Source organism: Monodelphis domestica, chromosome 2 (assembly GCF_027887165.1).
Source record: "Monodelphis domestica isolate mMonDom1 chromosome 2, mMonDom1.pri, whole genome shotgun sequence".
NCBI classification, from domain to species: domain Eukaryota; kingdom Metazoa; phylum Chordata; class Mammalia; order Didelphimorphia; family Didelphidae; genus Monodelphis; species Monodelphis domestica.
In genome coordinates, this window is record NC_077228.1 from 30,999,681 (window position 1) to 31,060,628 (window position 60,948).

Sequence of the window (60,948 nt, forward strand, 5' to 3'; positions counted from 1 at the left end):
TGGGGTTTTCTTATCATTCAGATATGAGAATTCATCTCCAAATCCTTCAAAATTAGGGCCACCCCAGGATTGCCTTCTTCTGTGGATACTCATGCTAGTCCAACTAGCTTTTCAACCTTTATTTGCTTTAATGCCGTTCCTACCTACCTCTTCATGGAGCACTTCAGGGACTTGAATGTGAGAGTGAGTCCAAATATGGCAGCTGTATTGCCACTGATTAAATAAGGTGTTGATTAAAGAAATAGTGACAGATATTACTAATATCATTAGTAACCAGTAACACGATGAGAAAGTGGCTTGAGATATATGCGGGTTTACTATGATAGCATCTGACTATCTTTTTAGGAGTCATGAGCAGAGCATGTGCTGTGAATGAAAATGCTGAGACCCACGTGTCATGAAAAGGGTGGAATCTCTGGGGAAACTGCCAAGCTCCATGTGACTTAACCTGTACATTAAAGCAACTAGTTGCCACTCACTCTTTGGCTCCAACATTATGAGCTGCGGTATTGATTCCCCTCCCTCTGGTGGGAAAAGGTGTGTACACCAATCAGATCCTGAGTCAGTCACACCCTACTTAAGCTCTCCTTTTCATTCTATCCCTGCTATATACTTCATTGACTGGCCTCTTCCCAAGTCTTTAATATATAAGCATTTAACTGGATTAAATAAAAGTTGTGAAAAGTTAATCTATCATGAATACAGATCACACGTTTTATTTGATCCCTTGACCCAGCCCTTTTAATTGTTCATTTCTTTTAGATGCCTCCAACTCTTTGTGACCCCATTTGGAGTTTTCTTGGCAAAGATACCAGTGTGGTCATTTCATTCTCTGATTCCTTTTATAGATGAAGGAACTGAGGCAAGCAGGGTTAAGTGATTTGCTCAGTGTCACACAGCTAGTGCATATCTGAAGTCACATTTGAACTCAGGTCTTCCTGACTTCAAGCTCAATAATCCATCTGCTGCACCACCTAACTACTCTCAACCCAGCCCTTGACAAAGACCAAAACTCTCTGTGCTAAAATCCATCTTTCTCTCTTGACTCACAGACCAAAGGAAGTTTAAAGTAATGAGCTGAGTAAAAGAGTCTTTGATTTAGGGATTTTTCCCATCATCCATAAAGTCTGCTTTACTCCAAAATTAGATTTATTGTGGAACTTCAGTCTATGGTTTTCTTTGGGCTTCATAATCCTTGTTCATTATGCTAAACCATGAAGGTCCCACTCCAAACATGGATGTCTGTTGAGCATCAGACTGTCCCTACAGCCCCCAGGACCAACACGGATTGCAAGAAAACTATTCCTGTTTTTTCCCAAATGGCTTGATGTGATAACACTAAAACTAGCTTCCGTGGAGGCAGGGGAACAGCCAGGGCATAGGATAACTGAGTTCCTTCTTTCCTCCTTTCCCATTTCAACTCATTGTAGCCTCATGTTCAACAACATCACTTGCATGGGCTTTCTCTTAACCAAAATAAAGACATCACTGACAGTCTAAGAGCTCCCCTTCTCCTCACCTCTAAAGTCATGTGCCATATATAATACCTGCTAAAGATGTGGAAGTAAGAAATAAGGACAAAAGTCACAGCTGGGAAAAAATACAGACCTCTGAACATCACTGTCTTGGGACTTTGCTCTATTTCCCCATGATACCTATACCTCTGTTCCCTAGACTGAGTATGGCCCCTGATTTTCTTTAATTCAAAAGCTTTCTCTTCCAGGATCCCTCAGGCTTTCTCATGTTCTTGAAGAAAAATTGGAGATTTGTTATCTCCATCTTGAGGACACTTTGGTGCAATTTAGATTCTTTCCCTTTTCTCACATGACTATCTCTTTCTTTCCACATCTGACTGGAAAATGTGTGTCGATGTTCCTTGCTTAAACCATGCCTCCCATTAAACTGATGAACTCTCTAACTGAGGGTTAAGGGGTTTCCTACCAGATGAATAATAGTATATCTACAAAACTGATGACACTTCCTAGCTGTGTGATCCTAGGGCAAGTCACATAAGGCCAGTTGCCTAGTACTTACTATTCCTCTGCCTTAGAACTGATAGTATCAATTTCTAAGATAGAAGGCAATGTTATAAAAAATGATAAGGAGAAGGGAAAGAAGGAACATGCCCTCCTCCTTCTCACCTCCTTCTCCCTGGAATAGTCTTAGGGGTCACATTTCACAAACCTTCTTCTGGCCTGAATTCTTCCGAATCTTCTAACTCCTGTACTCTTCTGTTTACCTTCTTTTAAGGAGAATGGCCAAATATTTGCCCAAAATAAGATCCCATCCTACCTTAATGGAAGACAAATTTGATTATCATGGGTGTGACCAAATGATTATAGGTAGCTTGAAACCTTGTTGTCTGTCTGTGACTTCCTGTATTTACATCATGAGATTTCTGGACTTCAAGATAGATTAAAGACCAATTCAATATTAGTATAAGAATCTTTCTGCCTAGTTCATATTCGTCAGGCCTTTGCTTAAAGACATACAATTATGAATGAAGGGAACATAAATATGTTCCCTTCAATGTGGTGCTTCTCACTTCTCAGGAAAACATATCTGACTTTTGTATAGCTCAAATAGGACATTTTTCATTATATTAAACTTTATTTGAAACTTTTGTCCATTGATTCTGGTTCTGCCATGTGGGTTGGATACCAGTAGGTTGTGTTGAATCCCTCTTCCTGGAGGTTGCCCTTAAAATACTTGGAGACGAATGTTAATTTTATTTATTTACATATCATTTCTGGAGTGGAGTTGAAAAACTAGAATCCAGGCATTCAGTAACAAATTCCATTCACTAGATAAATGGAGTCCAATTTTTTTGATCACTCACCATAATGATTAAAAAGGTTTTGAGTATTCCTTCTTTACATGTTCCACCTTCTACAAGAAACTTTTCTCAGTCCTCATTAAAATTAGTGACAATTTATCCAGTTCATTACTTTTTTGTACATATTCATTCTCATGCTGTCTCCTCTGTTAGGTTGTGTGAACACCTTGAGGGAAAGGAATATTTTTCCATTTCTTTGTATCTCCACATTTACATAGTAGGTGTTTAATGAATTATTTGTTGATTAATTATACACACATATGACTGTATTAATAAGTAGGTACATTATGAGACTTACACAAAATAGAAATTTAAAAGGACAAGATGAAGATAAAATAATTGATCTTGGATTGAGTAGGGAACCACTGGAGGTTGTTGAGTTGCTCAGTTTGAAATTTTTAACAATTTGCTGAGGATATGGGATATGAAGCTCAGGAGGTAGATTAGGACCAGGGTACATAGATCCACCTAGAAATCACTGAAGTCACAAGAGCTGTTAAGTTCTGAAAGTGAAGGTATAGGGGAAAAAATTAAATTGCTCAGTTTCTCAGAGGGTACCTACAGTTTTAGTGGATGGGCTAAGGGAGTGTGTGCTATGAGGATAAGCTGGCAAAGAAGACTAAGAAGTAGGGGTCAAACACATAGGAAAAAACCCAACAGTGCAGTATCATAGCAACCTTGAGATGAGAAAGTATCTAGAAAAAATGGATAGTCAATAGTGTCAAAAACAGAGAGATTAAGAAGAATAAGGACTAAGAAAAATTTCAACAAATTTGGCAATTAAAAGGTCATTAAACCAAACTCAGCAAATTCACAGGACATAAAACAAACCCACAGAAAATATCAATATATATGTGTTTTATCAACCAAATCCAGTAGGAAGAATCCGAGATTACATTTAAATTAACTATAAAAAGTACAGAATACTTAAAATCTACCTGTCAAAATAACCATCAGAAGTATATGAATACAATTAGAAAACATATTCCATTCCTTATACAAATAAAAACAGATCTAAATAGAGAAATACTAATGAGTAAACCAAATTAACATAATAAAATGACTTTAACAAAATTAATGTACTTATTCAATGTCATACCAAACTGCTAAGATTATAGAGCTAGAAAAATAAATAAATAATAATTAGGAAAATATATATCTAGAAAAAAATTTCAATAATCTGGATCAACAGAAGATCAGGAATTTCAGTGAAAATAATGGTAAAAGTGTAAAAGAAGAGGATCCAGCAGTACTAGATTTGACACAATACTTCAAAGCCATAATCACCAAAATGAGTTGGTACCAGGTAAGGAACAGAAAGGTGAATCTGTGGCAGAGATACAAGATATGGATGCAAATGAGCATAGTAACTTTATGTTTGATAGACCCAAAGTTCTCAGCTCTTGGGCAAGAACTCACTATTCAACAAAAACTATTGGGAATACTGGAAATAGGCAGGCAGAAATTAAGCAAACATATTGTTCCCAATGGGTATATGATTTAGACTTAAGGGGACATGGTAAACAAATTAGAGGAACAAGGAAGAAATAACCTATTGCATTTTTTAACTAGGGAAAAGTTTATGATCAAACAACAGATAGAGAGAATTATAAGAAGTAAATGAACAATTTTTACTACATAAAATTTAAAAACTTTTCCACAAACAAAATCATTGCAGCTTAAATTAGAATAGGAAACTAGGGAAAGATCTTTGCCTGAAGTTTTCTAAAAAAGGTCTGTTTTTTTTTAATTTGGAAATTTTTATTTAATTAATTTAGAATATTTTTCCATGGTTACAAGATTCATGTTCTTTCCCTCTCCTCTCCCCCCCTCTCCCCTCAAAGCCACTGGCTTTTACATGTATCATTGATCAAGACCTATTTCCATATTATTAATATTTGCACCAGAGTGATCATTTAGAGTCTACATCCCCAATCATATCCCCATCGACCCATGTGATCAAGCAGTTGTTTTTCTTCTGCATTTCTGCTCCCACAGTTCTTCCTCTGAATATGGATAGTGTTCTTTCTCAAAAGTCCCTCAGAATTGTCCTGGATCACTGCATTGCTGCTAGTAGAAAAGTCCATTACATTCAATTGTGCCACAGTGTATCAGTCTCTGTGTACAATGTTCTCCTGGTTCTGTTCCTTTCACTCTGCATCAATTCCTGGAGGTTGTTCCAGTTCCCATGGAATTCTTACAGTTCATTATTCCTTTGAGCACAGTAGTATTCCATCAAAAGGTCTCATTTTTAAGTCATGGAACTGATTGAAAAAGATGAATTATTCTACAACTGATAAACAATCAAAGGATATGAATGGACCTTTGCGGAGGAAGCAATGCAAGCTACCTTTATAAAATTCTCTTAATCACTAATAATTAGGGAGATGAAAATTAAAATAATCTGAGGCATTATTTCACACCCCTCAGATTGGTTGTTTGTCCTTCATTTTCTAATGGGACCAGTGACATCATGGAGCGGTCTTGACTTGTGTTTGAATTGGACTTAAGTGAGACAGAGTTGGACAAAGTCATCAGACTTAAATTCTTTTCCATAGACAAGTAGTAAGACAAAAGTCAAGATGACTGGCAATAGGTGTTTTTGATGTCTAACCAAGCTCTAAGAATTCCACAGTACCTGATTCAGTCACCTTCACAGCCATTGGAACAAATTGTTCTCATCCATCCGTTCTTCCAGGGGAAGTCTTCACATACTTGAAGTAGACATCCCCCTAACCCACTAAAGTGTCTGAGACCTGTCGGTTACCCTCAATATGGTTTAACCTATCTTCAGAGATGGTTCCGTCATGGTAAGGATGCTGCACATAGTACAGCTTCTTGGAGCCACAGGTGGAAGTTGGGTGACAGATGACACCCAAAGTGGATGAACAGCCTTGAAAAGGGCTCACCAAGTCCTCACAACATAGGTGCTAGTCCTCCTCAATCGTTACATATGGCCTTTGAAGTTATGCCAGAGCCCCCACTTTAGAGACTGCTGTACTAGGCAACTAAATCAGCCTGTAACCATAGCAGCCTGGCACACATCCATTTGCAACAGAGACATACAGATTGTTGCTATTGTATCATGGGTGTTTAGGGTCCTAATCTCTTGACCAACCCCTCTATCTTCTTTTCCTTATTTCCCTATTTGACCCCAATGCCACCTCTGACTAAACCCTGTGATTTCTCAGGCTTTCCAGCTTCATTTAAAAGTAACATTATATTCTGCCTTCCCTCCCTCCTCTGCCATTTCCTCATACCAGAGGCCACCAGGGGAAAAGATTCATTTACCTGTTCTTAATCAGGAACTACACCAACTGAAACGACCAGATCTCATCTTTCCTTCTGGCACAAGATGTATTATGGCACAGTGGACAGACTCCTGAGCCTGGACTCTTGTGACCCTGAGCAAGTCATTGAACATCTCTGACTTGCAGTTTTCTTGTCTGTAAAGTGAAGATAATAATACTTATGCTACCTGCTTGGTAGAAATCTCATGGAATGCCATAGAAACTTTGTATTTAAAGCATAACATCAGTGCCAGTTCTTGTTCTTAGCTTGGCACCAAAAAAGCAACAACAACAACAAAAAAAAAACATCCTTGCAACTGAAGATATTATACATATTCCATCAAAAATCAAATATTCATTAACCTGGACATCAGTCTCAAGTTCATGGGTCATATAATTTATGAATCCATATCTCCTATCCTTATCTCTAATACTGACAAAAATAATTGCAAATTACTACTTTGTTTTCCTTAGTATTATTCCTCAGCCACAGTTTGATCTGAAGTATTATGCACTTGACATTCTTCTGCCAGGACCACTATACTCTTTCAAATTAATTTACAGTTATCTGCCTTCATTCTTATCCCCTCTTAATGTCTGTTAGGGTCCAAGTGGAAGACCACCTCAAGGAGCTCATGGAGACAATGCAATTCAGGCAAAGGGAAGTCTTTATTACTAGCGCACTAGGGGAAGCTAAGCAAGTGAGTTCTGGGAAAGCAGTCAGAGTGGAGTTTATATGGGTTAAAGCAGTCACAGTTAAGTTACTTGATGGGAGATACCTGAAACACTTAGTTAATGACTTTAATTAGGTTAGCAGATACACACAACAGGTGGGCGATGTTGGACAGACATGAAAGGTGGGTGATTGTTGGCATACCCAGGGGCCCTGTAGTTCCTGGGACGTTGCACGGAATATTCTGTTGTCCCATACAGAGTGGGGGTCGGTTGATTATTTACTACATAACATGTCCTTTTCAAACCTGATATCCCTAAACAACCACATCAGTCTATTTAGACACTTTCCTCTTTTCCTCCTCCAAATTAATTCTCAAAATGTCACTATAAAGCGACACTCGGGATTCACTCTTCCTGAGCAAGGATGATTATGCATTCTCTTCTACCTTTCTGAGAACAGCCCATTCAACCTGAAGATACCTCCAATCATGCAGTCCCTTCTTTGATTGGTGAGTTCCTGCTTGGAACCACTGTTTAACAAAGATCCAAGTCATCCATGTTCACTTATTTCCTGACTCTTTTCTAGTCTTAACCACACTGCCTATACCTGGATACCCCTTCCTTCATGCCTACCCCCTTTCATCTTTCCAGTTCTCTTTCATGATATATTTTCTCCCATTGCAATGCAAGCTCTTTGAGAATAGGAATTGTGCATTTTTTCTTGTATTTTTATTACTTGTGTATAGCATAGTGTATGGCACCTAGTAAGCATTTATCTTATATATTATACAGTTATCTGTCTGTCTATCTATCTATATCTTTCTTTCCTTCCTTCCTTTCTTTTTCTTTCTGTCTTTCTCTTTCTTTCTCTCTTTCTCTTTCCTTTCTCTCTCTCTTGTTCTTTTCTTTCTTTTTTCTTTTCTTTCTTTTTTCTTTCCTTCCTTTCTTTCTTTCTTCCTTTCTTCCTTCCTTCCTTCCTTCCTTCCTTCCTTCCTTCCTTCCTTTCTTTCTTTCTTCCTTTCTTCCTTCCTTCCTTCCTTCCTTCCTTCCTTCCTTTCTTTCTTTCTTCCTTTCTTCCTTCCTTTTTCCTTCCTTCCTTTCTTTCTTTCTTCCTTTCTTCCTTCCTTCCTTCCTTCCTTCCTTCCTTTCTTTCTTTCTTCCTTTCTTCCTTCCTTCCTTCCTTCCTTCCTTCCTTCCTTCCTTCCTTCCTTCCTTCCTTCCTTCCTTCCTTCCTTCTTTCCTTCCTTCCTTCCTTCCTTCCTTCCTTCCTTCCTTCCTTCCTTCCTTCCTTCCTTCCTTCCTTCCTTCCTTCCTTCCTTTCTTTCTTTCTCATTTCACTGCCCTAAGGGGTTAGGGTAATTTTTTTCTAATGTGTAGAGATAATTTTAGGGTTGTGACTTAAAATCTAAGTTAATTGGTCACCAGAGAAAAATCCCAAATAAAATACCCAAGACAGTCTGGAAATTCATGGTAATTTTAATTGATATAGAGGGAAGGATTTAAGGAGAAAGAAGGAAGAGGTTATAGGATTTCTCCTGCCTGGCCTGTGCCAGGGGGAGTTCAAGATCTCCGCTGCTAGGTCTCTGAAGGAGATTAGAGGCTTCTAAGAAGATAAAGTTTGGAAAGTAAAGGAGGAAAAACTCAGCCAGAAACTCACTACTGAACCAGACAATTAGCTGTAGCCACACCAAGATGCTTAAAGGTCCAGCACACTGCCACCAGCCACCTCTCCGCTGCCAAAGGAATCAGAGAGAGGAAGTGAGCCAAATATATAGAACTTTTACTCTTGTGTCCCCTCCTCTAAATTTTCACATCTACCAATCACATCAGCGGCTTTGTCTCCAGGACTGCCCATTCTTTAGTTCTCATCTTCTTTGATTAGACTATATCTTTTGAGTTACTTAGCACTTCTTTGTTAAGTTCACCTTTTATTAGTTACTTAACCTTTTTGTGATTAATTTAACCTTTATAGTTACTTAACACCTTTTTGTATTAAGATCTAAAAATAGACTTAGCTTAAAGTTCTAGTTCCACTTTAAGTAAGAACTAAGTATCTTCATTGTTCAATCAGGAAATTACAATTTCATCTTCTCCATAAAGTAAGATATAATTAGGGTGGAGTAATCTAAATTTCACAAGTGCTATTGACTCAAGTACCCATTCTGATGTGTTCTCCCCATTGATAACCCCCCCCAAAAGGCCATGCACAGAATATTTAATAAATATTTGTCAAATTCATTTCTTTACTCTGGAGGCCCTCATCTCTTCTATCACTGAAACTCAGAATTCCAGAACAGGCATTTAGTTTAAGTCTATACATGAACAAAACTCTCTGATACAAAAATCTTGGCCAGGGGTCATCCATCCACTGACAGAGGTGAAATCCATGTCACCAACCTTCTTCCCTAGGGGATACAGTCCATTTCTGAATGGCAGTTATTTTTTAGAAGGTTCCCCCCCCCATATCCAGCCTCAATATACCTCTTTACTGTTTCTTCTAATTGTTCCCATTTTCCTTTTGGGGACAAATAAAATAAGATTAATCTTGGCATAAAAAAATGTCCTTCAAATACTTAAATATAGCTTACAAATCCATTTCCTCACTATGTCATCTTTTCTCTAGGCTAATCAGCCCAAGTTCTTTAATTCAACTTCTATAGGGCATAAAATTCAGGTCCTTCTCTATCTAGATTGCCCTCTTTTGGACACTCTCTAACCTATCAATGTCTTTGCTAAAATATAATGTCTAGGTTGGATCCTAATACTTCAGTTGTATCTGACAAGGCAAAGTCATGTTGGGCATAGTAGGATTGTCACTTCACTGGTATTCTCTCATAATCTACAAAATTCCATTCCGGTCTCTCTTCCAGCCACTCTCTCCACATTCTAGAAAATTATCTTGATGCCCACAACCATGATTCTCCATAGAAATTCTTAGCTTTTTGTGTCCTTGACCCCTTGGGCAATCCAGTAAAGCCTAGAGACCTCTTCACATAATTATTTTTGAAATGAATAAAACAAAATATAAGAGATTACTAAGAAAGCCAATTTTATTGAATACTTACCAAAATATTTATTTTTTTAAACCAACAAGTTCCCAAGACCCCAGATTCAGAACCCTTGCCTTAAAGGAATTTCTACCTTATGCCTCAACACTGAGAATTAGTGACTGCCTTTACAAGACAACTATTTTAAGACAGCCAAAGGCATCATGTTTCACTTTGCTTCCTCCTTTCTGGACACCTCCTCTAGTCTCCTCAACCACTCTGGTGCTCTAATTGCACCATCTCAGTCTAGTTCTGGAACCAGAAACCAGTTTCCAAATCAACTCTGCCATTGTTCCTTTTTAGGGGTGGAGAGAGAATTGTCAATCTAATCCTCTATAGCCACTGACCATCCTGTGTACTCCTAGCCACCACCACTCTCTTATATGTGTTGACTCCTCAAATAGAATGTAAGTTCCTTGAGGACAGGGGTTGTCTTTGCTTTGTTTTTTTCTATCCTAGGCATTTTTCACAATACTTTGCACTCATAAATAAATTTTTAATCATTCAGATTTTCTTTTCTTCCTTATTTTTGCACTCCTTTCTTGTCTCCATTTCTGAGGACACTTATTTACTCTCTGGGTTCAATGAAAGGTTTAGCTTCTAGGTAAAGCCTTCTTACCTTGTCCAATGTTGTCAGTACCCTCTTACTTCCCAAACTACACTGTATTTCTTTATAGCTGTTCATTGAGTTTTATAGCCTTCCAATAGGATGTTGTTTCCCTGTGGACCTGGACTAAATGTTTTGCCTTCATGACTCCAAAGATCAGCCCAACAGTGCATTCATACTTGATGTTTAATGAAAGTTAGTTGATTGGGGATGTATTGAATTGAATGGAAATGACCTTCACCACTCAGTGCATAAATTCCTTTCCCCGTATTGGGAATCTATATGCCTCCTTAAGGATAAATATACTAGGCATTGATCCAGAAGAGGATAATTTGGTCTTTTATGTCCTTGAAACAACAGAGCTCCTTTGTAAGTCTCTGCTTGCCTATGTGTATTTATGTTGAGTTGTTTTTCTTCATCCCTCATTTTCAAAGAGGACCAATGACATCATGGAGTGATGTCTTGACTTGAATATTAATTGGGTTTAAGTGAAGCAGAGCTTTGCAAAGTCATGCCTTAATCTCTCTTCCAAAGGCACAAAAGTCCAATAGTCTAACAAAAGCCAATATCACTGGCAATGGTCCAGGATGCAGTGGATGACCTTGGTGTTTTTGATGTATGATCAAGCTCCAAGGACTCCCCAACACCTATTTTAACCATTTTCATGGCCATTTAGAACAAGCCAGAGATAAGATGATGCCCGAATGTGAGTTAGCTTTAGAATAGTTCAGAGTATTAAAATGTGTTTTTGAGGTCCAACCTAGGTCTGACTCTAAAAGAACTACCTGGAAAAATATTTCTCTCATGGAATAGGTGCTTAGAATGAGGTCTCCAGTGTAGTGCCCCAGGGACCTAAATTTAATTGGTGCTGTTTAACCTCTTTATTGTAACAGTTAAAATTTAGGGAGACTGAGGCAGGTAGAAATTAGTTTCTCTCTGCAAGGAGTATTATATTTTTTAGAGGTTTATTAAAGGTTAAAGATTAAAGAAAATACAGAATAAGAAAAAACACATGCCTAGGCCAGATAACCTCACATCACGGAAGAGATGGAAGAGACGCATCTACTCCAAAACGGAAGTCCAAAAGAGAAAGAGAGACCCCAAAACCTTTGCCGCCAACTTAAATCCTTCCTCAATCGTGGCCCACCTCAGAATTCCTGTGAGATTGCAAAGCATCTTGGGGAAGTGGAGCAAGGGCTTGTGGGGATTGTAGTCCTGTATTTGAGTCTAGTTTTTACATTCCTCCATTTGATCCTCTGGGAAGAAGTCCTTCCCCAAAGGATCATAAAAACATAATCAATTTAAAGATTACAATAATTAGAGGATAAGAGAAAAAAAAACAAAAGAAAACCAATAATTGCTGGACACATTGACAGAAAGCCAGTTAGGGGGCAGTCCCCTTTGGCATAAAAGTATACATACAAATAAATGTTCAATCAACCACACCCAAAGTTCAATTTTGTGCAACTTGTGGTCTGGAGGTTCTTCATGGTGGCTTCTCCAATAGTTCAGTTCTGGATTCAGAGAGGTAGCATCTTCTTTACCTAAAATTCTTCTCAAAAGGAATTTAAACTTTGAAATTTAAAATAATAATATTTTTTTACATTCCCCCTGTTAAGAGGGTGATTGACAAATACAGGATCACTTAAGGATGCATGGCTGAGGTATGTGTTATATGAACCAATTGGTAAGAGATATTAAAAAGACATCAGAAAAATCCAAAGAAAAAAAGAAAAAACTCTAGATGAAAATATAGACTATCAAAGTCTTATGTGTAAAAATTCCAAGTAAAAAGAAAAATAAATCCATAACAGGTCCTTGAATCAGGGCCCAATTAAAATGATCTAAGCAATGATGCATTTACCCAGTCAGTGGTCAGGTCTACAGAAAGGTACCACACTATGAAAGGCAAAAAAGGGGACCAGATTATATGAGCCAAAGTTTCGGGGATACTTGTCTGTGAGTATTTTCAGAGTGAGTGTGGACCCAAGGAAAGCCTATGTCTAGCAATGATAAACATAGTAACCTCGAGTCTTCACACTAGGGTCAAGACCTTTGTATTGGCCTAGAAGTGCATCAATCCATGCTAGATTGACTTTTCTTTGGCTCTGTGCAATGGCTCTTGTGTGTATATCTTGTCCTGGAATCAGACAGAATCATTAAGCAAAGTCCCATAATTTATTTAAATAATTAGTGGCATCATTTTTATAGTCACAAGCTTTTTAGGGCATGCATTAGCAAATGTATTTCAAAAGTGGAATTAAAGAAAAGAGAGAAAGAGAGAAAAAGGAAATAAGTATGAAGGGCCTTAAGCCAACATGGCCTAGACCTGAGTCTTAAGAGAGAGAGGTCAGTCAGTCAGTCTTTTAACACTCACCACAAGGTCTGTCTAAGCAAGGATTCTAGTGACACCAGGCCAGCTCCATCTCAGCTGACTTCACCAGAGAGAGTTCCAGCCAGAGTCCTCCTTAAAGAGCCTTCCAGCCAGAGACTGTTCCAACGGGCCTCTCTCCAGAGCCTCCAGAGGGACAGAGTCCCCTCAGAGGAGCTCCAGCAAGACCTCCTTAGAGATTGTCCTCCAAGAGCTTCCCTTCTCCAGAGCCCCTCTCAAGACATTCTTCCCAAGCGATCCTCATCAGAGATCCTCCAAAAGGATTTTTTTTCTCAAGAGATTCTGCTTTTTCTTATATAGGGGTTTTTTCTCCTATGTCACCTCCCCTAAGTCCTTACATCTACCAATCACTGTAGACGTTTTCCAAAGGACTGCCTATCTGAATTCCTGCTAAGTCGACAAATCTCCGCAGTAAGTCTGAACCAGAAAAAAATGCTGCTGTGTCGACTAATCTCCTCAGTAAGTCTGAACCAGGGAAAACATAGCTGAGTCAACTAATCTCATTAAGAGAAAACTTGCCCAACCCTTTTAGGTACCTAGCATCTCATTGTAGCAATTCTAAAAAACAGGCATGGCTCAAAGAACTCCTTGCCTTATTATAAGCATGGGTCCAAGTATTTTCATTGTTTAGCAAGGAGTTTTCTCCCCTAAAGCAGTCTTAAGTATGGGTGGAGTAGAGGTCCTCCCATAGCAAGGAGTTTTCTCATCAAAATAGGGAAATTTTTAACATTCACAAGTCTGAGAAATTTCAAGGTTTACAATCCCCCCTGAAGTAGGTGTTAAAAAACATTCAGTTCAACTCAGAATGCAATGTTGAGTTGTGGGGGTATATGAGTCAATTATCAAAAGAAGAGAAAAATAATCAAAAACATAAGGAAAAATTCAAAATAGGCCCTTGTATAGGTCCAATATAAAGTAATTTCTATCCCACAAGTCTGTAGGACAGAATGCAGTAATATGTCATTTAGCCATTTGCAGCCAAGACTACAGGAAGTTGCCATAATATAAAAAGAAAAGAATTAGAATTCTATTTTGATAGGGAAACATCGTTCCCTTGTCTGATTTTTTTGTCATTCTCAGGGATGTAGGGAGCCAGCATGATAGTCAAACTTTGTACTTGTATGAGTACTTCGTAAAGAGTGTAGATACAAGGAAGTCCTACGACTTAACATATGTCAAGTGTCGCAATGAGTCCTGAGCGATCTGCTCCAAGGATCTGGGTGATGAGTCGGCTGGGGTCACGCTCGTGGGTCTGGGGCTGGGGTGATGAGCCATCTGGGTCAGAGGCCAGATGGGTGAGAGACAGACTGCTGGGGTTGGTAGGGCCGGGAGCCAGAGTGCAGACAAACAGGGCCGGGAGCTCGGGCACCAGGTGAGAGGCCAGGAGCAGAAGCAGGAGCCAGAGAGGGCCGCAGGCAGGAGCTGATCAAGATGGTTTTCTAAAGAGCATCTTGGAGAAATGTGGCTTTTAAAAAATCATTATCTAGGTTAAAAAATTTGAGAAGTTCTCATCCAATCTAGTGGTCACCATCTGTAACAGTTAAAATTTAGGGAGACTGAGGCAGGTAGAAATTAGTTTCTCTCTGCAAGGAGTATTATATTTTTTGGAGGTTTATTAAAGGTTAAAGATTAAAGAAAATACAGAATAAGAAAAAACACATGCCTAGGTCAGAGGCCTAGGCCAGATAACCTCACATCATGGAAGAGATGGAAGAGACGCATCTGCTCCAAAACAGAAGTCCAAAAGAGAGAGACCCAAAAACCTTTGCCACCAGCTTAAATCCTTCCTCGATCTCGGCTCACCTCAGAATTCCCATGAGATTACAAAGCATCTTGGGGAAGTGGAGCAACATTATATCTTTTGGGGTTACTTAATACCTCTTTTGTTAAGTTCACCTTTTGTAGTTACTTAACACCTTTTGTGATTAATTCACCTTTTGTAGTTACTTAACACCTTTTGTAGTTAAAATCTAAAAATAGATTGTAGCTTACAATTCTAGCTTCACTATAAAGGAAGAGCTAAGTACCTTCATTGTTACAATCAGGAGATAGCTAAATACAATCTTCACAATTTATAGATGACACAAAGTTCAAAGGGATATATGACACCTTGGACAAAAGAATCAGTTTTCAAAATATATTGATAGGCCAAAGTATTGAGCTAAATTTACTGAAATCAAATATCATCAGGATTAATGTAAAGTCTTATCCTGGATGCAAAAAGTCAGTTTTGCAAGTACAGTTTCACAAGAGAAGGCATTCTTGGACTAGTTTGTTTATTTTTTTTAATCTGGTTATTTTAATGGACAATAAACTTATTATTGGTAAACTGTGATAGGTCAGCCAGGAATTATAATGCAAACATGAGCTTTATCAACCAAAGAAGAGTGTGTTAGAACAAGATGATGGTCCCATTATATTCTGCCCTGGTTAAGTCATGTTGGAATACTGCTTTCACATTTTAGGAAGGACATTGACAAACTGAAGAATTATAAGAAAAGGTCAATCAAAATGGTGAAGAGCCTTTAATTCATGACATAAGAAGATCAACTGACAAAACTAGAAATATTCAGCCCAGAGAAAAAGGGTTTAAGAGGAATGTGATAGTTGCATTCAAACTTGTTCCTTTGTCCTTTATTTCAAAGAGAATCAACATCATGAGATGATGATGTACTTGGATTGGATTTAAGTGAACCAGAGTTTAACAAAGTCATCAGTCTCATTCTTTCTTTCAGAGTCACCCAAGTCCATGGGCAAGACAACAGTCAAGATGAGTGGCAATGGCTCAGGATGCAATGGATGGCCTCAGTATCCTAGAAATATGACCAAACTCTAAGAAGTGCTCCACAGTGCCTGCTGCTTCAGCTGCCTTCATGGCCATTGGAATAAATTGTTCTCATCCATCCATCCATTTCTTGGTCAAAGATAAGAAAAGACTTTGTTCAAACTCTCTATCTTTGTAGCCACAAAAGGAGAAAGGAGGAAAAGTTTGCATTCCTGGTCCTCAGCAAATGCTCAAATACAGTACAGATTCAGACTCTATCAAAATTGACCCCCCACCCCCTCCAATCCCTGCCTTAGTACCTTTCTTTAGGCAGAAAGAGGACATCCCCTGGCCAGTACCTAGAGGAAGGATGAAGTTTTTAAGGAAAGATGGAATTTTTATAGTGATCCTGATGCAAGATCCTCATGAAGTTATAGTCATTAAATTCATGATTGAATTACGGGGGGAGGGGGGAGGCAGGGGCTGTGACACTTCCAATCTTGAGTGTGTGATATCAATATTATATACCCCAATCCCCATGATAAAAAACCCATGTCTATCAGGCAATTTTCAGCTTGGGACAGTACAGAAACATTTTTTTTTTGCAGGGGAATGATTACATGATGAATTCAAAGAAAATAAAGAGACCAGATAATTATGGAATGTCATGAATCAGAGAATGAGGGGCTAGAGTAAACAGAAATAGAGGATGGACAGAGTATGAGAAAGTCTTCTTCAAAAGGGATACAAAAATGAATTTTAAAATGAATAAACAGGAAATGTTGAAGGGAAGGAGAGGAAGGAGGAATTTCCTTAACTAAGAGTATAAAAAGAGAGGGGAAGAACTGTAACAGGAGATGAAAAGGAAGTAAAAAGTAAACTCTAAATGGGAAAGGGGTAACAAATGAGAAGAAAGGATTAAAGATGAGGGAAAGAGAGCCAGTGGGAACTGGGTCACCTTAAAAAAGGTTAATGTAAAGTAACCAAAGATTAGTACTGTGTTTACAGCAGAAGAGAAAAAAATCATAACCTGAAAAAAAAACATATTAGAGATAGAGGAAAACATAAGCTTAACTCTCATAACTTTAAATGTGAACGGAGTAAAAAATTCAAATAAAATGAAAAAATGACAAATTAGGTGAGAAAACAAAACCCTAAAATCTGTTGCTTACAAGAAGCACGTTTCTTGCATACCCTTTGATTCAGCAATACTGCTACTAGGCTTGTACCCCCAAAGAGATAATAAGGAAAAATACTTATATAAAAATATTCATAGAAGCACCCTTTGTGATGGCAAAAAAAATTGGAAAATGAGGGAGTGTCCCTTGATTGGGGAATGTTTGAACAAATTGTGGTATATGATGGTGATGGAATACTATTGTGCTGTAAGGAATGATGAACTGGAGGATTTCTATGTGAACTGGGAGAACCTCCATGAACTGATGCAGAGTGAAAGGAGCAGAACCAGGAGAACATTGTACACAGAAAGTAAAACATTGTGGAAAAATCCAATGTAATGGACTTTGCTACTAGTAGCAATGCAACAAGACAGGCCATTCCTGAAGGATTTATGGGAAAAAATGTTAACCACATTGAGAGAAAGAACTGTGAGAGTAGAAATGCAAAAGAAAACCATATGAAATCACTTATCACATGTATATATGAGTATGTGATTTGGGGTTTAGGCTTTAAAAGATGGCTCTGTAGCAAAAATGAATAATGTGGAAATTAGTATCAAGTGATAACATTCGTACAACCTAGTGGAATTGCTTGTCAGCTTTGGGAGGGGGAAGGAAAGAAGGGAGGGAAGAGAGGAGGGAAAGAAAATGAATCATGTCAACATGGAAAATATTTAAAAATAAATAATTTTAAATAAATAATTTTTTAAAAGAAACACATTTGAAAAACAAATAAATTACATAAAATAAAACTGAAAGGAAAGGGGGATATTTTACTATGCTTCAAGTGAATCCAGAAAAGCAAGAGCTGCAATGATGCTATCTGAGAAAGCAAAACCAAATAATAATAATTTTTTTAAAACCCTAAAAGGAATAAACAAGGAAATTATATTATTCTGAAAGGACATATAGGCAACAAACTATTATCAGTAATAAACTTATATGATCCAAATGCCTTAGCATCCAATTTTATAAGGAAAATATTATTTGAGCTATGAGAAGACATAGAAACAATAGTTTCTCAGATTTATAAAAGTCTAACAGAAATAAATAAAAGGGAAATACTTTGTTTCATTGTTATCATTTTCTTTTACATGGCTATTGTTTGTATGATTTGTTCTTTTACCTAGTCATTATTTAAGATTTCAGGTGTATGGGGTGGTCAGGGAGGAGTAGTATCTCTGGTATGGAGGGCTTGTCGTACCCTTCTAGGGCAGTTCTCCAGCCTCTGACCCCCACCTGACACCCAGCTCTCACTTGTACCTCCCAGTAGCTGCTAGCATGCAGCAGCGGCCACACCCCGGGCAACGGCTTCGACAGGCCGGCTAAACTTTGTGAGGGTAGCCATCGGGCCATCAACTCCTGGTGAACCAGGGCTTTGCTCACCCAGCATATGAAGACTGCTTTGGTGGAACAGGCAGAAGAAACCAATAAGAAGGTTCAACGGCTGAGAGGGCGACGCAGCAAAGCACTGTGGAGTGCTTAGGTCGTGTTGGAGCACAAAAGACAACATGGCCATCCAATGCAGCTGAGGAAGTCTCCAGGTGTAACGACTTTTCGTGCCACTGGACCCAGGCTTCCAACGCTGAGAGAGTAGGACTGTCTCTGTGCATCGACTCTTCCACTTAAATCTCCTTCATGCACAAGTGTCTTTGTGCACAAAAACACACAAAGACAATCTTTATCCTTGGTTACCGAGAGACTACTACTATTTAAGATTTCATTATTAAGCCTCCATCTGGGTATGAAATCTTTTATTTGTGATCCCTTTACTAATTTGTATCCTTATTGCATTATAGTCTATAAAGGATATATTGATAACTCTTACTTTATATTTGTTTGTAATATCTCCGTGCCCTAGCAGATGGTCATTTTTTGTAAAAGTGCTACAGATAAATATGCATATTTTTTTGCTGTCACATTTGTTGTTGGGTTGTTTTTATTTTTATTTTTTATAGGCAATGGGGATTAAGTGACTTGCACAGGGTCACACAGCTAGGAAGTGTCTGAGGCCAAATTTGAACCCAGAACCTTCCATCTCTAGGCCTGACTCTTAATCCACTGAGCCACCCAGCTGCTGCTGTCACATTTGAAAGATGCCATAACTCTTAACTCTAGTTCTTCTGGAAATTTGTTCAGTTCCATATCCCTTTTCTTTATTTTTTTCTGTTAGACTTATCTAAAACTGCATTACAGTCTACGTCTTCTTGTAGCTCAAATAATGTTTCCTTTATAAAATTGGATGCTAAGACATTTTACTATAGACAACTCATTAGAAATACACTGATCTTTGTATATGATTTGGAATTTATTACTTAGTATATTTCCCATGACTTTTGTTACCCATGAGGCATAGTCAGCACCTTTTGAGTAACTTAATTATGGCCTATTGGAGGTCATCTTCTTATAAAAAGTGCTATTCCCTATGTTTTTATGTGAAGATTAGATCTTTATTAGTCTCTACTACTCCTAAGGAAGGAATTGGAATTAGCTGACTTGTAATTAATTAAAATAAAATGTTATTTAAATTTGGAGTTCTAAGTAACCACAGAAAAAAAATGAAGACTGCTTTGGCAGAACAGGCGGAAGAAACCAATAAGAAGGTTCAACGGCTGAGATGGCGATGCAGCAAGGCACTGTGGAGTGCTTAGGGCGTGTTGGAGCACAAAAGACAACACGGCCACCCAATGCAGCTAAGGAAGTCTCCAGGTGTACCGACTTTTCGTGCCACTGGACCCAGGCTTCCAACGCCGAGAGAGTGGGACTGTCTCTGTGCAAGACTTTTCCACTTAAATCTTCATGCATAGGTGTCTGTGCACAAAAATGCACAAAGACAATCGTCATCCTCGGTTCGAGAGACAACCAACAACAACAATTTAATAATATCAGAACCACAAGGCTTTGAGCTGGGCTTTACTATTTACCGGACGAGTCATGTTTCAGAGGTTTACTTAAGTGTATTGAGATCAGTTTTGTAAAAGATTTTAGCAAGAATATCTAAGTATCTACAAGCAATGTGGAGCCAGAGAAGCAAATCTATTGAAAAGGAGTTCCCTTCAGAGCTACTCTGAGGAGAGTATCTTTTCCAGACTATCCAAGGGAAGATGTTACCAGAAGTCAGCTGACTACATGGGTCCTCTGGGATTCAAATTGAAATGTACTGATTAAATGGGCATTGGAAGCAGGCCACCCCCAAACTATAATCTCTTGTTGCAATGATCTGGCTTTTGGCATTCTTGGCTCAGAAGTTAGTTTGTTTGATTTCTATAGCAAAATGAGTCTGATCCTTCCCACCCTTAGTGGATTAATGACATTTTTAGTTGGCTTCTTTTGGGCCTTGGAGATTTTGGCTGCCCTCTTTTTCAGGGACTCCTCACTCTCCCTGAATGTACCTTATCCCTCTTTTGGGAAATTAGGTGTTGCTTATGTGTCACCCTTGTATTGGGTTCGATGTTACTAATCCTGTAGTGCTTCAGCAGTCCCTGAAAGTGACCCAAAGCCTCATTAGTCTAGGGTGGAATCTTGGTTCATCCTGACCAAAATGAAGAAAGTCAACCTCTGGGAAACTCTCGGCCCCAACCTCCTCTGACCAACAGTTTCCAGCTATCCCCATTAAAACTGTAAGGGGGGAGGGGGCAGCTAGGTGGCAGCTAGGTGGCTCAGTGGATTGAGTTAGACCTAGAGACGGGAGGTCCTAGGTTCAAATCTGGCCTCAGACACTTCCCAGCTGTGTGACCCTGGGCAAGTCACTTGACCCCCATTGCCTAGCCCTGACCACTCTTCTGCCTTGGAGCCAATACACAGTATTGACGCCAAGATGGAGCCAATACACAGTATTGACTCCAAAGTGGAGCCAATACACAGTGTTGACGCCAAGATGGAAGGTAAGGGTTTAAAAAAAAAAGACTGTAAGAGAGGGAAGCAGATTCAACATGCTAGAAGAGCAAATCAAGTGGGGGAAGGGCAAGGACAGAGAATTCCAGAGAAGGATCAGAAGAGCCGAGAAGATCCAAGCAGTTGACTCACTTCTCTTTGGGAACCCTTCAGAGAAATTGGTCTGAGAGAACCTCTGAGCTTGATCATCCTTCAATGAATCCAGACCCCCTGAATCCAGTGGAAGATAAGAGGAGTGGATAGGACTTTATCATAAAGCTATCTACCCAAGGAAGATTTCCTCTCTATCCCTCTAAAGTGGTCCTTGTGAACTTCATATTATAAATAGGATAGCTAGAAGTCAGGACAACTTTCACAACTGACCCAGGATAGTCAGGCAATCAGCCTGACCCTTCAGAATTTGGAGAGGGGGTCAGTTGTTAGTCTCTTAGGAACTTCCTTCATCCCACTTTCCCATTGCTTTACCCAACAATCCTATTTACCCCATCTTATGTGTGTTCCTTAAGAAGAAATAGCTGTTTCTTTAGATCAAGTGCCTGCTTCCTAATATCTAAGGAGAGAGCCCTAAAGCTTGGGGAGAAGAGCTACACTTTCTCCTCAAGGAGGAAGAATCAGTTCAGACTTGCATCTTACATTCAACCCTCCTCTAAAGGAATACAGTATGTACCTCTGATGACAACTAGTGTGGGTTTTACTAAGGAAAGAGAGGGGAGAAACAATCTATTCCCCCTCTCCATCTTCTGGCTCCATTCCATCTCTCTCACACTTTGGCCTCAAAGTAAGCATAGTGGGTGGTTCCCCCTATCTATTACAAGACATATGCAAGCAGTTCCTTACTGCCTTTGTTCCTGGATGTAGTTCCAATAACATTTCTGCAACCTTGTTTTTGTAATCCTTCAGCACTTTCAACACTCCCTTCCTGCAGTTTAGCTGATCTGGATACCCCCACCAGCTGTTTCCCATGACTATACCCTATATAGAAATCCTCTTCTCCCTTTTCTTCCTGGGCATCCCTGCCAGAAAAAGGTAACATGTTGCTCAAATTGCAATTACTTGAAGCTGAATAAATGTTTTACCTTATTTACTGATCATTGAGTAGTTCTTTTCTCCCCTTCTCTGGGTTCCTTTTATGGCCCTAAAGCTGCCCTTCCTCAGGGTATCTAGCTTGTCCTTACTTACAATAAAGACTGTCCTGCTGTTTCAGAGACATTTCTAGGACTCCAAATAGAAGGCCAAATCCTCTAACCTTCTGAGGGTCATAGGCTTGGGAGGAAGAGAAATAGAAGCTATAAATCCCCTTTCCTCGGCAATTCTATCTCAGGGACTTGGCTGGATCTGCTCTTTCCTCTAAGATGCCATTTTGAAGGAACTTGAAACCAACTTGGGAACTAGTGTGTCATTTCATACAAGGCCCATAGGACAGGACAAGATGTATCATACTTTAATGTCTTTGATTTATTGACTGAGTCATTAGAGATTGAAGAAACTTACTGATATCATGGAAACTTGCCCTCCAGATGGTACCCAAATGGGCCCCTTGTCCCAAGAACTAAGATTGACATGTCCTTATTTATGTAGTTTCACAAGAATATATTATCTCTGAAATTCAGGTTTCACTGACCTAGGTTACCAGGACCATATGTTAAACATCTGGGTACCAAAGACTAAGATTGATGTGTCTTCCCTTTTGGCACCTGGGTTTCAGGACAACCCCCACCCCAGGAATTCCTCTGCACTCCCTCTACCCTAAAAGTGTATAAAAAGCCTGCAAGCCCCAGACCCAGGGCCAGCAATTTCAGTGCTGTGCCCCAAGCTATAGTTTGGTAAATAAAGTACTTCTTGTGTGTCGCATTACCATGTGTGTGTGTCCTCCATGGAATCTGAACCAGAACTGGATAGAACAAGATGTTCCCACTTGATAAAAGAGTCTACAGTTGCAATATTTTGCTATTTACTTTAGGTGGGGTGCAGAGATTGGTTGATTAGATTCCCATCATTTTACCTTTCACCCACAGGAGATCTTTCTTCTACTTGACTCTTCCATAATTTAGTCAATGGTCCTTGAGGTTTGCCAGTCTGCCAGAGGATTTGATGCACAAAAAGGTTAAGAACCTTTCCTTTAGATTAAATACAAAAAGTCTTTGGACAAACTGGAGTGACTTGACAAGAAGAGTGTCTGGATGGACTCAGGAAACTTAATCAGGTCTTGCAGGTCTTCTCCAGAGCCCTCACTCTTCGATGATCCTCCAAAGTATTTGTTAATAATAGGAATCCTGTAGCAATTAGAGAAGAAAAAGAAATTTAAGGTATTAAAGTAGGCAATGAGGAAACTAAACTACCACTTTTTGCAGATGATATAATGATATACTTAAAGAATCCCAGAAAATCAACTAAAAGATAATAGAAATAATTAACAACTTTAGCAAAGTTGCAGGGTACAAAATAAACCCACATAAGTCATCAGCATTTCTAGGTATTTCCAACACAACTCAGCAGCAAGAGTTAGAAAGAGAAACTCCACTTAAAATCACTCTAGACAATATAAAATATTTAGGAATCTATCTGCTAAGACAAACACAGGAATTATATGAACACAACTACAAAACATTTTTCACACAATTAAAACTAGATCTAAATAATTGGGAAAACAATAATTGTTCATGGGTAGAATGAACTAATATAATAAAAATGACAATCCTACCCAAATTAACCTACTTATTCAGTGCCATATCTATCAAACTACAAGAAAAGTTTTTTATAGAATTTTAAAAATTATAACAAAGTTGTTATGGGCCAGCTGCAACAAGAAACTCATAGATTCTTCTAATGTAGAAGAGAAGCTGAGGACTGAAAGCGATGGGTGAAAATTAAATATTAAAATGAAAGACACAGAAAAAAATGAGACACAGAGACAGTTTTTACAATCAGTGAAAGGACCAGCCAATTCAGGGGAAGAGTGGCCTAGAGGATTTATTTAAATGTAAATGAATCAAAGAGAGATCTGTTCATTTACAAAACAAAAGGGTACAACAAATATTTTTCAAGTAGGTTTACAAAGTTCTTCCCAAAAAGTACCAAATTGGGTGACAAAAGGAAGCTAATTGAAGATACTGTTGAAACCTTCCTCCAGGAACCCATTTTTAACCTACTCAGATGTCTTTCCTGACTCACAGGATTTCTATCCTGCTTTTTCAGACAACAGAGTTAAGTTTTTCTGATCTCTAGGAACCTTGTAGTCTGTCCATTGCTGTTTTCACTATGTGAAGTCAAATGCTATGTGCATCCCTCAAAGATTAAGAGAAGTTCAATTCCTTAGCCAGATTCTCTGCCAATTTCTCTGATTGAAGGATTCAGTATAAATCAATCATGTGAATTATTAATTATATAGACACAAGACTGACCCAGAACTCCTTGCTTATTGGAATCAGCTTTTGAATACATATTTATCAATCCTATGACTCGTTATGTCTGAATTCCTTCAAAAGTTCATCTGGAAGAACAAAAGATCAAGAATACCAAGGGAAATAATGAAAAAAAAAATGTGAAGGAAGGTGGTCTAGCAGTACCAGATCTTAAATTGTACTATAAAGCAGTGGTCATCAGAACAATATGGTACTGGCTAAGAGACAGAAGGGAAGATCAATGGAATAGACTGGGGTAAGTGACCTAAGCAAGCTAGTGTTCGATAAACCCAAAGATCCCAACTTTTGGGAAAAGAACTTACTGTTTGACAAAAACTGCTGGGGAAATTAGAAAACAGTATGGGAAAAATTAGGTTGAGTTCAACATCTTACTCTATACCAAGATAAATTCAAAACCTGTAAATGACTTAAATATAAAGAGTGAAATCATATATAAAGTAATTGGACATAGAATAGTATACCTGTCAGATCTGTGGGAAAGGAAGGAATCAATGACCAAGCAAGAGACAGAGAACATTATAAAATGTAAAATGAATGACTATGATTATATCAAATTAAAAAGATTTTGTAAAACAAAACCAATGCAACCAAAATTAGAAGGAAAGCAACAAACTGGTAAAATATTTTTAAACAAAAATCTCTGACAAAGGTTTAATTTCCCAAATATATAAGAAATTGAAGTCAAATTTACAAAAAATCAAGCCATTTCCCAATCAACAAATGGTCAAGGGACATGAATAGGCAGTTTTCGCATGAAGAAATCAAAACTATCAATAAGCACATGAAAAAGTGTTCTAAATCCCTCCTGATTAAATAAATGCACATTAAGACAACATTGAGGTACCACCTCATACCTAGAAGACTATCCAATATAGCAGCAAGGGAAAGTGATAAATGTTGGAGGGGTTGTGGCAAAATTAGAACACTAATACACTGCTGGTAGAGTTATGAATTGGTCCAACCACTCTGGAGGGCAATTTGGAATTATAACCAAAGGGCTTTAAAAGAATGCCAGCCCTTTGATCCAGTCATAGCACCGCTCGGTTTGTACCCCAAAGAGATAATGAGAAAAAATACTTGTACAAAAATATTCATAGCTGCACTCTTTATGGTGGCAAAAAGTTGGAAAATGTGAATCTTAAAACTACTCAGACTCGGGGGCAGCTGGGTAGCACAGTGGATTGAGAACCAGTCCTAGAGACGGGAGGTCCTAGGTTCAAATCTGGCTTCAGCCACTTCCCAGCTGTGTGACCCTGGGCAAGTCACTTGACCCCCATTGCCTAGCCCTTACCACTCTTTTGCCTTGGAGCCAATACACAGTATTGACTCCAAGACGGAAGGTAAGGGTTTAAAAAAAAAAAACTACTCAGACTCTACTTCAGAAGATTTGATTAAGCTATTCCCCATTTTTAACAATAGAGGTACTTAATCAGGGATGTATTGAAAACTTTTAAAATTACTCCACCCTGATCAGACAGTGCCTTAGGGGAAGATAAAGTTGTAAACTCCTGACTGAACAATGAAAAGTCCCTAACTCATAGTAAAGCTAGAACCTTAAGCTAGGTCTATTTTTAGATCTAATACAAAAAGGTGCTAAATACCTATAAAGGTTAAATTAATCACTAAAAGGTCAAGCAACTTACAAAAGGCAAGCTTAACAAAAAGAGGTGTGAAGTACTCAGTAGATTTTATCTAACCAGTGTGATATTTATTGGGAAAAGATGAAATGTGAGGTTTGGAAAAACTGGGGATAAAGTGAGGTTTGTATGGGAGTATGGAGGAGTTGAGGGGAGAGAGGGAATATTGCTCGGTGAGACAAAGGAGAGAGATGCCCCCTGCTGAGAGAAAGCAGCAGAGGTCAGATAAGGACTGTTTGTCTTGAATGACTGAACTGATGCTCAGCTCCCTCTATGCAGAGAAAAGATAATCCACTTAACTGACTGCAAATTCAAATAATATAAAGTTTATTAACCAGTTGGGATTGGAGTTTTTTTCTCAGCTTCAGGGCTGAGGCCAGGCCCCAGAGGCTGGCAGAGGGTTTCTCCCACTCCCATCTACTCTATATCAGTCCTTGTTTTGCCTAATTCAGAATCTTAGCAGTAGATAGAAAGCAAACAAGAACAGATCTGACCTTCAGAAGTGATTGGACCTGAATCTTCAGACTGAACCAAGAAGGGGCACACCACATCAGACTGGGCTGAATAAGCTCCTCCCTCCTCCAACACCAGGAAGGAAGTCCAGCCCGGCAGGAAGGAAGTGCTAGTCACAAGACCCAACTGTCACTCCCAGTTGCCCTTTACCCCACCAACTGTTAGTCTAGTTTCCTTTCTATACCAGAGAAGGTGAGAACAAAAGAAGATGAGAACTAAGAATGGGCAGTCCTGGGAAAAAAGCATCTACTGTGATTGGTAGATGTGAAAATTTAGGGGAGGTGACATAAGAGAAAATTTCTTTAAAAGGAGAAGGATTAAACTCAGTTGCGGAGTTCAGGAGTTCAGTGGAGGATTTTGAGGTTGCTTGAGATGATCTTGTGGTGGGTAATAAAGACTGACTTGCTCTCCCTTAGGCTCAGGCCTAGGCCCTTTCTCCTATTTTCTCTCTCTCTCTCTCTCTCTCTCTCTCTCTCTCTCTCTCTCTCTCTCTCTCTCTCTCTCTCTCTCTTTTTCCTTCCCTTAATTCCTTCATTTGTATTAATTAAAATCTCCATAAAACCCAGCTGACTTGAGTATTTTTATATTTGGGAATTTTACCATGGTGACCACTTAATTTTAGATTTTAAGTCAAGACACTAAAATTTATCTTTATAGTTTGGCTGAAACCCTTTACAGTTTTGGCATTACAAGTTTTTAACATACACAGTTTTAACAACCACATTTTCATGGTTACAAAAATGAGGGGATGACCTTCTATTGGCGAACAGCTGAACAAATTGTGGTATCTGGTGGTGATGGAATACTATTATGCTCAAAGGAATGATGAACTGGTGGGATTCCATGTGAACTGAAAAGACCTCCAAGAATTGATGCAGAGTGAAAGGAGCAGAACCAAGAGAACATTGTACACAGAGACTGAAACATTGTAGCACAAGAAAATGTAACTGACTTTGCTACTAGCAGCAATGCATGATCCAGGACAATCCAGAGGAACTTAGGTGGAAGAACACTATTCACATCCAGAGAAAGAGAAAGAACTGTGGGAGAAGAAAGAGAAGAAAAAATAGGCTTGATCATGTAATTTAATGGGGATATAAGGGTTTTGAGGTTAAAGGATCGCTCTACTACAAATATAAATAACATGGAAATGAGTTTTGAACAATGATACACATATAACCCAGTGGAATTGCTTGTCAGTTGGGGGCGGGGGGAGGAAGAGAAGAGGGAAAAATCATGAATCATGTAACCATAGGAAAACATTCTAGATAATTTTTTTAAATTTTGCTCATGATAAAGTACATATTCCTTAGTTTGACAATAATAATAATAACAGTAATTCTGGCATTTAAGGTTTACAAAGTTCTTATTTATGGGGTAAATTTTAAGGTTACTTGTGGAAGAGATGGAAGATGATAGAAATATATACATACATACATACAGGTCAAGATGGCGGCTTAGAGGCAGCAAAAGTTCAGACCTCTGAAAACCCTTCCTTACCAATCACAAACTGAATGCTCCTAGGGGACTGAAATTCAAACTTATCAACAGGACAGAGCCAGGGAACCCCCCAAAAGCCAGAGTCCTAGATCACTCGGGTCTAAGGGGAAGGCAGAAGGAAGGTCCCAGGACCCCTCCCCCCCAACCCAGAGTGCTGATCCTACGGCAGTAGCAGGAACCTCAGGGCCGGCAAAAAGGTCTCAGGGCCGGCTGTTCTGAAGGGCACACCTTGAAAGCAACCTGAGCCAGTCTTGGGGGCATCCAACACAGATGGCAGGGAAACAGAGAGAGACTGGGGCTCCATCTGAGTCTCACTGGAGGTTTTTGCTTCAGGGAACATTCAGACCAACCCAGCTGAACCTAATCCCATCAGGAGCCCTCAGAGCTCAGGGAGGCCAGGACCCCTCCCCCCTTAGAGTGCAGGGTCTTCTGAAAGGACAGAAATCTCAGGGCCGGCAAAGGCACTGAGGTACCTTGCAGTCAGTGCTGTGCCAGGCTCAGAGCGTGGAAGTAAGGCAGCAGAGAAGCAACTGGAGGGAACTGAGAGCAGTAACACCTGAAACACCGGCAGGCAGGGGAGGGCAGACCCTGGGCTTCCCCGGGAAGACAGCACAGCTGCGGAGAATGTACAATTTGCATGGGGCTAAATCCTTGGACCATTAGACAGACAGACTAAGAGCCAGTACTCCTCACTCAGATAGAGATGGCAAACAGTACAGAAGTGCAAAAGCCTCCAAACACCAAGAAAAGCAAGAAGAAGGGGGTGACTTTGGACACATTTTATGGAGCAAAAATAGAAAATACAGAGGAGATAGAAGAGGAAACACAAACAAATGCTCCAAAACCTTCCAAAGGAAATGGAAATTCTCCACAAAGTCTTGAAGAATTTAAATAGGAAATTATCAAAAAGATGGAAGCCTTCTGGCAGGGAAAATGAGAAACAATGCAAAAGGAACTCAGCAATATGAGAGACCAAAATATGCAAATGCAGAAATAGCTCAAAGCCTCAAAAAACAGGTCAGACCAAACTGAAAAGGAAAACCAGTCTTTAAAGGTCAGAATCAGGCAACTGGAAGACGATAATCTTGCAAACAATCAAGAATTAATAAAGCAAAGTCAAAAGACTAATGAATTAAAAGACAACATAAAATAGCTCACTGACAAGGTGACAGACTGGGAAAACAGAGGAAGGAGAGACAACTTAAGAATCATTGGTCTGCCTGAAAAAACAGAGATAAACAGTAATCTTGATATCATAATACATGATATCATCAAAGAAAACTGCCCAGAGATTCTAGAAAAAGGGGACAAAATATGCATTGAAAGAGTTCACAGAACACCCTCTACACTAAATCCCCAAAAGACAACTCCCAGGAAAGTAATTGCCAAATTCCAAAGCTTCCAAGCAAAAGAAAAAATCTTACAAGAAGCCAGAAAAAGACAATTTAAATATAAAGGAACACCAATCAGGGTCACACAGGACCTAGCAATTTCCACTCTGAATGACCGTAAGGCATGGAAGATGGTATTCAGAAAAGCAAGAGAGCTGGGTCTTCAACCAGGAATCAGCTATCCATCAAAACTGACTATATACTTCCAGGGGAAAGTATGGGCATTCAACAAAATACAAGATTTCCAAATGTTTGTAAAGAAAAGACCAGAACTCTGTGGAAAGTTTGATATCCAAACACAAAGAGCAAGAGAAACATGAAAAGGTAAATATGAAGGAAAGGGAAAAGGTGAAAAATGTTATCTTTTTCTTTTATTCAAACTCTCTTCTATAAGGACTACTTTTATATCAATTTATATATATTAATATGTAGGGAAAATGTAATGTGTAACCCTCAAAAATTGGATGCATCATTAGAGTAGCAAGAAGAATCACACATAGGGAAAGTTTGGGGCATCAAAAAGATATGGAGAAAGGGGGGAATAGAAAGAAAAAGGGAGGGGGGGAATCTTTGATGGTACTAAGATATACTCCAAGAAATAGGAAAAAAACTAAATAGAATAATCTTTGTCACACAAAGATACACATGGGAAGGGGAGGGAAAGAATTCTCCTATAAGAAGGAGAGGAAGAGAGTTTTTACTTAAACCTTACTCTCAGTGAAATCAACTCTGAGAGGGAAGACCATCCAGATCCATTGGGATCTTGAACTTTATCTTATCCAACGGGGAAAGGGAGAAGGGAAAACCAAGGGCAGTAGGAGGGAAGGGAACACAAAAAGGGAGGGAAGAAGGGGGGGGGGAACAAAAAGGGAGGAGTTAGAAAGGGAAACATATCAATGGAGGGGACTAGGGGGACAGATTTAAACTAAATCACTGGCTTAAAAGGTTATAGCTAAAGAAGAAAGGTCAGAAATAGGGGAGGATATCAAAATGCCAGGGAGTCCACAAGTGACAATCATAACTTTGAACGTGAATGGGATGAACTCACCCATAAAACGTAGACAAATAGCAGAATGGAACTAGAATCCAAAACCCTATCATATGTTGTCTTCAAGAAACACAGATGAGGCGGGTAGACACTCACAATGTCAGAATTAAAGGATGGAGTAAGACCTTCTGGGCCTCAATTGATAGAAAGAAGGCAGGGGTTGCAATCATGATATCTGACAAAGCCAAAGCAAAAATATACCTGATTAAAAGGGATAGGGAAGGTAACTATATTTTGTTAAAAGGGACTTTAGATAATGAGAAAATATCACTAATCAACATATATGCATCAAATAGTATAGCACCCAAATTCCTAATGGAGAAATTAGGAGAATTGAAGGAGGAAATAGACAGTAAAACCAGATTAGTGGGAGATTTGAACCAACCACTATCAAATTTAGATATCTCAAATAAATAAATAAGAGGTAAAAGAAGTGAAATCTTAGAAAAATTAGAGTTAATAGACATATGGAGAAAAATAAATAGGGACAAAAAGGAATACATCTTCTTCTCAGTACCACATGGCACATTCACAAAGATTGACCATACATTAGGTCACAGAAACATGGCATACAAATGCAGAGAAGTAGAAATAATAAATGTAGCCTTTTCAGATCATAAGGCAATAAAAATAATGATCAGTAAAGGTACACGGAGAACCAAATCAAAAATTAATTGGAAATTAAATAATATGATACTCCAAAATCAGTTAGTTAGAGAAGAAATTATAGAAACAATTAATAATTTCTTCAAGGAAAATGACAATGGTGAGACATCCTTTCAAACCTTATGGGATGCAGCCAAAGCAGTAATTGGAGGGAAATTCATATCCCTGAGTGCATATTTTAACAAACCAGGAAGGGCAGAGATCAATGAATTGAAAATGCAAATAAAAAAAACTTGAAAGCAAACAAATTAACCCCCCCCCCCAGAAGAAAACCAAACTAGAGATCCTAAAAATTAAGGGAGAAATTAATAAAATTGAAAGTGATAGGACTATTAAACTAATAAATAAGACTAGAAGCTGGCACTTTGAAAAAACAAACAAAATAGACAAAGTACTGGTCAATCTAATTTTAAAAAGGAAAGAAGAAAAGCAAATTAACAGCATCAAAGATGAAAAGGGGGACATCACCTCCAATGAAGAGGAAATTAAGGTAATCATTAAAAATTACTTTGCCCAATTATATGGCAATAAATATACCAATCTAGGCGATATGGATGAATATATACAAAAATATAAACTGCCTAGACTAACAGAAGAAGAAATAGAATTCTTAAATAATCCCATATCAGAAAATGAACTCCAATAGGCCATCAAAGAACACTCTAAGAAAAAAAATCCCCAGGGTCTGATGGATTCACAAGTGAATTCTATCAAATATTCACAGAACAGCTAATCCCAATACTATACAAACTATTTGACATAATAAGCAAAGAGGGAGTTCTACCAAATTTCTTTTATGACACAAACATGGTACTGATTCCAAAGCCAGGCAGGTCAAAAACAGAGAAAGAAAATTATAGACCAATCTCCCGAATGAATATAGATGCAAAAATCTTAAATAGGATACTAGCAAAAAGACACCAGCAAGTGATCAGAAGGGTCATCCACCATGATCAAGTAGGATTTATACCAGGGATGCAGGGCTGGTTCAATATTAGGAAAACCATCCATATAATTGACCATATCAACAAGCAAACCAACAAAAACCACATGATTATCTCAATAGATGCAGAAAAAGCCCTTGATCAAATACAACACCCATTACTATTAAAAACACTAGAAAGCATAGGAATAGAAGGGTCGTTCCTAAAAATAATAAACAGTATATATCTAAAACCATCAGCTAATATCATCTACATTGGAGATAAACTAGATGTGAATTTATCCAACCATTCTGGAGGGCAATTTGGAACTATGCCCGCAATAAAAGACTGTCTGCCCTTTGATCTATTGCACTCAAAGTAATAATAAAGTGGAGGAATTCCACGGAGACTGGAACAACCTCCAGGAAGTGATACAGAGTGAGAGGGGCAGAACCAGGAGAACATTGTACACAGAGACTGACACATTGTGGTACAAGAGAATGTAATGGATTTCTCCATTAATGGCTTTATAATGTCCCTGAACAGTCTGCAGGGATCTATTAGAAAAAAAAAAAACTATCCTCAAGCAGAGGACAAACTGAGGGAGTAAAAACTCAGAGGAAAAGCAACTGCTTGACTACAGGGGTGGAGGGGATATGACTGAGGAGAGACTCTAAATGAACACTCTAATGCAAATACCAATAACATGGAAATGGGTTCAAATTAAGGACACATGTGTTACCCAGTGGAATCGCACATCGGCTATGGGAGGGGGGGAGGAAAAGAAAATGATCTTTGTTTCCAATGAATAATGTTTGAAAATGACCAAATAAAATAATGTTTTAAAAACTTTAAAAAAAAAGAAAGAAAATACATTGCATGATATCTTTAAGAGACTACCTGCTCTCTCTCTCTCTCTCTCTCTCTCTCTCTCTCTCTCTCTCTCTCTCTCTCTCTCTCTCTCTCTCTCTTTCTGTGTGTGTGTCTGTGTGTGTGTCTCTCTCTCTGAATCTCTCTCTCTTATGATATTAGAATTCTAAAACTTTTCAGAGACAACAGAATGAAATTCTCCCTACTCTAGCCCCACAGGTCCAACATGTGCCCCTCCCTTCTCTGGGTACCAAGCTTGTATTAAACCTGTCTCCCTGGAGTGTGACTTGGGCAGAAGTTGGCCCAGTGCCCAAACCTAGTGTATAAGGGTAGGAGGCTGTTCAGGCAGTGACACTTAGAGATTGACTCAGAGCTCATCAACTACCCATGGTACTCTCATGGCTCTCTATATGGCTCCCTGTGAGCTTCCCCAGGTTGTGGTTGTGGTCCACTGCCCTGGTCCTGGCTCTGGGCCTTCTCCAGTTGACCAGGCTGTTGGCCAGGAGGCAGAAACTACTGCGAGCACTGGACAGCTTCCCTGGGCCACCTATCCATTGGCTCTTCGGGCATGCTAAAGAGGTAGGGTTGGGTCCCTAGCCAGGGGCAGGGGCAAAGGGAGTGGGAGAGAAGGAAGAGGAGAGTTTGAAGAAGAGTGTTAGACAATGAAGAAGAAAGGGGTTGTTAGTGAAAGAAAGAGGCCACTCCTCTTCTAGTTTTGGAGTAGTCAAGGAGGCAATATAGTGTCACTGGGTGGGACAGGGGAAAAGCATGGGAGGGATGAAGAAGGTGAGAAGAGATAGATAAAGTGTGATATAAAATTGCTGAATCTAGGATTTGGAAAAAAGAAATTCAGAAGTAATTTAATTTGGCCTAAGGCAGAGTCTTCTTTCTGACAACCTCAGCAAGTGGTTAAGCAATTTCCTCTGAAAACTCTCATTAACCCCATGAAGCTAGAGATATTCTCAGCACATCTGGATATCTCTGTCATTAGGGAAAAATTTGGACAGATCTTAATCTCTTCCATTTCTGCACGTTGTTCCTAGCTCTGTTTTCAATCTAAAATAAGGAAAAAGAGGGAAAACTAAGAAAGAAAAAAGGGGAGGTGGAGGGAAATGGAAGGGGAGGGAGTGGTAAAGGAAGAGAAGGGGTAGAAATAAGGAGTGCCCATTGATTCTATAGGCATGCCAAAGACAGAGGACCAGGATAGGATGGGAAAGAGGAAGAAAGGGAGAAGAAAGAGGGGAATAGTGGAGGGACAAAGGGAAAGAAATAATCCTGAGAATCCATGGGGAAAGAGGAAGAGGAAGAGGAGAGAGAGAGACAGAGAGAGAGACAGAGACAGAAAGACAGAGAGACAAAGGGTGGGGGGAGAAATAGAGGAGAGGACAAGAGAATTTAGGGCATACTTCAACTAATCTTCTCTTCCTCTAAATTGCCCAAGGACTCTCCCCTTAGAATAACTTCATTCCACTTCCTTCTCTCTCTCTTTTTTCCCCCTCCTTCTTATACCCTTCTCTCCTATAAAGCAGGGCTCAAAAGTTGCCTTCCCTAGAAAACTTTCCCTGGTAAAGAGCCTAGAATTAGAACCAGGGGATAATCTTTGCTATCTGCTAGGTTGACACCTTCATCTCAGAAATGAAGAAAGTAGTCAGAGGTTCCAAAAGTTTAAGTGATTTGCCCAAGGTCATAGTGGTGGTAAATAGCAGAGCTGAGACTGAAGGCATGCCCTTTGATTCTCAATCTAATTTCTTTCTACTGCATATAACGGATTTTTCCTTCCAGTTCTGGTCATTCTTTTGTGACCACTCACCCAGTGAACTCAATTTACACTTGATTACTTTACATGTATCTGCTGCTTAATGATAGGGATTGATGTTCTCAGTCTGTGTGTGTGTGTGTGTGTGTGTGTGTGTGTGTGTGTGACACATACGCCCTCAGCCTGGGTGAAGACATAAAGTTTTTTGGAACTGTAGGGGATGTTAGGAAAAAATATTAATATCCAGGGATCTTAATCTGCTTAATAAAGTAGAAAGTGTTGGAGTTTTTTGTTTGTTTTGGAAGTGAGAAGGAAACAGAAGAAGAGTCAGGGCATGAATATTTAATATTTAATAACTGGGTCCTTTTCCCAGCATATCACACCCTCTTTCTGAGGATCAAACTTGGGATCTTCAGCTTTCAAGACTGATGCCCTGCCTATAGTGCCAAAGAGTGACTCAACTTTGGATTGGGCTTAGCTCCCACCTGAAGTGGATTGTCTTTTCCCTTGAGTGTCTCCCACTCAGTCTGAAACTGCCAGCCTGGGATTCCCTTCAGGGAAGATTCCCATGGGAAAACAGGAACAAGTACAACTTTGGGGTCTCCAACCTATAAGCTAGTCCTGAAACTTGGGGTTCATCAGATCCCACTAAGCCACAAGTTTGGGATTCCCAGATTCCATGTTGACAGTATGTATGTATATAAAAAAATCTCATTGGAAATTCACAAGAACTTTGTGAGATAGGAGCTAGCAGCAGTATTAGCTTCATTTTACAGATGAGAAAACTGAGGCTGAGAGACATTGAATGACTTGCCCATATTGACCCAGCTAGTTAGTGTCTTCCTGAGTCTATCAATAAACCCCTTTATTGTATACCCACATTGTTTGGAGTGGAACTTGGATCTAATCCAACACATTATGCAATGTGAAGAGGGAAGAGAGCCTTCCCCACAATCCTCCCTTCCATCTTGATCTACCTGATCTTAACAACAACAACATCTGGACCTCTAAGATCAAGGGAAGAGGGAAGGAATTAGGAAGAGGCAAAGATGTTTGATTGAGAGTATAGCCAGTCAGCCAGAGTTCTTAAAGATCACTTCCAACTGTTCAGTTCTGTGATTCTATGAATCTCCAGCCTAAGGCTGAAGCACTGCCCAGCCCAAGTAGCTGTGGCTCCCAAAAGGCTGAGCCTGATACCAGATTGAGCCTGAAAAGCCTTCTCTCCGTCGTTCCCCCATATAGAGATCAAGGACTATCAGGTGTCTCCACAGCCCAAATCCCCCAGTCTTCCCAACTAGGTGCTAGTTCCAAAGCCTGAGGTCCTTTGCTCCAGAAGTCATGGTAAGCTTACCCAAATTCTTTCTCCCTGCCCTTCCTCATACCTGCCTTGATCAAATACCAGAGGCACTTAGGGGTGTAAAGGAATGCTTTAGCAAACAGGGGTGGCCATTACCTCAGCCAGAGGCAAAGCATTCTCTCTCTCTCTCTCTCTCTCTCTCTCTCTCTCTCTCTCTCTCTCTCTCTCTCTCTCTCACACACACACACACACACACACACACACACACACACACACACACACAACTGTAAACCTTAAAATTTCTTAGACTTGTGAATGTTGGAAATTTCACCATTGGAAGGTTTCATGCTTGTAGGGAATTTCCTACTGATAGTGGGAACTCTATTGGAATGTGAACCCCATTGGCATGGGAGGTTCCTCTTCCTCCCTTCTTAAGATTACTTTAGGACAGAAACCTTTTGCTGAACAATGGAAAGGGCTTTGACCTATGCTTAAGCATAGAACAGGAAATTCTTTGAGTCATGATTGATTTTAGAATTGATACAATAGAGATACTTGGAATGACAGAACCAGGTCTTGGAACTTCCAATCTCCACCCTGCTCAGGGTAACAGGATTTAGGAAGGGCTGCAGAAAAGGATCAAGATTTAATTATTTGAGAATATGACCTTCAACAGACATGTGCAAAGCCACAGACCTCTGGGCGGTCCTGGGTTAAGCTAGAGCCACCATTGGCACAGGGAAGACATGGACAGTGATTGGTAGATGTGAGAACTGAGGGGAGGGAACTTGGATGGTTTCCTTAAAGATAAGGGGTCTGAGGACTGAAGGAGGTTGGAGAGGTTTTGCTCTGAGAGGTTGTGCTCTGAGAAGCTTGCTCTGAAAGAAGCTGAAGGTGGAGGCCCCTGAGACTGTTTCTCCATTTTGGTCATGTGAGTGATAGGGACTGATCTCTTTTCTTTGCCTCAGCTATCTAAGGGTTTGGGCCTTTTGGCCCAGCCTAAACAGAGGGGGTATTTAAGCCCTATTCCCTTCTCTCCCCTTTCTCTCTCTCTCTCTCTCTCTCTCTCTCTCTCTCTCTCTCTCTCTCTCTCTCTCTCTCTCTCTCTCTAATACCTTTCTTCCTCCTGTTTGTAATTAAACTCCATAAAAGGTTGACTGCTGACTTGAGTTTTCATTAAGGAATTACATAGCTGAATTCCTTGGCGACCTTAAATTAATATATATCAGTCTTTTAAAGTGATTTCCTTGTCACACAACCCATTCGAATTTTCTGAGTTTATGTAACAAGTGAATGGACACAGCAAAGCTCCAGCTTTCATTTCTCCCACAATACATTGGTAAGGATGGGTTGGGCTCATTCCTACCAGAATCACAGAACATTAATTAATGTGGTGGTGGGAAGAGACACCAGAGAGCATAGAGTCCAACTTCATCTAAAAAAAGAAGCCACTGTAGAGCCTACTTCTGGGGTTATTTAAGTCTTTACTTGAAATCCTACAGAGAGGAGAAATTCACTACCTCCTGAGTTAGTCAATCAATCAACAAATATTTATTATTAAAGACCTTCTATGTGCCAAGCATGTGTTAAGTTCTGGGGATATAAAGAAAAGCAAAAGGCAATCCCTGCCTGCAAAGAGCTAAAGGGGAAGGTTATCATGCAAACAGCCAACAAGATAGAGATAGGATATATTTGAGGGATTCAGTAGAAGAAAGACACTAATATTAAGGGGGACCAGAAAGGCTTCCTGTAGAAGGCAGGATTTTATCTGGGACTTAAAGGAAGCCAGAGAAGCCAGGAGGCATAAAGGAAGAAAGAGAGAGTTCTAAGCACGGGAGATAACCAGTGAACATTCCCCAAATCAGGAAACTAAAAGAGGCCAATGTTTCTGGATCTGAGAGTTTGTAAGGGTTTGAGGTGTTGTTTCAAGAATTTTCAGGATCTTTGCTAGCTACTGCCTGAATAAACCAGTATAGGAGACAGACAGACAGACAGACAGACAGGTAAACTATAGTTTATTTATCCTCTCAAGAGTGTGGCACATAGGGGCAGCTGGGTAGCTCAGTGGATTGAGAGCCAGGCTCAGAGGTCTTGGGTTCAAAATTGACCTCAGCCACTTCCTAGCTGTGTGACCCTGGGCAAGTCACTTGACCCCTATTGCCTAGCCCTTACCACTCTTCTGCCTTGGAACCAATACACAGTGTTGATTCCAAGATGGAAGGTGGGGGTTTAAAAAAAAAAGAGAGTGTGGCACATACCATAAGTAGGTAGTGGTCATGTATGTCTCAAAGCTCTACAGATGGCATATATATATACATATATAATCTATAATATAGTAAATGTATAGCTGTGTTATAGATATATGTGTAGATGAGAGAAAGGCAGGGAGGGAGAGACTCTCTCCTCTTGAGTGACATGACCAGGGAAAGTAACAGATTAGATTGTGTTTGTAACAAAGCAGTTTGGATAAGATCAGGTAGGTTGTGTAGTCAGAAAAAGGTACTTTCTAGGGAGCTTCAATTGTTAACAAATGAAAGAATGTATAATTTAACATAGCCATTTGTGACAGACCAAAGGAAACAGTATCTTCTTTATCAAGCATTTGTTAAGCCTCTATAATATGCTCTTTTAGAGAGGATGAAGAAAAGGGTGTGAGTTCTGGAATTATTGAGGTCCTTTGAGTTTCCTTTAGTAATTGCAGTGACTATGGGGAAGCAAACTACCCAATAAGTCAGAAGGATTGAACAGAAAGGGAATGAAATATAACCACAAATATAGGACAAAGTGAACGTTAGTGATCTCCCCGAAGTCCACTTTAAACAATGTAAAGACTAGGAAAAAAAGAGGGACTGGGGTATGAAGTGCTTCAGATGCCAGTTTTATGTTTGATTCTTGAGGTGATAAAGAATTATGGGAATTGATTAAGTAAAGGGTGACATGATAGGACTTGCTCACAGGTCAGGGGACTCTACTCTCTGTACCTAGAACTGAAAAGGACAGAGAAAACAGACTAAAACTCCCCAAAACTCCAAACTTGATTCTCAGACTCATAGGGCCTAAAAGTCAGGGGAAGTGGTAGAAAGATAATGAGAAGCAGACACAGGTCATAGACAGAGGAAGTCTGAGAGAGAGGAAGAGGTGAGGAAGAAAAGAGGAGGGGAAGAGGAGAGGAGAGGAGAAAGAGAGAGGGGAGAAAGGAAGAGAGAAAGAGAGAGAGAGAGAGTGAGAAAGAAAGAGACAGACAGAGGGAGAAAGAGAGGAGGGGCAGGACAAGCTTAGGGTAACATTCACAACTAAAGGACAGGACATGGATGATGATCCAACAAGGGTGTCTGAAGGAATGGTCAGATAGGAAGGAAAAGAACAAGAAGAAGAGTATTACAAAAAAAGAGAGAGAGAGAAAAGTGAGAATATTCAGAAAGAGAAATGTTGGAAAGAATTCAAGAAGAATAAGGACTGAAAAAAGACTATTAATTTTGGCAAATAATTAAGAGATCATTTGTGACTAACACATAACAGATTCACAAAATCTCAGAGTTGATTGGGTCCCTGGAGACTTTCCGTATACCCACAACTGAAGATTCTGCTCCAATAGTCCCAAGAAGTATTCAATCCCACCTTTGTCAGAAAATCCTTCCCAACTCTTGCCAGAGAGAATGGACAAAAAGATGGAGAATGAAAGGTGTGTGTGTTCTCAAATATGGCCAATGTGTTGATTGCTTTTGCTGAACTGTACATATTTGTTTTAAGGAAGACTTCCACTGGGAAATGAGGGAAGGTTGATGAATATGATAAATATTCAACAAAGGCATGGCCAAAATATTTTATTTTTACTTTTATTATTAAATTTAATTTACAGAGAAAGAATGAATGCCATGGTTCCTGCTATTAGGGAGGCTAAGGCTAGTGAGCCACTTGAGCTTGGAACTTCAGTGAAGCTAAAGCATTAAGTGTAACAATTTGAAGGCTCCCTGGAGAAGTGGGCCAGGAGCTACCTAAGAAGGGGAGAACTGGCCCAGGTTAGAAATGGAGGTCAAGGCTCTGGTGCTGATTAGCAGAAAGGGGTTTAAGCCACGAGTGACTGCTGTATTTCCAGCCTGGGTGAGACAGGAATACTCAGTCTCTGTCCCTTTATCTGTCTCTAACTCTCACTGTGTACATGCATCTTTGTCTTTTTCTTTCTCTGAGTGTCTCTCTCTCCCTTTCTTCACCCTGTGTGTGTATATGTGTGTGTACTTCCCTTCCTAGCCTTCTCTCTCTCTCTAAATACATAAGGGGATTAAAATGGAGATTTCAAAAAGAACCTTGGGAAATTTTACATATATAAATGGTATCATGGACAAAGCACTGAGCCTAGAGTCAGGAAGACCTAAGCTCATATCTACCTTCAGATACATCCTCCCTGTGTAACTCTAGGCAAGTTGTTTAGATTCTACCTGCCTCAGTTTCTTCATTTGTAAAATGGAGATAAAAATATAGCCTACCTCTCAAGAATATTGTGAGAGTTAAATGAGATAATGTCTAAAGTTGTAAACCTTAAAGGATTAGGTAAATTCTTTTCATAATTATATATAATTTTGCATATGTAAATAGACAGATGTTGTGTATTTCCAGGGAAGCAGAGATACTGTGTACATCCTAACCGTGATTTTTGCTATGCATAGAGGTTCTTTCTGGGTCAGACCCTAATTCCACACTGAGCCCACAGAGAGGGGACCTGCGAAGCCTTGATCTTCCAAAGTTCCCCCACCCCACACAAGTAGCCCATATTGCAACACCAACCTTTCTCAGACCTGGTGAAGCAGCTAGCCAGGAGATCTGAGCCCTCTCAGCTCAGAAGTCCTTGGCAACCCCCTACAAAAGCTGGCACCAGCTTCCTTCTCCCTGGCCTTTTTGAGGTCCTGGCAGATCTCCTCACCCTGCCCCACCCCACCTTGTGCCTACTGTAGTCAAACACAGGAGAGTCACTTAAGAGCTTAAAAGAGTGTTTTACACCGAGAAAAAGCAACTGCCTGAATACAGAGGTTGAGGGGACATGACAGAGGATAGACTCTAAATGAACACTCTAATGCAAATACTATCAACAAAGCAATGGGTTCAAATCAAGAAAACATCTAATGCCCAGTGGACTTACGCGTCGGCTATGGGGGGTGGGGGGGAGGAAAAGAAAATGATCTATGTCTTTAACGAATAATGCTTGGAAATGATCAAATAAAATATATTTAAAAAAAAAAAGAGTGTTTTAGCAGACACAAAGCCAGACAAAAGAAGCATAAGATGGGGGGGAATCCCCACTTTTCTAAGCATAGGTAACTCATGAACAGATTGTTTCTGCCCTGCTTATTTTATCCCTCCTCTCCCCTTTTGGAAAATACCTTATTTTAAAGCTAGAACATTTCTCTCCTGGGCCAGAGTGGACAGCCTGGGAAAAGGACAGCTCCAGTCTCTGCATGATGATAGATTGTTAAAGGGTTTGCCCCTTCTCCTTCTCCTTCTCCTTCTCCTTCTCCTTCTCCTTCTCCTTCTCCTTCTCCTTCTCCTTCTCCTTCTCCTTCTCCTTCTCCTTCTCCTTCTCCTTCTCCTTCTCCTTCTCCTTCTCCTTCTCCTTCTCCTTCTCCTTCTCCTTCTCCTTCTCCTTCTCCTTCTCCTTCTCCTTCTCCTTCTCCTGCCCAGACTTGGGTCTGACAATGAACGAAAGAGCCTCGGAATGCCAGGGGGGTCATTAACGTCCCAGCATCCCAGTCCTGACTCCAACGGAGCAACATAACAATAGGACAGCTATGAAACTCTCCGAACCTGTTTTTTCACCTAAAAAACAGAGATAATTATCCCTGTACTCTTCCTGAGAAGGTTTTTTCCCAGGAAAACTCTACAAACTCTATAAATCCTAAACCACAATAGAAATTGGAGGCAAGTTTTTTAGAATTAAGACAGGTTTGACTAAGTCCCAAAACACCTGGTCCATAAACAAGCCCCAACTCCTGCTTGCAGTCCCCGGAAAAACTGGACTATGAATCAAGGTTATAAAAGGTTAGAAATAATCCTTATGGTCCCTCCTAACTCCCATTTTCTCTGTTCTCTGTTCTCTGTTCTCTGATCAACGCTCTGGCAGGCCCGTTTGTTCGAAGCTCCCTCTCAGCTCTGACATTTTATATGTTGTACTCAGCTACCTGAGAGTTGGCATGGCTGACCCATTGTTAAGGCTGGAGTCCTGAGCTGTTTTATAGGCAGCAAAGAAAGAACCACTAGATAAGAATGGAATGAAAATTAGAAAATGGGGCTGATCATTGGGCCAACCTTGCAGAGGAGCTAGAAGGAGGGAATGAGATGAAGAACACAAGGAGAGGGATTGCCCTTGGCACGGAGAAGGGTTACGTCTTCCTTAGAGGCTGGAGCAAAAGCTTAGAGTGAGAGCTGATGGTGAGAGGTTTGCGAGTAAATTCCAGAGTCCAAGCAAATGTTTTCTTGGTCCTTGACCAAAGAGTCCACCCTTTCCATATTTTATTCCAGGCTTCAAAAATCCACCTGCCATTCCTTGATATCATTTTCTTAATAAGCTGATTCTCCCTCCCAATTTGCCCCTCTAACTAATAGTGATGAAAACCCCAGCCTGGCCCCCTAAAGTTTGGAGTTCTATGTCCCAAGATGTCATAATCCTTAACTTGTGTTTTTAGATTATTTTCTTATGAGATTAGCTGAACCCATATTAATAATCTCCAGTAATGACTCATGGTTTTAAGGTTTGGAAGCCCTGGATGGGGTTCCTCTACTGCACTGGGCCTGGGAGGGGGGAAGAGTAGACTGTTCAGAGGGTTTGGGGAGATTAACAGGTAATACTCTGGAACCCTCAGTACAGAGTCCCCACCTGCACCCAATCACCTCTTCTTCCTGGAACCATCCCTAGATGCCCTCTCTTTTGGTGTGACCTTGGAACCCACCTTATTATTCTGGGTAGCATAAAAAGATAGTCCAAAAGACAGAAGGCATTCACATCCGGGTCTTGCCCCTACTAGGATCCTTTAGAAAAACCTTCAAAGTTCAACCTATGGCCTGTGAAATAGAGAAAAGCTCACTCACAGGGGGCAGCTGGGTGGCTCAGTGGATTGAGAGCCAGGCCAAAAGATGGGAGGTCCTAGGTTCAAATCTGACCTCAGACACTTCCCAGCTGTGTGACCCTGGACAAGTCACTTGACCCCCAATGCCTAGCCCTTACCACTCTTCTGCCTTGGAGCCAATATACAGTATTGACTCCAAAATGGAAGGTAAGGGTTAAAGAAGGAAAAAAAAAAAGATCACTCACCTGGAGAGAATAGAATAAAGAACTTTGGCGTCATTATCACCTGCTCTAACTGCTGTTTACTACCTTCAGACTATCACCCACTTTTTTTTTCTTTAATCCCTTACCTTCCATCTTGGAAGCAATACATGTATCAGTTCCAAGGCAGAAGAGTGTTAAGGGTTAGGCAATGTGACTTGCCCTGGGTCAAACAGCTAAGAAGTATCTGAGGTCAGATTTGAACCCAGTTCTGACTCTCAGCTGTCCCCATGCCATCTACTTAGAACCCCTCTCTAGCAGCCTCTAGTCCTAGATCCCAAGCCACTCTGTCTCATTCTGCTTCTTACTTGCACCTTCCTTGCCTTGGATTTTGCCCTCTCTCAAAAGCAACTTATCCCAGCTTCCCTTTCCATTTACCCCTTAGGAACTAAAAACAGAATTCAGAGTATCAGGTCCCAGAACAATGTTTGGGAAAGTACTGTTTCCAAAGTAGAAGGTGAAGACTCTCCTACCTTGCCTCCTCTATCTCTTCCTTTTCTCTTTCCTCATCTCCCCTTTTCTTTCTTTCTCAGATTTTCTTCATCATCTGTTCTCCTTTGATTCATATCTTACATCTTCCTCTTCCATCATCTCTTTCTTCCCTATATTTTCCCATTTACTTCCCTTATCTCTCTTCTTCTCTTCTTTTCAACACTAGTAGAAACTCCTCTCCCTTCTCTTTCTCTTTTCCCATCCCTTCTCCTTTTATTTTTCTCTTGCGTCCTTTTCTTCTCAACTTTTCTTCCCCTCATTCTTTCTTCCAACATATCCACCATTTATCCTACCATTTCTCACTCACCTCTCTCCTCTTCTTCATCTCTTATGCTACATGTCTTCCTCTCAAGTAGAGGCTGAAAGGTCTGATATTGTTATCACATCTCCACTGCCCCGCCATGACTGTCACTGTTAGCTTTTCTCCTATTATTCTTCTACCAATCAGATTAAAGGTGAAGGGGCCCTGGACAAGATAATATCATGGGCCAACACTTACCCCTCTGCCCATCCTTTGTGGTTTGGGAGATTTATTGGTTTTCTGAACATCTACGACCCTGACTACGCCAAGGCTGTATATAGCCGAGGAGGTGAGAAAGCTACTGATCTCAGTCCCCTATTGGTTACTGGTTGTGTGGAATAAATGGGGATGGGGAAGGGTGTTGTCACCTAAGGGTCAATGGGCAGCCTGATGGAATAACTAGAGAACGAAATCTGGGAATCTTGGAGTGTGGCAGGGAGTGGGGAAAGGGGGAGGAGATCTATGAGGAAGCATTCTGAGAGGTCTAGGAGGGACCTTGTCCTGTAAGTCTTTGGTCCTGAGAGGGGATGGGAAGATGCTCCCCGTTGTCAGTAAAACTGGAGAACCTGCCTAATCTTGTATTTTCATTTCCTTGAAGACCCTAAAGCTTGGGATATATACGGTTTCTTCATACCATGGATTGGTAAGTGGGATACTATACACAAACACACATAAACATAGATACACGCAGATCTTCACATCCCCTGTGGGCTGAAAGAAGGTAGGAAGCTGGAAGGCTGAGAGCAAAAGGCCTCTCACCAGAGTCCCTCCTTGCCCATCACATAGCCAGGCTCTCAGTCCTTGCTGAAACCCTCCCTGGATCCTGGTTCCATTGTCACTCTTCAGGACCCCCCTCCCTTGATTACATTTCTTGGGAGTTGTTGAGCAATTGCCATGCATTCATAGAGAGCAACAGCAGGCCAGGTCCTAGGGGACTTGGTCCAGGCCTGGCAAAGGGGGAAGGGAAAGAGGGAAGGGGTGCTGAGGAAAAGCTTCTGTACTGTCTAATTATATACCTACCTACCCACCCCCACTACAGGGAAAGGGCTGCTGGTCCTGGAGGGACCCAAGTGGTTCCAACATAGGAAACTGCTCACACCTGCCTTCCACAATGCAGTCCTGAAGTCCTATGTGGGCCTGTTTGCAGAGTCTACACAAGACATGCTGGTAAGAGACCCTGTCTGCTATCTCTGCCCTGGCTATACCTGCATCTCTCCAGAATGGGCAAAGCAGCCTCCTTCCTCATGGCCTTCCTGGCCATCTCCCAGGATGGGGCTCTGCCCCTCGACAGGTACTAGATGCAGCCCTGCCCTTCTGCCCCTGAGCCTGGATTTAAGCTTGGGGTTAGGAGCATGTAGGCTTGGGGACAAGGAAAGGCAGAGCTGAAATCCCTGGCAGAACTAACTTCTGTAGCCACTCAGGGTCCCATCAGCTCTGGGCTATGCCTTGAATAGAGCATCTTTTAATGGCCTGGAATTGGTGATACCTAGCCTCATGTTCTCTTACCTTTCCTCTCCCAGTCTCCAATGGAGGCTTGGGTTTGAGGAAGGAAACTGCTGGTGTTTCTGGTCCTGCTCCTGCTCCGTTGTAGAGAGAGGGGATTCTCTGAGAGGTTCCTCACCCTCTGCCCACGATTCCTCCTTTATCTCTCCTCTCCTTCTGGGAGAGCCCAAACTCTCATCCCAAACTCTCATCGTAGGGAGGCAACCTTGCACTTTAGTCATTCTCTAGGGTTAGCATCCCCTAGATGAGAGGGAGGGGATGGTTTCTGTCCTGAAAGACAGAAGCCATGGCTGCCCCATGATTCCTGTGGCTAAGAAGAAACCAACTGGCAGCAGGGAGGCCCCTTCTCTCCAAGGGACAGGAAAAGAGTCTGGGCTAGGGTTTCATTGGTCTAGGGAACTCCCTGAGAAAGAAGATTTCTCTACTAATGCAGATTAACCACTCCTTTGCAAATTATAATCTCAGAGAATTGCCCAAAGCACCAAGAAATTAAGTGACTCACCCAGGGTCATACAGTGAGTAAATATCAGAAGCAAGACTTGAACTCAGGTCTTCCTGGCTCTAGGGATGAGCTCCCTATCCATTAGAACATGCTGCTTCACTGCCATCTTCCAAACAATTTGCTATTGTAGAAAGGACAATAAGTGAGTCTGAAATAAGAGAATGTAAATTCATAGCCTGTATATGCTGTGTCTGTCTGTCTGTCTGTCTCTCTTCATCAAGGAAATCAAGAATTTGTTTGGATCCAGTGATCTCTCAAGTCCCTTCCAGCTTTATGGCTTTGACTCTTGGGTCTTTCCCTCTTGCTATCTCAGTTCCTACAGTCCCTCCACTGGAACCTGATCAGTATGAGATAGATAGCTTTGATAGAGGTAATATCAAAGCCAGCAAGACATGAATTCAAGTCCAATCTCTGAACCATCATGGTTGGGATGTTAATTTAGTTAACTCAACTTAACTCTCTAACATTGTAAACTGCAGAGAAGGTGCTACCTACCCTGTTTGGGAGAGGGAGTTTCCTCACCTGGTAGCTCCCTACACTGAAAGAAACAGAGGCACAGTCCCTGTCTCTTAGCCCCTTAAATTGCAGATCTAGTCCCTATCCCTTACCCCTTTTGTCCTAAGGTGACCAGGAGGGCCCCCAATGTGCACAGCCAGTGGTCCCCACTGGATTAGCTTCCCATAAAGCCCTTTACACCTGACCAAGAGCTCCTGAGGATGAGGCTTAGGCCAGGTCAGTAAGTTGCAGACCTGGGAAAGGCATTAGGGGCTTGGGAGGGCCAAGGGAAAGGGGGAAATGCCAAAGATCCACCTTGTGAGCCTATGAGTCTGATCCCTCCTCTCCACCAGGACAAATGGGAGAAGAAGGTTCGTGTGAATAAGTGTGTGGAGATCTTTAATGATGTGGGCTTCATGGCTCTGGACACTCTGATGAAATGCATCTTTGGGAAGACAAGCCGTGGCCAAACCAAGAGGTCAGAGCAAGGGTTTGGGGAAGCTGTCCCAATCCCTGGCCCTGTAGGATGTGCACCAAAAGCCGGATAGTCACAGAGCTACTGTAGGCCAACATCAGTGAGGACCAGGGTGGTCAGGGCAGAGGTTCCAGGAGAGGTAGCACTTTGAGCTGGGGCTCCTGTATAGTCCTGGGCCCTTACAGGTAGTTGGTCCCTGAGGGAGGGGACAGAATGGCCATTATCACATTCCCCCCAAATCTCCAACCCCACTTCCCTTCCTCTCCTCTCTGGCACCTTCAGTGACACTGATTATTACCTGGCTATTGCTGACCTCACCCTGCTGATGCAAGAGCGAGTCCATGCCTTCCAGTATCATAATGATTTCCTCTACTGGCTCACACCCCACGGGCGTAACTTTCTGAGGGCCTGCAAGGTTGCCCATGATCACACAGGTAGGCATCCGGCCGAGGGCTGTCTCTCCTTCCTTGTTCTCCTTCTTCCTCCTCAATTCTATTTTCATGGAACCATCCCCAGAGAGCCAGGTCATCAGCCAAGGATTCAGGGACACAGGCTTGAGTTTCTCCATCCACCATGTAGGGGAATCACAAAACAAAACCTGACCACGTTGCCCATCTGTTCTCCCTTAGTTTCTTCTCCAGGTTCTCATCGTTTGCCTCGTTTCTACTCATGAGTTAATATTTGGAACTTTGGTGTGAAACTTTGCATTTGTATCTGCTAATATGTACCATCTGGCCAGTTTTTCTAACTTATCAATATTGTCGTAGATCATGTTATCCATAGTAGTAGGTGAAGTTCAAAAATTCATGCCATCAGCAAATTTGACAACGATTCCAATTATGCCTTCATGCAAATCCCTGATATGAAGGTTAAACAGTAGGTGGCCAGGTTCAGTTCAATGAAGCACCCCATTGGAGACTTCCTGGGTGCTATAAATAAATTCCTGGCTGGGTGTTTGTTCTGATCGTTCAGCCAGTTTCTAATCCAGCCAATGAGAGCTCTCTACTTTGTCAACAGGGAAAATATGAGATTTTGTAATATCCCACTAACATCTAACTAAATAAAATCTGCAACACTCCCCTGTTGGTCAAGGGGCCAAGTCAGGAAATAAAATTAGCCTGCTTCTGCTGAAGTCAGGTTTATCCTGGACAATTACAGCTTCCCTTTCTAAATGTCCACAAACCAACTCTTTAAACGTATATCCTACAGTGGGAAACTAGGTCACTCAGTGGATTGAGAGCCAGGCTAGAGACAAGAGGTCTTGAGTTAAAATCTGATCTCAGACATCTCCTAGCTGTGCGACCTTGGGCAAGTCACTTATCTCCCATTGCCTAGCCCTAACCACACTTTTGCCTTGGAATCAATATACAGTATTGATTCTTAGACAGAAGCTAAGGGTGTTAAAATAATAATAATAATAATAATAATAATAATAATAATAATAATATACCCTATAACTTTATAGGGAGTCAAAGTCAAGTTCTCATCAGTTTACATTTTACACATTCCATCTTCTTCCCTCATTTCCAAAATGTCAGGCCCTTTGGTTTTTATAAACCATTGGCACATATTAAGTTTTCCAAGTTTTTGGTGGTCATAGACATTGGCTCTCTTGGCCTCAGTTTCTCCTCTATGAAATTAAAAGTGGGGAGTTGGACTGTGTTGTCTATAAGATTCCTTCCAAGTGTTAACATTTTGTGTTTTATGATTGCCTGACACAGACAAAGTGATTAGGGAAAGAAAAGCTGTCCTGAAGGGAGAGATGCTGGAGAAGACCCAGAAGAAGAGACATTTGGATTTCCTGGATATTCTCCTGGGAGTCAAGGTGAGTCGGGAGAAGGGATTTCTAGAGGAAGGAGCCAAGATTGGCTCTCAGGACTTTTCTCTATGCCAGATCTGAATCTTTTTCTCTCTGATGTTCCTGTCTCTGTCCTCAGGGCTTCACTGTGCCCCCAGCTTCCCACTGTCCCACTCACTCTCATTCTCTATGGGCAGAAGTCTCATCTCTAGATCTTTCCCTGCCTTCAAAGTCCTTAAACAAAATAAGCTTAAACATCATCCCATCACCTCATTGACTTTCTCTCAGCTTCCAGAAAGTTAAAAAGAATTTTTTAAAATGAGAACTTTAGAACTAGAAGGGCCTGCAGGGGTCATCTCATCTAGTCCACTCTCCCCCCACTTCCTGCACAGTAATAGTTACAGCCATGGAGATAACTGTTCACTGATTCTCAAATGACTATTATTAAGCAAGATTTAAAACAAAGAAGTAGACTCACCAAGGGGTCTTTGGTTATATGGCCTTGGACCTTTTTGAGCCTCAGTTTTCTTATCTGTAAAAATAGGAATAAAACTGTGGAAATGTAAAATAAGGCTAAAAATATTGATTAGAGCCTGATAGCAGGAAAACCTTGGAGCCCAGTCAGTAGTGAAGAGGAGTGACATAGGGGGTGCACTGTGAAATGTCATAGGCAGCTTATACAAGGACATGGGAGGTGATAGACCAGTCCTTTGCCTTTTTGCCTTTGGCAAGAATAGTAGGGGCAGATTATAAGGAATACCAGGACTAAGGTGGTAGTGGATCACTGGATAAGGGAGAGGAAAGGACAATCAAGGCAGATACTATAAATATGAAATCAATAGGTCTTGGGATCTGGTTAAAGAATTAAAGAGAGCCAGAGGGAAGTGTAAGATATGTCACCCTGAAGGCCAAGTTAACTAAGGACTGGGTGTATGAGGTGGAACCCAATAGATCTGTGGAAGGGTTGCTGTAGATGCTGACATCCAGGAATACTGAGGGAAGAATATGAGGAGACATTCTGAGAAGGGGTCGAGAAGGGATCCCAGAGATGAAAGAAAGGTCCAAAAGCAAGCTGACTTTGGAGGAAATGTTAAAGTACAGGTAATCCACAAAATGGAAAATTGAGCCATGCATGTATTCCTCTCTCAGCTCTCCCTTCCCTGCCCCAACAGGATGAGAACAAGATCCACATGTCAGACATGGACCTGCGGGCTGAAGTGGATACATTCATGTTTGAAGGCCATGACACCACCACCAGCAGCATCTCCTGGTTCCTGTACTGCATGGCCCTCTACCCAGAGCACCAGAACCGCTGCCGGAAGGAGATCCAGGAAATCCTACAGGGTCGGGACACTGTCCAGTGGTGAGAACAACCTATCCCACCCTGCCTGGACTGGACTGGAGTTTTAAGGGCTGAAGCAGCCAGCCTGCTCCGGCTCCATTCTCTTTGGAGTCCCTGGAAGGCCAGGAATCTGGGGGATCAGTAAGGGCTTCTCAGAGGAGGTAACTCCTGAGCTGTGCTTTGAAGGAAAGTCTCAAATGTAAGCTTGTTAAGGACAAGAGAGTTTTCATTTCTGTCTTTTGTACCCTGAGCACCTGGCAGGGCTTTATACCTAGCTAGAAATTAATCAGTATTCTGTGGAATTCGGCTGGAGGAAGTAAAAGATGTTGATAGGCAAGCATGAAAGGTGGTCCATTCCAGGCACAGGGAGAGATGTGTGTTTATGGGTTAAATAAGGCTGATGGATTAGACATAGGGATTCCCAGTAGAGCAGAATGATAGTTAGATCCTAAACCTCTCAAATTAGTCCTATCAGATGCTTAAACCCAATTCTTTATCTATCTATGCCAGGCCTAACCCTACTCAGAGCAGGAAAGAAGGATCATCAGTAGATGGTCCTCACCTGAGACAGGAAGAAGGGGGTGAAAACTTCCCTCTAGGAAGCCAGCAGTGGTCTGTATTAGGCTTAGGGCACCTAGGACCAAGGAAATTAAGAGCAAATAATGGGGGTGCTATCCTAGGAAAGGACAGCCTGGAAAACCTGGACACAGTAGGAGATCTGCAATTAATGTGTCATATGACTGTAATTCCTTTGGACCTCCATTTTCCCATCTGTAAAATGGGGATATTTGACTAGATGACCTCTATCTAGCTTTGTCATTCTGAGATTTAATGGACCCATCTCCTCCTCTTCCTTCTGGCTCCATCCCCTTTCCCCTTCTTCCCAGTGTGCCTTTGCAAATGGCTTTGACACAACTCATAGATTTAGAGATGGAAGGAATCTTAGAGATCACCAAATCCAACCTTCTCATTTTACCAATAAGAAAGCTGAGGCCCGGATAGTAGTGACCCAAGGTCACACAGATATGGGTAGTACTTCATATGCAGCATTTGAGCCCTAATCCTAGAAATCCAATGCCATTTCTTCTTTCTCTGTACTGGTGGAGAGTTTGGAAAAGACTCAAAGAAAGGACCAGAATGATTGCTCCCCCTTTGTCAATTTAAGCTACTGAAAAAGCCTGAAACTTGTCCCAAGTCTGACCCCCTTTCCTCCCCTGGGTCCCCAAATTCAGATTGATTTGTTCTCTTGAGACATCCTAGATGCCCCTCACCACCTCCTTGTCTACATTAGATTGTCATTTCCTTAAGATCACCAATTTTCTTGCTATTATAAATTAGAGATCATCAGTTCTAACCCCTTTACTTTAAAAATGGGATAACCAAAGCCCAGAGAAGGCTAGAGACTTGCCCAAGGTCACACTGGTAACAAACACAAGGAATACTTTTCAATTCCATATCCTTGAATTTTAAATCCAGTAGAGCCAGGCTGGAAGGCAGGAACTGTGCCACATTAGCTTTGTGTCTTCAAGTGGAGCCCTGTAAATTCTAGGTGCTTAATAGATATTTTCTGAACTTGAAATAGGAAGGTCCAATGGTCCCTGTGTATTAATCAGCCTCTCCTGAATTTCCATCCCTGTTGGGGAGGCAGACACAGAGATGTCCCCTGTGCTTGGGCAGCCCTCAATTAGTCTGGGATGACGAAGCTCACCTGCAGAGGACCAGATTGTGAGTGATGTGGCCTGACCTGGATGGCTCAGGAAGTGAATACTTCAGGAATTCATAGACCAGAAGCTAGGGTAGCAGAGAAGGCATTTCAAGCTCAGTCTAACAGAACAGGCAGGACTTAGGGAGGCAAAGAGAAAATGGAGGCACTCTAGATGCAGTATTGATCTGAGCAAATAGCCTTATTCGCATGATGTATACCCAGGAGGGCTGGGAGACCTGAGGGGCAGGAGGCACAATATAGACTGGGTTTAGGCTCTTCCCCACTGCCTCATCCCTGCTTTATCTCCCCAAGGAAGCTAAAGACATGGGGTTATAGTGCACACGGAGGGGCTCTAGGGAATAGGAGTGGGAGATTCTCCACAGAGCCTGATACCCTTCTTGGACTCTCTTGAAATGGAAACCATATATCTCACAGGGAAGACCTGGGGAAAATGACCTACCTCACTCTATGCATCAAAGAGAGCTTCCGCCTGTTTCCAGCTGTACCCCAGGTATACCGTCAACTAAGCAAGCCTGTTACCTTCGCAGATGGGAGGTCACTACCTGAAGGTAGGTGGAAGGTCACCCAGATCTCAGGGGTCATAGCTTCTTTTGGTACCATGGAAACTATGCTGGATTTATTACAAATACCGATAGCATGATTTCACACTCAAAGATACATTTATAAGCTTTTGGGTCACTTGTTTAGCAAAGTAAGCCCTTAAAAATGCTTGATAACTTGACTTGGCTTGACTCCATATTACCTCCAGGACCAAATTTAAATCCTCTATTTGGAATGTAAAGTTACTTGTTCATAATTCAGGTAATCCTGTCTTTCCACCTGACTTGTCTATTCTCTTGATTGTATTACATTGGCTTCCATGTTGTTCTTCACCCCATCTCTCATCTCTGTGTCTTTGCCCTGGAGGTCCCCATTCCCTCCTTGCTCACTTCTACCTCTTAGCTTCCCTGGCAATTTTGGCAAGAAGCTTCCCCAGTGATCTTACCTTCCATTTATCCTGTGTGCACATGGTTGTTTGAATGTTGTCTCTTCCATTTTAGCCTGTGAGGTCCTTGAAAGGAAGGACTGTATTTTTATCCCGTTTTATATCCCTCTTTATATCCTTATCCCCAATGCTTAGCACATAGTAGGTGCTTACTAAATGTTTATGGACTGATTGGCTGATTGACTGAATGTACTATTTGTGGGAAAGACTATGGAAATTGGTATCTCCTGTCTGTCATAAGAAGGGATCAATAAGAGGGTTTGACAATAGTCCACAATCCAAAAGGCATTTATCAAATAACTTGTCTATGCCAGTCACAGTACTATGTGCCAGGGCTGCAAAAACGAAAGGGAAGGTGCCCCCTACCTATAAGTGGCTTACATTTTACAGAGGAAACCAACATCCACAGAAATATATATATTAGAAGAAAGATGGGCCAGATGGGGGCAGCTGGGTGAATCAGTGGTTTGAGAACCAGGCCTAGAGAGGGGAGATCCTTGGGATCAAATCTGGCCTCAGACCCTTCCTCACTGGGTGATCTGGACAAGTCTCTTAGCCCCCAAGGCCAAGCCCTTACCACTCATCTGCCTTGGAAGCAATATACAGTACTGACTCCAAAACAGAAGGAAAGAAGATGGAGGGGTGGTGAAGTACTAGAACTGGGATTGGGGTGGGTAACCACAGAGGTACCAGAGCTGAATTTTGAAGGAATACAAGAATTCCAAAAGGGTCCTCCTGAAGAAGGTGTGCATCCAACGTTTGGGAGATGGATGCTTTGTGCAAGTATCTGGGAACAAAATTGTGAGTGTTCCAGTTCAGCTAACCCTAGATTTCATGAAGGGGATAGGGAATGGGGGGAGGGGACTAGAAGGAGAGATGGGAGGTAGATGTTGGAAGGCTTTGAATGCCAGGTCAAAGATTTCGCATTTTGTCCTCAAAGAAACTGGAAGCTGTTAAAAGATTTTGAGCAAGGGGATAGATAGCATGATCTGACTTGTGTTGTCAGCATTGGGGAAGATAGATGAAAAAAGGAAGAAATTAGAAGCAAGGAGACAATAAAGAAGGAATGATCTAGAAGGGGGACAGCTAGGTAGTACAATGGAGAGAGAACTTGGCTAGAGTCAGAAAGATTCATCTCTTTGAGTTCTTATCTGGGCTTTAACTCTGGGCAAGTCATACAGCTGTTGGCCTCAGTTTCTTCATCTGTAAAATGAACTAGAAAATGAAATGGCAAGCCACTCCAGTATCTTTGCTAAGAAAATCCCAACTGGGGTCACAAAGAGTTGGACGCAACTGAAAACTACTAAACAACAAGTCTAGAAGAGTAAGGAGAAGGGCCTGGGCTAGGGGGGTGGCTATGAGAGAAGAGAGAAGGGCCTGGGTGCCAGAAATATTGTAGAAGTAGAATTGACAAGAGTTGTTAACTTATAAGCTTAGAGTTGGGGAGGGATAGTTCAGAGAGATGATGCTGATATTTCAAGCCTGGAAGATGAGAGAATGAATGATGGTACCTTCCACAGAAATGGGGAGCATAAATGGCTTGACTCCCCCAAGGATGCTAGAAGGTGGGGCTACAGCATTCAGGGAAGAGCTGGGGGCTGGGGAAAGTTCTCCATAGGGCCTGCTAAATGGCATACACATGTGAGGAGAACCATTATCAGGATTATTGTCACTAATCATCTACTTCTCTCCCTGTTCTCTAGGAAGCCTGGTTTCTTTGCACATTTATGCTCTTCACAGGAATCACACTGTGTGGACTGACCCTGAGGTACCCCTGTCCTGGATGTCCCTTGATGTCCACATAGATCAGGGGTGGCTACTTGCAGGGAAGATGTTTGTCTCTGGACAAGGCAGAGGAAGAGGGTAGAAGATAGGGGAAAGAGAAGGATAGAAGGAGGATTCCATTTCCCAAGGCCTCCCCAGGAATACAGGGAGAAAGGGGAGAGAATGAGAGGCAGTGAGGCCAGAGAAAGGAAAATATCCCTTTCCTTTGCTCCAAAGTGTGACCATTCTGTTGGCTTCCCAATCTCTGTCTGTGGCATCACCATTCACACAATGTGAGTTACCTTTGACACTTTCCCAAACCTCACTACTCAAGTGGATGGACATTTATCAGAATCACAGAACCTCCAAGCTGGGGAGAAGCAGGAGTCACCAAATCCATCACTCTCTCAGTGAAAATCCCTTCTGTACCATTTCTGATGAGTTATTATCTTGACTCTGTCTGAAGACTTAGTTTCCAGGAGGAAGTCTCCAAAACAGCCATCACAAGGTTGCTCATTTTGATTTGAGACAAAATTCATTGTTAGGAAGGTCTTCCCAACCTCAAGCCTAAATCTGTCTCATTACAACTTGCCTCAGGTCTCTTGGTTCTTGCCTCTGGGACCAAAAAGAATGAGACTCAGAGAAACAGAACTGCTTGAGAAAAAGAGAGAGACAGACAGACAGACAGACAGACAGACAGAGAAACAGACAGAGAGAGACAGACAGAGAGAGAGACAGACAGACAGACAGAGAAACAGAGACAGAGAGAGAGACAGACAGACAGACAGACAGAGAGAGAGAAAGAGAGAGAGAGAGAAAGAGAGAGAGAGAGAGAGAGAGAGAGAGAGAGAGAGAGAGAGAGAGAGAGAGAGAGAGAGAGAGAGAGAGAGAGAGAGAGGTGTCAGATCTTGCTGGTCAAGTTATCTATGATCATCGCTTCCTTTTCCAGACACTTACTAATTAGCCTTTTGATATTATAATACATTTCTGAAAATTGGCATACTATTTGCCTTTCTTTGATATCATACCATATCACCTCCTTTCCAAGATCTCAAGCATCACCAGCAGTGCAAAAGTTGGCCAACCCTTAGTCCGTTCTTTCAATTGTTTCTCTATCCCCTCAAGCACCTCAATGATATTTTGCACAAAGTAGGTACTTAATAAGTAAGTATTGAAGCCTACAAGGAGGAAAATCTCCAGGATCAGATCAGGGCTTCAGTCTTACACCTCCTGTTCTCTGGACTGGAGTACTAAGAAGCTGTCTAAATCAATTCCCCTCTTCTTTTGCAGGTATTTGACCCCCAGCGTTTCACTCCTGAGAATACCTCAACACGTCATCCCTTTGCCTTCCTGCCCTTCTCAGCTGGGCCCAGGTTGGTGATTTCCCTCCGTGTGCTAAAAGTAGGAAACTAGGGAATCTCAGCATTAGGAAGGAAGAAAAGAATAAGCATTTATTATGCATGTACTATTTGTTGTAATAAGCACTGTACAGTTATCTCATTTGATCTCACAACAACCTTAGGAAATTAGTGCTATTATTAACCCCATTTTACAGTTGAGGAAACTGAGGAAGAAAGAGGTTAAGTGAATTATCCAGGATCACTTGATGCTCAGCTCTCCCTTCACTACACCACCTAGCTGGATTACCCCATTTGAGCCCCCACCCAAGCCCCTTTTTCCTTTCCTTCTCAAGTGCAAGGTGGGGAAGAACCAACTTTGCAATCAGCCTGGTTCCCACCCTCTGTGGAAGTGGTAATAACTCAGTGCAGGGAGTAACGTAGAACTATAGGAACTTTTGAAGAAATGGAGTTTACTGTGCTTGACTAGGCAAGTCAAGTCAAACAGCATTTATTAAGTACTTATGACATTCCAGTCACTGTACCCGTGTTAATCACTGGACAATGACTGACATACAACAGGTTTTCAGTAGATGCTACTTGATTTGTCTCAGGCAGTGTATTCAGACCTAGGTAAGTGCAACAAAATCCGGATACCCTGAGTTCCAATCCAGGCTCACATACTCACTATGTGGATTTGGATAAGTCATTTGGCCTCTGTATCATCTGTTAAAATGGGGATAACAACAGCACCTACATCATTGACTTGTGAGGATGTAATGAGATAATACTTATAAAGTGCTAGATCTATGCTAGCCCTTATTGCTGTTATTACCTTGAGGTCCAGATTGGAAACAGGAGGCTCAGTGTTGCCTAGACCCCCTATTCTTAGTCAGGCCAGATGCCTGATTTCTATGAGAATGGCATCTCTATCTTCTTTGTGTTGGCATGTTGTCTCTTCCATTAGAGTGGGAGAACCGAGAGCAGGCAGTTAGTTGTTTTTTACCTCACTTTGTATCTCTAGCACTTGACACAGTGCTTGGCACATAATAGGCACTTAATTCTTATTGACTAATTAGATGACTGACTGGATCTACTGCTTGGTTTCCATCAAAACAAAGTATCATTTCCTTACTACCTAATTTCCATGAAGATCTCCACCCAAATTTCATTCAACATCCTTTAATTTTTATTAAAGAAGTATCATAATTTAATTAATAAATGGGGAATTTAGAGTCAATCCAAATCATGTCTTTGATGTAGTTGAACATGGGGAAGATAACCTTTCCAAGCTTTGGTTTTCTCTTCTGTAGTATGGGTATAATAATTCCTATAGCATGTAAAGCACTACATTACTAAGTTCCGGGGGGGGTGGAGGAAGGGAGAGAGACAGAGACAGAGATGAGAGACAGACAGAGAGAGAGAGAGAGAGAGAGAGAGAGAGAGAGAGAGAGAGAGAGAGAGAGAGAGAGAGAGAGAGAGAGAGAGAGAGGAGAGGAGAGACAGAGAGAGAGCTGGAGAGAGAGAGACAGAGAGAGAGAAAGAGAGACAGAGAGACAGACAGAGAGACAGACAGACAGAGACAGAGACAGAGAGAGAGAGAAAGACAGAGAGAGAGGAGAGAGAAAGAGAGAGAAAGGAGAGAGAAAGAGAGAGAGGAGAGGAGAGGAGAGGAGAGACAGACAGAGAGACACAGAGAGACACACACAGAGAGAGAGAGAGAGAGAGAGAGAGAGAGAGAGAGAGAGAGAGAGAGAGAGAGAGAGAAGCACTTTGCAAATTTAGATCAACTACTGTCATTTCCCATGAAGCTCCCATGAGCACATCCACAGTGACGCTCTATCAAAAGTCGACTTCAGAGTAAGTCTTTCCAAATACATTAAACAAGCTTAGTAAACTGCACAACTACTCTGTTACCCTGATTGGTCTGTAAACGCATGATGGTGAACATTCCTTTCACTGATGTAGCTCACAGCTAAGCCATGCTATACCATCTCACACTGTCCCATAAGTTGTCCATGGATGATCTGTCCAGCATGGTAGAGGCCAGCCTCTTGTCCTCTTCAGGGATGAGCTTGTTCTTGCCTCTCTGGACCTGGGGCTGAAGCCATTTTTCTCTTGATTCTGGCTACAGGAACTGCATTGGGCAGCAGTTTGCCATGATGGAGATGAAGGTGGTCACAGCCCTCTGCCTGCTCCACTTTGAGTTCTCCCCAGACCCCACTCAGCCACCCATCAAGCAAACACAACTGATTCTGCGTTCCAAGAATGGCATTCACCTCAACATGAATAAACTAAAGATGAACACTAGAGCTCCTTCCCAGGCCCCCAGGGAAAATATGGAGCAATTGGTTGGTGAAGCATAGGCAGGGTTCCTACCTGCCCACCCCTTATCTCATAGGAGCTCATACTCCAGAGTGAAAATGGAGATAGACATAGAGATTTAAGAGAACATATATTGGTTGTATGTATGCATTAATGAAAGGGTTAGTGGCCATTAGGAACTCAGAGTTTCTTAGGGAAGGAAATGGGGAAATAGTGGGGACTATTGGGGTCCATATGGAGGTCCACTTCTAGGTCTACAGATACCATATTAACACATATATATTAACATGCATATCCACTTGTTACCTGTCATTTGATTCAATATCCATCTTTTATTAATCACTTCCTTGTGTAGGGCCCTCTGCTTAGTGCTGGGAAGCCAACAATGATGCCCTCAAGGAGTTTATATTCTACTGGCGAGAAGCAATATATGTTCAGCCATGTTTTATATAAGAAAGTAGAAACAGGAGAACAAGGGAGAGATTCGGGTTAAGGGGATCTAGGAGCAGAATATCTTACTTTCAGTTAGGAGATTAGAGAAAACGTCCTGGAGAGGTGATACTGAAGCTTAACTTTGAAAGAAGAGCACGTATATGTATTTTGTACAAATCCTGGAATGCCTGATTTATCCATTATTGCCAGAACACATTCCAAGGGTATCATATTCTCCCCTGCCTTTATTTTCTAATATTTAAATATTGCTAGTAGCTACAACCTTGTCTTTGGGACCCTTCCTACCCCTACTTCCCTTCTCCCATGACTCAGTAGAGATGGCCTAAAACTTCATCCTGTTGTAGCCATTGCGGGGTTGTCATGTGAATAGCACTGTTCTTTGGATAGTAGACCCATTCTCTATCTTTGGAACCATACCGAAGCCCATTTAATTGGGGAGAATGCACCAGAGCTCATGGACTTCCCCCCTCTATGGCAGGAAGAAGTTTTGGCAGAATCCATTAGCAAAAGGGGTAATAATAGAGATGAGTAAAATACAAGAAATAAGGTGCTATAAGAAAAAGTGCTTCTGGAACAATGGACAAAAAAGGACTACTTTCAATCCGAGAGATCAAGGAAGACCCCAAGGAGAGAAATCTTCAAAGAAGAGCTAATCAGTAATGCAATGATCCAGGACAATTCTGAGGGACTTATGAGAAAGAAGCTATCCACATTCAGAGGAAGAACTGTGGGAGTAGAAACACAGAAGGAAAACAACTGCTTGACCATATGGGTCGATGGGGATATGACGGGGGTTGTAGACTCTAAACGATCACCCTAGTGCAAATATTAATATGGAAATAAGTCTTGATCAATGACACATGTAAAAACCAGTGGAATTGCACATCAGCTATGGGAGGAGAGGGGGACAGAGGAGGGGAGGGAAAAGAATATGAATCATGTAACCATGGAACAATATTCTAAATCAATTAAATAAAATTTTTCAATTAAAAAAAAAAACAAAATGCAGAGAGAAAAAAAGAAGAGCTACTTTATGTATGTTGTAGTTGCCATGCACGTAAGAACACATTCACATTGACACTTCATTAAAAGTCTTTCCAAATACATTAAACTGGCTTAGTAAACTTCGCAACTATTCTGTTACCCTGATCCACCTGCAAACTCAACATAATGAACATTCCTTCCACTGATGCAGCTCACAGCTAAGCTGTGCTATTTCATCTCACATCATTCCATAGGCTGTCTATGGATGATCTGTCCAACATTGTGCATGCCAGCCTCTAGTCCTCAGAGTATACTATAGATGTCAGTGTACCGTGCTGTCTGCTCACTTGCCAGCCTTCCCTCTTGGAACAGGACTGGCCTTTTTCCTTTTTCAAACACAAATGTCTTCCCTGATGTCTTTTACACCAGATTCTATGGCTGTCAATAGTCATAGTCTAATAGCTCTCTCTTATTCTTACCAAACATCTCTTCACTTCACTTTGGGGCCCGAGTGGATAAAATTTTGGTGAATTTTTGGCATTCTATGCATAACAGAACAAAGCACGTTGGTGGTAGAAAGATGGGCTCTGCTGCTGGGGATCAGCTTTAGGTTGTGGAATTGATGCTCAATTCCCCAAAGGCAATCCAGCTTGTACTCTCTCCTTTAAGACAGAGTCCCATTCAATGTCAATGTAGCTTCTGTAAATGGACTGGTAGACTTCTTGAGGGGGCTGTTCATCTTACAGTATGTAATAGTACAGAAATTAGGCATTCTTTGTCCCCTTAATATTTCCCATGTGAGTTATTCTACCAGGCCCTTTTAAGTGTCTAGAAACCAAACTAGGCTCAATGCAATCAGTAACAAACCTTTAGAAAGGACCACCTGGAAGGCGTCACCAGGGATAGATAGTTGCCCTTCCATTTGGATATCCTTCAAGACTGACAAACCACTCTCAGGGACCACATTTCTCCCCATGTTCCACTATATTTCATATTGATAGAGGATCATTGGATAAAATTTTCTTGGCATTTTTATCTATTAAAGAGGCTTGTGTGATCTTCACATATGCAAAGGAAGAACTTCATTGGGGATCCTTTAAGAAAGAGTTTGCTACTTAATTCAAATGATTGTCATGGTTAATTTACAATGACCACAAAGGGTCCTTTATAGTCTTTGCACCTTTTGGTCAAGTCTCCAACTAAAAAATATTACCATACACTGAATCTCTGATGCCTCCTCATGGCATAGAACAGAATATAAGCAGAGGGTTAGCCCATCAGTCAGTTCTTTTTCAGTCGTATCCAACTCTACATGAAAAGAGTTTTCATCACCCCATTGGGGTAAAGATGATGGTGTGGTTTGCCATTTCCTTTTCCACTCATTTTACAGATGAGGGAACTGAGGCAAACAGCATTAAATGATTTGTCTAGGATCACACAGCTGG

The 60,948-nt window shown here is 41.1% G+C and overlaps 1 protein-coding gene across 1 annotated transcript; it reads left to right on the forward strand.

The window, feature by feature from the left end:
- Positions 1 to 32,999: 32,999 nt before the first annotated feature.
- On the forward strand, positions 33,000 to 59,574 carry LOC100023582 (cytochrome P450 4B1). Its single transcript, XM_001375045.3, has 12 exons — positions 33,000 to 33,232; positions 43,962 to 44,103; positions 44,413 to 44,457; positions 44,854 to 44,981; positions 46,668 to 46,792; positions 47,072 to 47,223; positions 48,511 to 48,614; positions 49,760 to 49,950; positions 52,070 to 52,203; positions 54,344 to 54,408; positions 55,695 to 55,777; positions 57,876 to 59,574. The coding sequence occupies exons 1-12, from the start codon at positions 33,041 to 33,043 to the stop codon at positions 58,105 to 58,107; spliced, it is 1,593 nt and encodes a 530-aa protein (XP_001375082.2). The 5' UTR covers positions 33,000 to 33,040; the 3' UTR covers positions 58,108 to 59,574.
- Positions 59,575 to 60,948: the final 1,374 nt, after the last annotated feature.

Excerpts from the sequence above, each read along its gene's own strand:
- LOC100023582 (XM_001375045.3), top strand. The coding sequence starts at position 33,041 with ATGGTACTCTCATGGCTCTCTATATGGCTCCCTGTGAGCTTCCCCAGG. Across the intron at positions 44,458-44,853 it reads TTTCTTCATACCATGGATTG|GGAAAGGGCTGCTGGTCCTG; the intron begins GTAAGTGGGATA and ends CCCCCACTACAG. Across the intron at positions 46,793-47,071 it reads AGCCGTGGCCAAACCAAGAG|TGACACTGATTATTACCTGG; the intron begins GTCAGAGCAAGG and ends TGGCACCTTCAG.